Here is a 60,213-nt window from a genome sequence, read left to right on the forward strand (position 1 = left end):
TCCTCCTCCCAGGCTGAAGGTGGTAGCTCTAAAGAAAGGAGTGGATGAGGCAAGTCCACACTCAGGGGAGCAGGTGAACCCTCTCCTTGCACACCTCACCTTCCAAGATGCCTCTGTACCACAGGTATGAGGCTCTGGATGTGGAAGGCCAGTCAATGGGTGGCGAGGATGACAGTCGATCTACACCAGAAGTGTTGCTAAGGTCAGAAAGGACTACTCTCTGTATCATGACCACCTCCACAGGGAAGAAAAGATGGGTTATAGTTGTATGCAACTTCCTTCTGAGGGGAACAGAAGGTCCAATATGCCAGAGAGACCTTCCTCTTAGGAAAGTCTGCTGCCCTTTTGGGGCCTGGGTTAAGGACATCACTAGGAAACTTCCTTGCTTGGTACAGCCCTCGGAATATTACCCATCATTGGTCATCCATGTAGGTGGCAGTGAAGCTGCAATGTGTAGTCCAAGAATGATCAAAAGAGACTTCAGAGCCTTGGGACAGTTGGTAAGAGAATCTGGAGCCCAAGTTATTTTCTTCTGTCTCCTTCCAGTTGCAGGCAGCAACATCGGAAAAATCATAAAGACTCACTCTATTAATGCATGGCTCCATTGCCACCACAGTTTGGGGCTTTTTGATAATGGGATGGCTGACGTGGCACCAGGCTTGCTGCTGTCACATGGGATTCACTTTTCTCAAAGGGGGAAGATGGTCTTTGCTCATGAGCTAGTATTGACTGAGCTTTAAACTTGATAAGGGAGGGGGATAGTATCAGGCTAGCCCGTGACAAGCTGTGAGATGGCACAACCAAGGTTAGAGTGGCAGGGTGCTAGCAAGCGCCCTCAGCCTGTTGCTCTCAGATGTGCTGGCTACACTGCAGCACACCTGAGGTCTTACAGAGATGAGTCAGGGGCTCCTGAGGTAACAGGAACCAAGAGGGAAGCACCAGTGAAATACTTGAAAGGAATTAAGGAGTGTTCCTCCAAGAAGGTGACACAGCTGACAGGCTGTCTGAAGGACCTCTAAACCAATGCAAACAGCATGGGCAACAAACAAGAGGAGCTGGAAGCCACCATGCTGCTAGAAAGCTATGACCTGGTTGCTATTACTGAAACTTCGTTTCCCATGACAGAAATGTGGCTATCAATGTTCAGAAGGGACAGACGAGGAAGAAGGGGTAGCAGAGTTGCCCTCTACATCCAGAAATGGATAGCTTGAAGTGCTGTCTCTGAAGAACAGCCAAGAGCAGGTTGAAAGTTTATGGGTAAGAATTAAAGACCGAGGCAAGAAAGGGAACCTTGTGGTTGGTGTCTACTACAGGCCGCCCAGTCAAGGGGAGCCTATTGATGAAGCCTTCTTCCTCCAGCTACAGGAGGCATGGTGCTCACAGGCTCTTGTCCTGCTGGGGACTCCAACCACCCTGACACCGGCTGGAAAATTAGCACAGCGAGTTGTAGGCAATCCAGGGAACTCCTGGAGTGCATCAAGGATAACTTCTTAACACAGGCAACAGACATCCCTACCAGAGGGGATGTGATACTGGACCTGATGGTCACTAACGCAAGTGAGCTCATCGGTGATGCCAAGATGGGAGGCAGCCTGGGCTGCACTAATAATGCACTACTGAAGTTTGCAGTCCTGAGAGATATGGGTCAGGCAAGGGGTAAAGTCATGACTTTGAAGTTTGGGAAACTAAAATTCCAGCTGATCAAGGAGTTAGATTCCCTGGGAACTGCTCTCAGGGACAAGAGAGCAGAACAGAGCTGGCAGATCTTTAAGGATGCTCTCCAGAGAGCAGAGGAACTCCTGATCCCCAGATCAGGAAAGAAATGCAAGAGAATGGCATGGCTGAGTCGAAATCTGTTGGTCAAACCCAAGGGCAAGAAGGAAACGCACAGGCAGTGGAAGCAGGGACAAGTAACCTGGGAAGAGTATAAAACACTTCCTGGCTGTGTAGGAATGGGGTCAGGACAGCCAAGGCACACTTGGAGCTGAACTTGGTAAGGGATGCAAAGAATAATAAGAAGGATTTCTACAGGTCTGTCAATCAGGAAAATTGAGGTTCAAAAATGGCAGCGCTCGGGTAGGTCTCACTCTGGTAGGAAGTGATCTGGGAGAGTGTTGGGACATAATCTCTGATTAGGTGATATGCAATCAGCCACAGGATTTATCTACCATTCTTTTGTGCTTCTAAACCTCTCTGCTGGCTTTGAAACTCCCATCCTGAAGGTCATTCCCCATGTCACATAAATAAATGGATGCCAAGTGTTCTTTTAGACTGAGTTACTGAAAATATAGTAAAAGGATGAGAGCTTGCAGTTGGAAAGAAAGAGAAAGAGAGAGATGGAGAATCTTTTCGTGCTTGTAGGCATGGTAGAGAGATATGACAATGCTGCAAAAAACTCTGCTTGCACTTCTGCTGAGCAGCAAGTTAGAAAAACTGTGGTTCTGTGTAGCTTAAGGGAGGATGATCTAAAGCTATACAAGGGAATTAGCATGTTTTAATCCATGGCTGTTCCCCAAAATGGCAAGGCAGGAGCCATCTCAGCGTGGTTATCTCAGCCTTAGTGAGAAAGAGTCTGGCACTGCTTGGACTGGCAACAAAGGAGTGGTTGGCCTCAGCCTGTGCCCAGGGTCCCACACATGGTATGGGGACATGCACAAGCAGACTTGAGAGGGCCAGGAAGAGGGCTTTGCTTGGAAACCGTGTCCAGCTCAACTGGAAGGGGCCTATTTTCCTGCCCTTACAATCCGCTTCCACAACAGAGATGGGGTGGTCCAGCTGAGCACTAGCTCAGCCCTCAGCAAGGGCAAGCTCAAAAGCCTGTGCTGGGAAGGTGCCACAAACCCTCCTGAGAAGTGAGCCAAGACTTTTAGTGCAAATAGACCTGCACAAGCTGGACAGGAGGCAGCTGCGGGCAGAAGACCCCACAGTTTTGTCAACAGTGCTAAGCCTGGGCTGATGTCTGCTTCTTCTCCAGGATGTGGCTTTCAGACCAAAGATGCCCAGGGTTACATCGGCCAGGACCCCCTGTGGTATAAGAGCAGCTGTTGTGCCCATGAGGGGTTGGATCAGTAGGTGGTCCCCGGAAGGTCCTGACATCATGGCCTCAAGTTGTGCCAGGGGAGGTTTAGATTGGATATTTGAAAAAAATTCTTTACCAAAAAGAGTGGTGAAGCACTGGCAGAGGCTGCCCAGGACAGTGGTGGAGGGGTTCAAGAAACATGTAGAGCTGGCACTTCAGGACACAGTTTAGTAGGCACAGTGGGGTTGGGCCAATGATTGGACTTGATGAACTTAGAGGTTATTTCCAGCCTTAATGATTCTATGATTCTATGACTCTGTCCTCTAGAGAGGCTTTATAGGGAAAAATTTGTTACATGCTAAGTGGCATTGAGATGCTCCAGCACCACAAGCCTGTGTGAGGTCCGAAAACAGATTTTTCCCCTCTCACATTTTATGGGGTATGGAAATCAATCCAAACCACATTCCAAGTCAAATCCTCCAGCCAGATGCCAATCTGGCTCCTGACTGTGATCCTCATGAAAAAATGAAATGAAAAATGAAAAATGTGAGGAGAGGGCCTGGGTTCAAGCTAGTGTAGAGTTCAAATTTTACTGCAGAAATTTTGTTGTGAAAACTGATCTATGTCTTTGCAACACACCTTAGGAGTCACCACTAAAAAGCAGCATACCTAACACTTGCTACAGACAGATTTTCATGATACCATAGTCTTTCTCTTGACTTAAAAAGCCATGGAAACAGCAGCATTTCAGCTCACACAGTGCAGTAAACCTTGGTAGATGTTGGACTGCAGTCCTTAAACTGCACTGACCAAATCATCCTGCAAAAAATGAATCATAGAATAGTTTGTATTGGAAGGGACCTTAAAGGAAGGGACCAATTCCAACCCCCCGCCATGGGCAGGGACACCTCCCACTGGATCAGGTTGCTCAAAGCCTCATCCAACCTGGCCTTGAACACCTCCAGGGATGGGGCAGCCACAGCTTCTCTGGGCAACCTGGGCCAGGGCCTCACCACTCTCACAGTAAAAAATTTCTTCCTAATATCTCCTCTCAATCTTCTCTCTTTCATCTTAAAACCATTCTCCCTCATCCCATCCCTACACTTCCTGATGAAGAGCCCCTTTCCCAGCTTACCAATAAATGAAGCAGTGGATGCTGTAAGCCACGGTTCAAGTTGTACTTTTGCACAACTAGCCTATATGAATCCAGCAAGATATTTCCTATATTTCTGATTGTTAATTTCAAAGCTGATCTTTATTCTTTCTTCTCCACTAGGGCTGGACATCAGAAAATTACCCACAGCACATACATCCTTTCGTCTGGCTAGTGCACAAGTAACTCTTTCCTTTGTGTTAAAGGAGAGGGAGCTTAAGCCATCTCCGCATGCCTTCTCATCACTCCAGTGCTCCCAAGAGCATTTAACACCAAATCTGCAACATGCAAGGCATTTCCCAGGTTTCAGTAGTGAGAAACCTTCATTGTCACGGGCAAATGCCACACTGTACATTCCAGAGACTAATGGTGAGAAAATGTAACCGTGCCTCTTTTTAATTTTCTCATCAGGTTAGAGGCATGTACATCATAGGGGTTAATTGTCAGAAAGTTTAATTGTCACCCTATGACTCCTGCTTCCCTTGTGTGTTAGTGGCACGCAGTCGGGGCTAATAGTGAGAAAATTTGACTGTAGCTCTACCGCACTCTCTTCATTAGGCTAATGGAACATTTTCCTCTCATTTTCTCCCTAGGGTAGCTGTAGGAGTGCTACCTTATAATTGTTGCTCTTACTGTAATTGGCAGTAGTAGGAGGATGTATAATCTCATTGTCTTTCCTGGGCGGAGGTAGATTTATTTATGACTTATTGACAATCCCCAGCCAGCAGCTGTAGCACAGTGAGTATTGCATTAGCCTTCCCCCCCAGCAAAGGGAAGACAACACAAAGGCTGTTATTAACTAGAAAGAACATGAACTCAAGATGTCCCACAGAACCAAATATTAACATCAGTAATGGCAAATAAAGGTGCTGCTGACCCCAAAGATACATTGGTATCTTATTCCTGGGAATATCTTATTCCCAGGAATAAGATCAACTTTCGTGGATTCACAAGATTTCTGGTATGTCTCATCTCACTATTAAAACACAAGTGGTTAAATTCATCTTGGGAGCTGCTTCAGCATATTAACACCCAAGACAGACTTGTCTGTCTTCGTGCAGATGACACCACCTTGCACCACATTCTGGTGAGAAATTGAGGTCTTGATTCAGCAGAGCACCTAAGTGAGGGGGAATATTCCAGCCCCACACAGCAAAGCACATTAAGATGGGCTTAATTTTCAGTCTCTCCTTTGAAATTTTGCTGAACAGAGATCAAAACTGGTTTCATATAAATAAACCTGATCTGTCTTGCCAAACATGACTGCTAGGATCCAGAAGCAGCTTGTAGGTCGCTGCTGCTGCTGCCAGGTTGCTGAAAGATGCAGCTATCCCATGGATGACACCCTGCAAGCAGCTATTTCCACCCAAGGCTGTTAGCAATCTTATTTCTGTCTCCACATCCTTCCTATCTAGGAGTCACTACTCTTGTCCCCAGCTCCAGAGTAAGGCTCTACACTCATGGACCAACGTTTTTGTAGCAGCAGTCTCAGGCCTTTCAAAAAGCTGGGATCAGTGCAGGTCATGAGTGAGGCTTTCCAGGATAGAGGAGTGTCCTGCTACAACTGCCTGTGGACCAGCGCTTATCCAACGGGTCCAACAGAGTCAGGATCAGGTCCTGAGTCACAGTGTCACACTGTGTTAGAGCAGCCACTGCTGTTCCAAGACCATATAAGGTGGAGAAAATAAATCAAGATGAGCAGTGGTGTAAGTCAGGGTGGAATCAGAGCCTGAATGAAGCTAAAACAGACCCCTTCTGTTATCTGTTTTTCAATGGATGAAGTGATGCTCCTTTTTTCCCCACACCTCATCCTCAAGGCTGAGGCAATCAAAGCAACATCTGGAAAATCCCTGTGTCTCCAAAACAGGGATTACACGCAAAGCACATCTCTCTCCTCCACGCTACTGGCTTTATTTGGTTTTCCATCTTCTCTCTGCTTTTCAAAAAATGCAAATAAGAGAACAAATTTTAAAAAAATAAAAAGGAGGAAAGTAAAAAAAATACTGACCCAGATTCATGGGCAAAGGAAAAACAAAAGAATGAGGGAGGGAAACACAAGATGTTTCCAACCTGATTCTATGTTCATGCTTACAACAAGGGTCTTGTTCCCGTTCACACTGCTCAGCCAGGTCTATCTGTACTCCTGGTTCTTCCCAGCCCAGGAAAAGCAAGTGTAGAGCTGGTCAAGGGCATTTCGTAGCAGGCAGGATTTTCTCACATGGAGGCATTTGCCAGCTATGCCTCAGAATGTGACCCAGGTAATGAGCTTTGCCATTTGTCATGTCACATGCAGGAGCTATTTTGGGAGTCAAACCAGCTTTCCTTGGCTGCTGAAATGCTTTGAACTCAGAGGGGTTGTCTCAGGGATGCCTCTAACGATGAGAGCCGTAACGCTTACCCTGACATATTTAGCACAGTTTGTGGAGGAAGCTTTCCCAAGAAAGGCTGGGATTTTCAAAGGAAATAGGAGATCCTGCCCAGCCAGAGGCAGAGATACTGGAGATGGGGTTGCCTGTGTTCGGCTGAAGCCTGGTGTTCACACAGTGGGAAACCAAAGTATGTAGATGCTCTGCAGGAATGTGAGCCTGGGTTGTACCATAAGAGTGGGAACCACAATGCCCCCAGGGAGTTGTACCCTAAAAACAAAATTCTCAAAGAGAAAAAGGCACATAGCCCATGCCAGGCAAGAGGGACACACACCCTGTAGTCTTTGCAAACTCCTGCTTGCACCCTGCACACCCCAGTGCATATTTCTCACATCCCACCACTGATCTAAATTCTCGCTCTTTGTCTTCCCACCGTTGTAAAAGGTCCAGTCATAGAATCATAGAATCACAGAATCATAGAATCGTGGAATCACAGAATCATAGAATCATAGAATTATAGAATCATAGAATCATAGAATCATAGAATCATAGACTAGTTAGGGTTGGAAGGGGCCTTAAAGATCATCTAGTTCCACCACCCTGCCATGGGCAGGGACTCCTCCCACTGGGTCAGGCTGCCCAAGGTCCCATCCAGCCTGGCCTTGAACACCTCCAGGGATGGGGCAGCCACAGCTTCCCTGGGCAACCTGGGCCAGTCCTTCCAGTCTGAGCCTCACTGGGTGCTAGCGGAAATTTGCTTGAACGAGAGGGAAAATCAGCCCTTAGCAGCACAGGATCAGCCCCTACAAACAGCAGCACACATGTATTGATAGACAGGATGGATTTTCAGGGTCAGAACAGTGGGTTTGCTTATCTTTCACTGCACAAAGATGAGCTTATTAAAGTCAAGTAGGACAGGCACATGATAGAGCAGTATGGTGTATGTTAAAGGCACTGGGAGGTGTTCTTTGTGCTGAAACACTCGACTCCCAACAGATTTACTCCTTTTCATGCAAAAAAAGACTTGACCGGGGTCAAATCTTCCCAACAAAGCCAGTAGCAAGCTCCCCACTAACTTCAGTGGGACTAAGATTTCAGCATCATTCACTGCTTTGTGCAGAGAATACTCTAATGAGTCCACAAAAGGAATTGTTCTTTCTGGAAAGTATGGAAATATGAAGAAACAGAATTTTTATTTTTTACAGCCTGTAAATAAGCCCTAGAGCTCATTGATGACTTCAGAAAGAGGTTGAGTTTATTTCCCCACACTGTAACAGTTCATGTCATCACTGAACAGAATCGCTGTTGGTCTGCCAGACCGAGCCGGGCAAACCTGAGATGACGCAGAGCACAGAGTCATAGAATGGTTTGGGTTGGAAGGGACCTTAAAGCCCATCCCATTCCAACCTCCCTGCCATGGGCAGGGACACCTCCCACTGGATCAGGTTGCTCCAAGCCCCATCCAACCTGGCCCTGGACACCTCCAGGGATGGGGCAGCCACCACTGTTCTGAGCAACCTGGGCCAGGGCCTCACCACTCTCACAGGAAAACATTTCTTCCTCAGGATTTTATCTAAATCTTCCCTCTTTCAGCCTAAAACCGTTCTCCCTTGTCCTATTTCTGCACTCCATGATGAGCAGCCTCTCCCCAGCTTTCCTGGAGCCCCTTTACATACTGAAAGGCTGCTCTAAGGTCTCCCCAGATCCTTCCCTTCTCTAAGCTGAACAACCCAAACTTTCTCAGCCTGTCCAGTATGGGAGGTGCGCCAGCCCTCAGATCATCTTTCAGACTCACACCTTGAAAAAAAAGAAATCTAACACTTTCACTGGCTCCTGATTCCAGGAAAAATGATTTTGTAGTACATGAGACTCGTCTGCATTGCAACCAGGCCTTATTCTACCCTGTACAGCTGCAGCACTGCAAGCAGCCACATCTGCCCTCTCATCCACCTGAAAACTAACCAGGTTTTTTCCTGCTTCATTCTCAACTCCATCCTCTCCCTGACCTGCCTGGCCACAGCATGGGAGCTGACAAAGCCTGCAGGCTGGATACTGCTTGGAGCTTCATTTCACCTCAGAGGCAGAAGATTATTCCCATTTAGTTAGTAGCTAATTCTGACATCTCACTGGTGGGCAGCTTGAAGAGATAGCCCATTCAACTGGTTGTATAGAATCAAAGAATCATTAGGTTGGAAAAGACCTCAGAGGTTATTGACTCCAACAGTATCTGTCTACTACTAAATCCTGTTGCCAAGCACCTCATCTACCTGCCTTTTAAACACCTCCATCATCTCCTTGGGCAGCCTCTGCTAGTGCTTGATAACCCTTTCTGTGAAGAAATTTTTCGTAATGTCCAGTCTAAACCTCCCCTAATGCAGCTTAAGGCCATTCCCTCTTGTCCTATTACCTATGGCTTGGGAGAAGAGACCAACACTCACCTCTCTACAACCTCCTTTCAGGGAGCTGCAGAGAGCAATAAGGTCTCCCCTCACCCTTTTCTTCTCTAGGCTAAACAACCCCAGCTCTCTCAGCCACTCCTTGTAAGACTTGTTCTCCAAGAGAGATCCAGAAGAAGATGTTTGCCTGTGGGCGGCAGAGATAATCTCTCTCCTGTGTGTTCCCCAGCGACATGCAACATTCAATGTTATCAAACCCTCTGGTTTGCGTGACTGGCTCTTGTTCCACCAGCAGCTTATTTAGAAAAGTCAGTTTGCTAATTGAGAAAAGTTTAATGAATTTTCAGTGTATGAAAAAAAAAAAGAACGTGATTACTTTATATTGCCAACGTGTTCATTTGAAAAATTCATTACATTTATGTATTGTGTTTTCATGTAAATACCTCTGCCAAAATGTATTAGCAAAGAATACAATATTATGGTTCATGGTTCATGTGGTATCTGAAAGGAATAATTGTATAACTAATCAGTGAAAACAAAGTAAATGTTCCTCTTGAGCTTGTACAATAAAAAAATGAATTAAAACTATTCAGGCTCAAAAATGCAAATATGCCATATTTCTCATCAGCAAGAAAATAAAAAAAAAATAATATTTAGAAAACTTACAGGAGATCCAGGTTGGTTGGGATTTTTTGACAGTATCACTGAAAGGCACCAGTTCAGTCTTTGTTTAAACCACTTCTCTGTAGACACATATTTATAGCCCCTCAAAACAGTCCAAGGCTGGTTTGGGGCTGGGTAATCTATTTTTGTGGGGTGGTTTTTGACCACAGCTTTTTCAAATGATCTCACTGGTGTCAGTGTAGAATGGGAGAAAGGCAATACAAGGAAATAGCCCTGGGGGTCTCTGAGGGAACTGTTGAAGTATATATTTGAATATATTCAAAGCAGATAGCTAGAGCTGGCATTTGAAGTTCAGAGTCAATCCCAGGAAACGAATACTGGGGAAGCAACTCCAGCCCGAGCTGCAGTCATCACAACTGTGTCTGAAACAGGGAAGAGATAAGGGACCACAAATCTGCCCTCTACTCTGGGTGCTCCTGCTTCTCAGCCCATCTCCAAGAGCAACCCCCAGGAGCAGTGGGACTTGGTGACTTCTGTCCATGTGACAGCATGTGAACACGTTGAGAGAGTTGAGGTTGTTCAGCCTGGAGAAGAGAAGGCTCCAGGAAGACCTTATAGCAGCCTTCTAGTACTGAAAGGAAGCCTACAGGAAAGCTGTGGAGGGGCTCTTGATCAGGGAGTGCTGGGATAGGACGAGGGGGAATGGTTTTAAGCTGAAAGAGGGGAGATTTAGATGAGATCCTGAGGAAGAAATATTTTCCTGTGGGGGTGGTGAGGCCCTGGCCCAGTTTGCCCAGAGCAGTGGTGGCTGCCCCATCCCTGGAGGTGTCCAGGGCCAGGTTGGATGGGGCTTGGAGCAACCTGATCCAGTGGGAGGTGTCCCTGCCCAAGGCGGGGGGTGGGGGTGGGGGGGGTGGGGGTGGTGTTGGAACTGAGTAATCTTTAAGGTCCCTTCCAATCCAAACCATTCTATAATTCTATGATCTCAGAAATGGTACTGTATCAGGGCAGGTCAGTCTGTCCCATTAACTGCACAAGTCCTCACCCCAGACCCAGAAAGGAGCAGGGAAACAGAGGGAAGGGCTTCGGAAAGGTGTAAACTCTGCATTAACAGCACAGTGGAGTCATTCTCAGTGCTAAGCAGCTGGTGGCAATGGCCATCTACTGGGTAAGAGTGCAGCTGCCATCCAGACCCTCGGGGGTTATCTGGGGTTGGCTATAAAATACAGACAGAAAGCAAACAGCAGTATCTCTGGGTAAGAATGCCGATGAATTAAAATAATTTCCCAGTGATTTTCCATTTCGATATATTTTTTTGTGGTATATATGTAGCTCAGACTGGAAGCAGAGGCAGCTTTTCTCACTGATCTTGTGGGAATCCTTACCCTTACAGAGGCTACTCTGAAAAGCCACAGATCAGAATTATATCAAGATGGGGTTTTTTTTGAAGCAGAGAGATTGGATGAATAGCAGAGCCCATGGAATTGGTACAGCAGGGCTACAGCCTCTGTGTTTTCTAGATGGCAGGGAGATGTGGCAAGCAGGTGAGAAGGAGGGAACAAATCAAGGGGAGTCCTCCTGACCCTCCTAAAAAGTAGGGGAAAAGGAAGTTTTGCTCAGACTACAGAGAACGTAGTGTGGTCACTGATGCTGTGTCTCTGGTGGACCCCAGGACCTCAGACAATGCACAGCCTCCTGGATGGGATCTGCACATCCTGATGGCAAAAAGAAAAAAAGCAAAGCATGAAGCGAACGCAAAAAAATCCATTTTTAGTACCACTTTGGGACTTCTTGATTTTCACAGCCAAGTGCCAACGCTTTTTTGGCCACTCAAGTACTAATAGGGCTGAAGGTTTTCACCCAGGCTACCAAGGAAGAAGAAGCCTCTTTCAGCAAAACCACAAAAAGCAGAGATGGGGGAAGTTCAGCACAGCCAGGCCAACTGCCAAGGCCATTGTGTATGAGATGGAGAGCATCCAAAGCTGCTCACCTGTGGAGGATGCGTAGGCAGAGCTGCCTGTTCCCATGATAAATACAGTCATTCAAGATGCCCTGTGCAGGGTGACATGAAACCTCTCTCTCTTAATTGAGTGAGGACCCCAAACCCTACCACTTGATGCAGCATTTAGAGGTTCATTTCCCCAGGAACAGGCTCATTCCTGCAGAAGGGTTAATATCCACAGTACTAAATTAACTGCTTCAGGGCACACACTGGGCTCTGAGCTGAAGCTGGATAAAAGCACTCTTGCTGGCTTTTAAAGTATTTTAGGGGCTACCACAATATCATTATGGATGCACTGGTTGAAATGTATTCCTTGGTGCCTTCCCCATGGGGGTGAGTTCGGTGCACTGAGTAGGTAGGACAAGCCACAAGGACATCCGGGCTCCTTTGGGCTGCTGTGTGCAGAAATCATAGAATCATAGACTCATAGAATCACTAGGTTGGAAAGGACCTACTGGATCATCGAGTCCAACCATTCCCACTAATCTCTAAACCACGCCCTTCAGCACCTCATCCACCTGTCCCTTAAACACCTCCAGGGTAGGTGACTCAGCCACCTCCCTAGGCAGCCTCTGCCAGTGCTCAAGGACCCTTTCCACAAAATTTTTTTTCCTGACGTCCAGCCTAAACCTCCCCTTGGTGCAGCTTCAGGCCATTCCCCCTTGTCCTGTCCTCAGTCACTTGGGAGAAGAGCCCAGCTCCCTCCTCTCCACAACCTCCTTTCAGGTAGTTGTAGAGAGCAATAAGGTCTCCCCTCAGCCTCCTCTTCTCCAGGCTAAACAACCCCAGCTCTCTCAGCCACTCCTCGTCAGACTTGTTCTCCAGCCCCTCACCAGCTTCGTTGCTCTTCTCTGGACACGCTCCAGAGCCTCAACATCCTTCTTGTGGTGAGGGGTCCAGAACTGAACACAGTATTCGAGGTGCGGTCTCACCAGTGCCGAATACAGATGGAGAATAATCTCCCTGGAACTGCTGGTCATGCCATTTTTGATCCAAGCCAAGATGCCATTGTCCTTCTTGGCCACCTGGACACATCGCTGGCTCATGTTCACTCGGCTGTCAACCAGCACCCCCAGGTCCTTCCCCTCCAGGCAGCTCTCCAGCCACTCTTCCCCCAGTCTGTAGCGCTGCACAGGGTTGTTGTGCCCCAAGTGCAGGACCCGGCATTCAGCCTTGTTGAACCTCACGCCATTGGTCTCAGCCCAGCGGTCCAGCCTCTTCAGATCCCTTTGCAGAGCCTTCTTACCCTCCATGCTTCCACCCAGCTTAGTGTCATCCGCAAATTTGCTAAGGGTGCACTCAATGCCTTTAGTCCCCTTAGGAGCCAAGCGTGTCCCATCCCTAGTCAGAAAGTCGGGGGGGGGGTGGGGGGTGGGTCACCCCATGATCAAAGAACCCAAAGCCTCTCTCCTTACACCAGGCTCAGAGACAGGCATTAATCAACTGCTTCTCTTTCACCTCCTACTCCTCATTCCTTAGCGTTGGAATGGAACTAAACACTATTTGTGCCCCAGAGCCCTCCATCATTCTCCCTAAAGTCCTGAAGTCTCTCTTAATGGCTTTCAGCTTTCTGCGCTGTATGTCATGGTTGCCGATTTGAAATACTACCAGAGGGTAATAACCTGTCTCTCTGACCAAGGAAGGAAGTTTTCTAGTTACATCCTTCACTGACGCCCCCGGTAAGCAGCAGACCTCCCTGTGGAGTGGGTCCGGTCTGCAGATGTGTCCCTCTGTTCTTTTTAGAAGGGAATCCCCTAAGACAATCACTCTCCTCTTCTTATTTACTGAGGATGTTTTTATGGTCATCGGAGGATGGAGCAGCCTAGGGAACGTTTCTAGGCTGTGGGAACCATCCTCTTCATCCTTGGGGACGGGTTCCACCTGCTGCACTTCATATTTGTTCCTCAGGGGGATCTGGAGGTTTGTTGTCTGGGTGGGGGGAGCAGGTTTCCATTGGAACATTCCCCATCTCTCGTTCCCCTAATCCTGCAGTTTGCAGGTGGGAGTTGCTCAGCCGCACTGACTCCAGCAGCCTGCTGAGTTTGAGAGGGCGCTGCTCCCATCTCCCTCTCACATTCCCCGATGGCCCTCAGTCTATCCACCTCCTCCCTCAGCTCTGCCACCAGGCGATGGAGTTCCCCCACCGAGCACAGCTCCCACAAGCGGAGCAGCGCCAGAGGCGTGAGGGGGTGTGGGAGGGGGCACTACCTCCAGAATGGGCTCTGCGGAGCTGCACGGACCTACTGAGCCTCTGCCTGGGGGGCAACATCTATCCCGCTCGCTGCAGCATTCCGAGCGGTTTTAATCTTCTGCCGGGCAGCCACCATGGTCCACGGTCCCTTCTCTGCGCCCTCCCTGCCCGCCCCGCTCTCCCCTGGGTTTTCCCGGGCGTTTCCACCGCCTCAGACGGCCACCCCACCGCAGAACTCGCCGAAAAAGCGGAAAAACTCGTTCAAGTGTGCACTAGCTCTTGCTAACCACAAGAGTGTGCCTACACCACACTTGTGGGAACAACTTAGCCTTTTGCTACGATGATGTTAAAACCTCTCCTCGTCTTCAAGGGAAGGATCGTGGCTTTACTTTCATACCCACATGGGATCCTTCCAGTGCTTGAAGGGGTCCTATAAGGAACGACGGGAACAGACTTTTTAGCAGGGCCTGTTGCGACAGGACAAGAAGTAATGGTTTTAAAACAAGGGAGAGGAGATCTAAACTGGATATAAGGCAGAAATCTTTTTCATTGAGGGTGGTGAGGCACTGGCAGGGGTTGCCCAGGGAGGTAGTGGTGGTCCCATCCCTGGAAACATACAAGGTTAGGTTCGATGGGGCTGAAAGCAACCTGACTGACTTGAAGATGTCCCTGGTCCTGCAGAGGATTGGATTAGATGACCTATAAAGGTCCCTTCCAACCCAAAGCATTCTATGATTCTCTGATTCTATCTCCCCCACCATTGCTGTCCTCCCTGAAAGCCACTCATCCCAGCCCCTAATCATGACTGATTCCCCCATCTTACACACGTTCTGCTCCCAGCACAACTAGGGTTTGCCTTGACCACTAAGATGAGGTCTAGCTATTCTGGGAAAGTCTCGGTCCTCCTTTTGTCCAAGGACAGGACATGATTCTCTGTAGGATTGGAGTGAAGAACCAGGAGTTTGGAGCAGGTATTGTCTTTTGTTAAGTCAAGACAAAGCCACTACTGATATGCCTCTGTCTGCTTGCTTGGCTCTAGATGGACAGTACACCCATCCAAGACCGCTTGTGGGTAGCTGGTGCCACAAAACTGAGTGCACTGGACACAGGGAGCAGGCTGCTCGGTCAGCACGGTGTTTTGGATATGGAAAATTACTTGATCTGTAGAGGTAAAGCGGTGTATTGTATTGTTGCCAAGTTAAGCAAGTGCCTGACTGGCACTTGATACATCACAGGAGAAAGACTGTGTTAAGAACAATGGGGAACTGTATCGTCAAAGGAAGGAGATAGAGAAGAAGATGTGCTTTCTCAACCGTGTTTCCCATCCCAGTTACGAACTGCCCTATTGTTGGTGACCTTCTCCAAAAAGGGAAGGTGGCCAAAGGCAGCTAAAGGACAAGTGAGGAGGATGAAGAAAGACAAAGTGACACCCCTTGGAAGAGGGGAAGACCCTGGGGCTTTTGCATGAGCAATAACGAGCAGTACTTCCATGATTTAAGGGAGGAGTTGAGCCTGCCTCCTGGCACGTACTGGCCCTACATGGCAGGACACAGATCTGTATCAACAACCCTGAAACTTGTGGAGCGGTGTGGCAACAAACCACGACGAACGTTGTCATTGCAGGGACGCCTTCTAAGCTTTGTGCCTAACTGTACTACATGCAGGGACATGAAGGCTGCCTCGTTATTATCCCAGATGGTCATGATTGCTGAATTGTCTTGCTGTTTGTAAGCAAGTTACTAGTTTTTGCTAATAGCCTGTTTATCATAGTTTGTGTGCTTGTAGCTATTTGGCCATATCCCACAAGAACCCTTACCCAACTGTCACACGCGGGCAATTGCTGCCACCCCTTTCCTCCAGAGCAAAAGCGCACTCTGGGCAGTCGGGCCTGATGCGGCTGAAGAGCCCCTTGCAAGGAGGCTTGTGCTGCAGACTCCCGTTGCCTCCTGCACGGTGACCACCCCCATCTCTTGGAAAGAGTCCATTCCCTCTGGGATATTTGCAGTGTACAAAGTTCCAATAAATGGTGTGTTTGAACAAAGGCTGCATCTCTGCGTGCCTGTGCTTCACTTTGCCAGGGAACGTCTGCATAGGGTGCTGGCTGCTCAGCTGCCGCAGAGCCGGGGAGCGTTTCCAGAAGGACTGGTGCACTGTGCTCCAGTTTCACTGATTCCCTGACCACTCTGTGCTTCTGTGGGCTGGCAACCAGAACAATTCGTCCCCCTCCACAGCTGTGCACATTGCCTGAAGTGCCTTCCTTGGGATCCATAGGCAAACCAAACCCTGGCGGCCCATCATCGCTGCCCTTGGGCGACCACAGGGAGATGGGTGTCACACTGTCTGAGCAGGGAGCACCTAGCACAGGGAACAAGTGCCATGATTGCCGTGGGGGACTCTGGCTGCTCCGGCTCCTGTACGACATGAGGATCATTCACCATATCCTCTCGAGACCTGCAAGCTGAGGTTCCTACTGCCTTAACGAGGGAAACTTCAACACATGCAGCAAGGTTAAGGAAAGATTTTGAGATCGCTTCCATGAAATTGATATTAAAATTCATATGAAATGCTATCTCTGCATCTTTCACACCGGTGGGTTTTCACACCATGGCCTGAACTTTCCCATAAAAACTTTGTTTGGCTGAAAATTTGCCATAAAAACACTTGGTTTACCATGCACCTTTGCTGTTTCAAAGAGGTGAAGCACATTACAGGTTTGGCATAAGAATGCAAGAACAGAAACTGTTCTTGGGGTAAGGTCTCCCATGTGCATGTTTTCACTTGAATACTTGCATCATACACTTGTTTAGTGCTCTGCGTTCCTCCAGCTGCAAGGAGCAAGCTCTGCGTTACAGTTGAGGGCAGTTTGCTGATCTCTCCTTTTGAACCTGTTGTGTGTTTCTTGGGGTGGTTTTTCCCTCTTGTGCACCTTTGAGCTTTCAAACCAATGAAAATGCTTCCCGAGCAGGTTCATCTTGCCAATTTCTTTTGGTCGAGGACAAGGCTGAGGATCTGAGGGACAAAGGAGAATGACAAACCTCATAATTGGATTCCCCTGACCCAGGGTCAGGATCCTTGCACTTGGTGTTGTTAAACTTCATGAAGTTCGCACAGGCCCTCCTCTCACACCTGTCCAGGTCCTTCTCAATGGCAGATACGTTACAAGGACCATTGATTTCATAACATAGATGAAGGAAGGGAACAGCCTCCCATCTTCTTGCTTGGTAGACAAGGAGGAAAGTTCTGCTGTCTGGGATGGACAGCATGTGAAAGTCTGTGTGGTCTCTGCCCTTCTCATTCTCTTTGGTATATCGGGTGTTTCTCGTCCTGCACCTCAATACAGCATGGCAATACTTTGTAATGAGAGCTGTTTTCAGATTAGAAACCTGGCCTTGAGTGGCCTCTAGCTGGAGCCAGAGACTTGCGTATTCCACTATGATCCTGAAGAAGCAGAACAAGTGAATGGCTAAAGGCTGTAGCTGGGCTCCGGTCTTGTTGAAGCAACATGACCTGGGGAAGAGAGACTAGCAGCCATTTCCAAACATTTGGCTACCCGAAATCACACCTACTGCTGAACAAAGGATGGGGATTGCCCATAACATGGTAGCGGAATTTTTTCCTCCTCTCTAGCAGGTTTTTCTTTTTTTCCCCTGTGCTGGTGATGCAAAATGCAAGGAAACAAGAAGAGCCATCAGAGTACAAGGGAGGTCACTGCAAGGATCAGGGCTTAATCCATTAATCCCTTGCAAAGGACAGGGTAGAGTGAAACACAACTGTGTTGAGCATGGAGAGCTTTAACAGGCTGCAGCAACAGCGGCACGAAAGATGTGACCACCCCAGCACAAGGAAGGAAGGAGTGACGTATACACATGCACTGCCAAGGTCTTTTGGTCACCGCTGAGTCAGTCCCACTGGAGGTGCGATTGGCAAAGCCCATGGACAAATTCGAACCAGACCACGATCTCTGAACTTTGGCAGGGTGGCAAAGCTGAATCTTGGCCTGAGTGCAGGCACTGTGGCTCAAATAACTCCCTGTGCAAGCACAACACAGCAATACCCGCCACGGTGCTCTACTGGGCACTGGTATCTCCACAGGGTTAAGTTCTGGCCAAAGCATTCTCTCCCAGTATAATATGCCTTCATACTTCTGCAGAGGACTATTGAAAGCAATGTCTGATGACACTGCTGAAGCTTTCCCAATTAGTTTCACAAGCTGTGAGTGAGAGCCAGAGGCATGGTGGAGAGCTGGTTTTGACTGAAATAGCACTTTGTTGAGTTGTTTCATAAAATCAGTAGAATAAACTTAACTCTGGTTCTAGAGCTTTTGCAGCTCTTTTTCCAGTGCCTTCCTCATTTTGGAATCTGTGAGGACTAGGGTGGCTACAAAGTTGTCAATAAAGGGTGTGTTTGAACAAAGGTTGCGTCTGTGTGTGTGTGGTCGTTATTTTGCCAGGGAAAGTGGGCACAGGGTGCTGGCTGCTCAGCTGCCACAGAGCCAGGGAGCATTTCCAGAAGGACTTGTGATCTGGGCACTGTGGATGAGATGTTGGCAGAGGACTCCCGCATCTGTGTGTAGCTGGAGTACACCTACCGGAGGGAGTGGCTGGTGGAGGACATGCCATGCTTCCTCCAGCATGCTGAGGATTCACTGAATTATTCACTTTATTACTTCCCTGACTACACAATGGTGCTGCTTTCCTCTTACCACCACAAGCTCTGGGCTGCCGACACCTTCAAGAGGACTGTGTTCAATGGCTTGACATTTCACAGGGAGAAAGGTAACTCGGGCATCCTCCTAAGCATTTGGTAGAACAAGGCTGGATTTACTGGCTTTTCCTTTCTCTCTGATAGACCTCTCTTTTTCAAGAAGTATTTGGAAGTCTAAAAACGAGGGTCATGTAATGGTTTTAGCCCTAAGCACAGCAGGAAATACAACCACAATCACATGGTAAGGCATTTCCATGGCAACTGACAACACCTTCCCTTAACCTGGAAGTAATCTCAGGTCTAAGGACGTGGGAGGCGTACGAATACAGCAAAATAGCTAATGCCACACATAAAAAAAGGAAATGGCTGAACTGTGGGTATGATGAGAGTCAGAAGGAGTGAGAGCAGGGTTTGGCATAAGAGAACCCTGTCCCAAAACATCGTATCAGAGGCAGGAAATGCTCTGTGCCCTTCATTATCACCAGATGTAACTATGTAGATTTCCCCGCTAGGGACTGGGTAAATAATGCAGTTCCCATCCCAGTGAAATTGCAGATTACCAGTTTCCATCCTTCTCTAGCCTTGCCTGGCCTGGCCTTGAGCCACAAGTGAAGAAGTGTTAACTGCTTGATAGCTGGATCAGCTGTTTTCCCACAAAACTACCGGGATGAGGATTTACATCCATGTCTTCAGCTCCTTCTTGAGGAACAAGTGACATTGAATAGATCTGTCAGTCCAGCTGGCCAAAGGTCTTGGGGAATGTGAGAGAAGAACTGTCATTACCAGTGATTTGTTTTGATTAATTAGCATCTAGGACGGTTGTATTAAACTGCATCTAAGTGGCATGTATTCATGAACTCTCAGTGCATGGGGATAATGTGGCTGCTTCATCGGATATTGTCCCCAGTTTAAATCTGAGGAAGAAACAGACCTTTGACACCATGTGGCTTCAAAAGAAGTGAAAGGAAACACGACATATCCTGTTTCTACAAACCCTTTTCCAGTAACTCAAAAGAAAATCTTTAAACTTTAAAGGTTTGCAAAGCTACTTACTTTCATTCATAGCTTTCCTGTTTTCCTCTGAGGTAAACAGATTTATGTGTGAAAGGACAACCTGCACTTGACAGAGTGAAGCCATCTGCCACTTCTTGTTTACACCAGTTCTGCAAAGCTAATCCCAGAGTCTCTGCCTTTTCATGTATTTCCAAACTGAATAAAAAACCCAAAAGCTTGAGGAGCAGAATAGGTAGCACATTTTAAATGCTTCTTCAAAGGCTGATTTGCTTCAGGTTTTCCTCATTATTAAAATAGGGCATCTGCTGAAATAACAATAAATAGTGCATAAAGCAAATGAAAGTGTTGGAATATCTAATGTCAAGCAAGTTAATCTGAGTGTTAAGAATGTCCATGGAACAGCCAGGCTCACTTCTGCCTTGTATCTGTTCCAAAGTCAATATCTTCATTCAAGGACTTTCCTCTACCACTCTACAAATTCTTATTGACGGCAGTCAAATTCTCACTGTAGCTATTGGGAACAATTTAGAAAACTTACATAAGTGAGTTCTCAATGTATGGGAACCATCCTTCTGAAATCAGTAGAGGTTGCGGTACTGTCAGCAACATAGAATCATAGAATCACTTAGGTTGGAAAACACTTTTAAGATCACCAAGTCCAACCACAAACCTAACACTGTCAAGCCCACCACTAAACCATATCCCTAAGTGCCACATCTACACATCTTTTAAATACCTCCAGGGATGGTGACTCCCCCACTTCCCTAGTCAGCCAGCTTTAATGCTTGATGACCCTTTCCGTGAACTGCTTTTTCCTACTACCCAAGCTAAACAACCCCTGATAAAACTTGAGGCTGCTGCTTCTCATCCTATCTCTTGTTGTTTGGGAGAAGGCATGAACACCCACCTCACTACAACCTTCCTTCAGGCAGTAGAGAGCACTAAGGTGTCCCATCAGCCTCCTTTACTCCGAACTGAACAGCCCCAGTTTCCTCAGCTGCTCCTCATAAGACTTGTGCTCCAGACCACGCACCAGTTTGCTGCCTTCAGTCACATTGCAATGTCCTCTGCTGGACACACTGCACAGGAAATATCGGCAGAAGAACTTCTGTGACCAAGGTTTTGCTGTCAGTTGTGGCTGTGCAGGCTGTGCAGACCTTTGCCAATGCAAGTTGACAAGTGAAGCTTGGGAGAGCAGCCCAGCTGCATTTTCCCAAAGCTGCACCTAAACACAGGGCACAAAGTGGTTTCTGGGGTCAATGGGCCTTGCGCTGGTGCCCAGTTCTGAGTTAACAGGAGGCAGAGGAGATAAAATAATGTTTTTCCAAGCAAACTCCCCCGTGGGTCCATTGCAGGCTATCCTCACCTGTCCCCAGAGCCTCTTGAGCAGAAGATGGTCATCTGACAGCTCCTCATATCCTGACTCATTTTTCCTGAGAACTTAGCGAGGCAGAGTTTCGCAGACAAGAGGAAATCCCTAAACAGCATGCATCTCAGAGCCTGGAAAGTTTGTTTTTTTACTGGGGGGGGTGGGGTTGGGTTTGCTGTGGATTTTTTTCTCCCAATCTCTCCATGGATGTATTTGACAGCTTGCTGCCCCTGTCAGTCCAGGATCCCAGTGGAAATTGGAACTGGGAGGGCTCTTTCTGCCTGGGGGAGGCTACCCAGCAGTGTGAGGGATTTACCATTTACCACCTTTCACTCCCTGTCCCTTGCCGTGTCCTACTGAAGGCCATGTGCAGTGGCAAGTTGCAGACGGGTTTGCTGGTGGCTGGCTACTTCATCTACCTGCTGGTGGGTGCTGCCGTTTTCCAGGCTCTAGAGAGGAGTGCTGAGAAGCAGGAGAAAATTGCAGCTGCCCAAATGAAGGAGGCTTTTCTGCAGAAGTTCAACCACCTCACAGTGCCGGAGATGGAGCAATTTATGAAGGTAAGTGCCAGGCCCACAGAAAACACTTCTCCCTTCTGTTTCCCAATAAGATGTTGTTTCCTAGTCGGACTTTCTGGGCATAACTTTCACTGTATTCCTACTGCTGTGGTCATTTGGATATTAGGAACCCCCAAGCCTGCTCTCTGGTCTGAGCAGGAAGTTCACATTGATGGTAAATACAGCTTGAATAGCTTCTGAGTTAGCGAAACAAAACCCTCTGAGTTAGCTCCTAATAGTCCCCATCCCACAGTGTCCTGATTCTTTGGGGTCTTGCCTCCTGTTGATTAAGCTTTTGGTGGGGCTATGCTTATCTACAGTGGGTGGCATGGAAGGATAAATGGGTCTGTTTCAAATGAGTGGGCATGCATTCTATGGCACAAAGGAATAATATATCAATGAAATAACCTGCTGGGGGAAAAAAAAAAAGCCCAAATCACTACAAGATGGGTAGCATAGTCAGGGATTACTTTTTGAAGATGCTGCAGAAGAGAAACAGGTAGCCTAGTGACCATACAGGAAGGTGAGAACAAGTGCTGTTGTGTCTTCATCTTCAGTATTTCCTAGCTCCATCTGCTACAATGCAGAAGAAAATGGGCAGTGTCAACAGCCTTGCTGTAAACATTTCTGCATGGGAAACTAATGGGCTCTTAATGGCCAGCTTACAGGATAAGGAAAAGAGGGGAAGAGCTAGTATTTCTGACACAACCAGCAATCCTGCCCCTAGTTCACATAAGCATGTAGCCTCTTCACCTTAGTTTTTTTTTGCAGGTAGGGGAGGAGAGAAAAAAGAGAGGAATTTTTCAAGACAGTGAAATCTTTGTGCAAGAGCTGTGGAATGACTTCTGTTAGCTTTGATTTTCTGAAACACCAGCAAAAAAGACAGTGAGGGAGGACACAGGGAAGAAGACTGTTCTGGTGCAGTTTATTTTAGATTTTACCCAAACTGTTTCTGTACAAACCAGCCTGCCTTCCCAGTCCAATGTTCTCTGTTTGCTAAAGGCAGGGACAGATGGATACTGTCTGGCAGTTTTCAATTATTATTACTTATTTAATCTTTTTTTAAAAAAATGACAGCACCTAGAATTAAAACCAAGGAAAAGAGAAGAGTCTGAAAATTCATAACATGATAGATGATAGGGTAGGAGGGACTTGGGAGATGTACCCAGTAAAACCTGCTGTGGCAGGGCAGTCTCAACTCAATCTGAACAATGTCTGATACATATTCATTTAACATTACCTCAAAAGTCGCATTGTAAATATGTGAGTGTGTGTTCACGCATGCAGATCAGAGAAGGGCGTATATGTCAAGCTGAATTCTGGTTGTGGTCACACCAAGAGTAATGCTTTGCAAATCAATGGACTTAGTCTGAATTTAAATCTGTGATACTAACCAGAATACAGCCTTAAAAATAAATTCTCTGTGTATGTCATGTGTACCCTGCTACAACCCACTGATACTTCCCTGGAGGGATCAGGGTTACTGCTCAGTGTACCTGCATACAGGTGGGTGATCAGGTCCTGGATCCACCACTGCCAGTGCAAAGACAGACTCAAAACCAGCAACCAGCCACCCCCTGACTTAAGCTGGTGGACTGTCTTGCTCTGCTACGTCCTAATCATAGGGGATCATTTTTTCCAAAGTACTTAGCCTAAGAGAAACAAGTCTTTGATCATGCTAAAAGAAAAACATTTCTTCTAATGCCCACTACAGCAGTCAGCATAAGCAAGGCAAAAGACTAACACTGAAAACCACTGGCTGGCTGCTGCGCAGACTTGGAGGTAAAAGTGTGAACAGTGTCAGAGTATTGCTGAGGATAAATGAGTGGTATTCGCAGGAAAGGAGCAGTAGTTAGCTCAACCAGAGAATGAATCATAGGATGGTTTGGGTTGGAAGAGACCTTAAAGATCATCCAGTTCCACCCCCTCTGCCATGGGCACAGGCACCTCCCACTTGACCAGGCTGCTGAAGGCTCCATCCAACCTGTCCTTGAACAATTCCAGGGATAGGGCATCCACAGCTTCCCTGGGCAGCCTGGGCCAGGGCCTCATCACCACTCCATGAAGAATTTTTTCCTAATGTCTAATCTAAATCTTCCCTTTACCAATTTAAAGCCACTCTCCCTCATCTTATCACTACAGGTGCTTGTAAAAAGTCCCTCTCCAGGTTTCCTGTAGCCCCTTCAGGTTCTGGAGGGTCACTATAAGGTCTCCTCTGAGCCTTCTCTTCTCCATTGAAATATGCAGCACTCTTGCAGTAAGCACTTGAGAAAAGTAGCCATGTCAATACCAAACTTTGCTTTCCCTCACAGAATTTGACTGAAGCCATTCAGAATGGAGTATACCCTGTTGGAAATAAATCACAGACTGAAGACAGCAACTGGGATTTCAGTAACTCCTTCTTCTTTGCAGGCACTGTTGTGTCCACAATAGGTAGGTCTAATGCTTTCCATGTATGTGTGTTTGTGTGTTTTTTGGATGCTTATTATGTCTGCCTTTTAGGACCAAAATGGATAATAGTCTCGAGGATAAAACTCCAGCCCTTCGTTGTCATGGATGGCAAGCAGCAACAGACTTGGTCCTGAGACCTCACCACTGCACAGCTCTTTGGCTTCTGAAATTATTTTGGCTTCTGAAATATCAGTGGCCTTCTGTATTATACCTCATTTGTTTCTTCTTTTTTAGCCATCTTTTAATGTGTTAGCTCTGATGCCAGTTGTGGGTGGGAGATAAACACTTTCCTGGTCTTTATTCTAGGATCGAGCAGGCTCTAGATCCAAAAGGTTGCAAAGCATCAAGGAATGCTAGGAAAGAAGTGAACTTTACTGGGACATGTACACTGTCTCTATAACCTGTGCTGAGCTGCTAGTGCACATACTGAATTAGTAATATGCTGGGAAGCAGGGGGGAAGTGGGAAGGGGGCAAGGCAAATGCAGACACACTTACACTACTGCTTCAAGATGTTCTGGCTTTTTCAGGGGCTGCCTGCCCCTGACTGCCCTTCCCTTTCTTTTAGGTATGTGTCTCAAAAAAGTGCAGGCCTGTCAAATTTAAGCATAAAATACACACTATTGGGTCCTGCTTTATGCTGTCATGCAGTGAAAGCAAAATCTATGTTTTCGCAGAGTGAAGCTGGGGCCTCACACCCACTACACTATAGGCTCCACTGATCTGTGAGTGTGATATGTCACAAGGGCCCCAGTAGTATATCAGAATTACAGGGAGTGTGTAGGTGTTGCATGAACCCCTGTGGAGACCTCCTGCTGTAGGAGAAAGGCTTCTGCCCCACCACATTGATGACAAATGTTCCATGGTTACAACATTCACATATCGATAAAGCTTCCCTAGTTCATCATCACCCTGCTATCAGCCAATCTGTTCCTTGTCACTACCTCTATTATTGTATTTTTTCATTACAGCCAAACAAATCAGTCACTTCCCATCAAATTTTCTTCCCTAGTGAAGGCAGAAAGGCAGTCCCAGGAAAATTGTAACTTTGCCTGTTTACCCACACCTTCACCACAGAGGTCTGTTGTGAAGGTACATCAGGTACTTGCATTTCTCTTCACCATGTTTTGTCAGGGAAATGGAATATTCCTGTGACATACGGCACAAGACAGGTCAAGAATTTGGGGACCTAGTAGCCAATAAATCACTCAGTTGTTTTATTTGTCTTTCCCAGAAAGAAAACATTACATTTCCCAAGTAATGGATGTCTTGAGATGAACTGTGCTTGGGAAAGTGCCTTTTCTCAAGGTCACAGACAGAGTAAGGATATACACAAAGTACAGGACTTTTGCATTCAGGGATGTAACTCCTGAGGTCTAATAGGAACAGTCTCCAGACCATTTAAGGACATGTTTGGAATGCAGCTATGGTTCACCACTTAGATAAAACCTCTTTTAGTAGGACTTTAAGACAAATATCTCTCTGGAATGAATAAATCAGCCACCAGTATGGTTTGGACTAATTAGCACCCTCTATTCTAATGCGGACTGTACTGCTTCCAGGACTGGAGCCAGTATCTGGACATATCAACTTACTGGCATTTAACCAGGGAGGTCACTAACACTCAGGCAGATTGCCAAGAACCAAGAGATGGCTATATGTGGTTCCGATATGGCAAAAAGCCTGGGACTCCAGCCTTGATATATTCCAGGTCCCCAAAACCCTGATATCTGTCTTTCTATGTATTTGACACAGGACAGAGCACGTTTTCTGTAACTACTTTTAGATTGTGTTTTCATTCCCCCTAAGCCTCCGTTGGGAGCGCACAGTGCTCTCTGGATTCCCCAAAACCTGCAGGGCGAATCACCTCATCTGCTTACTGTTTTCTTTCAGAGAAAAAAGAGTGCATGTGGACTGAGAAGCGCTAGCCACCTCTCTTGGGGTCAAAGGCAGGCCAGGTTGGGGAAGGTATGAATGAAACCATGGGCTACTCCAATTCTCTGGAATATCTCCTCTGACCCATCTTTTTCCATAGGCTATGGCACACTACGTCCTAAAACTGCTGGGGGCCAGATATTCTGTGTCTTCTTTGCTCTGTTTGGAATCCCTCTGAATATAGTTTTTCTGCACCATGTTGGTAAGATGCTCTCACTGCTGTGTAAAAAGCTGGGGAAATTCCTACACGAGAAAGGAATGAGAAAGGTAATTGGTTTTACTTACTCAAGAACAGTTATGCGTTCATTTCTAGGATTTTTTCTCAAGACATATGCTGGCATTGTCTTCTATTGTATGTGTCTCATGCTGTGTTAGGCATTGTGCTAGGAGAGGGAAAGAGACACTCCTCACTTGCAGAGCTAAACAAAGAAATCATAGAGAAAGGGACAGAAGGGCAGACATCCAGCCCCCTTCAGCAATCAACAGAGAGAGCGGGCGCTTCATCCCACTTCTCTAGACACCTATTTCAGGAGCTAACACTCCTGTCTCCCTTTACAGTCAGTAGAGAGAGACATGACTATGCATCTTGAGCCAGCAAAAAGCAAGCACGCTGTAAAAAGCTCTAAAAAGTAGGTGAGCTGTAGGAGTTTCAAAGGATATTGACTCAATTCCTAGTGTGTCATCGCTCCTTCTTCATTATGCAGTCGTTTAATCCCTCTCAACCTTTGACTTGGACAGAAGGGAAACATCAGGCTGAAGTTGCCCATCTGAGCCCAGCTGCTGAAAGGTGAGGAGGCACCTGTAAAGAGCTAGAGACAGGATGTGGCTTCCCCGACTACCCCAAGTTATTTGCAGCTCTTCCCCTTTTCACTACTGAGGAAGTGCTTTTCTGTGCCTCCTACTGTAATTTGCTTTCAGAACAAGGTATAAATGCTACAGACAACCCTGTTCAAATTGGTGAATTTGTCCCTCTGTCTGGCAAACTTATATAGAACACAAGGCTTGATCAGATATAGACTAAAGCACATGCGCAGTGCATGAAGGCATGAACAATCATCCAACAGTTGCCATTAATTTTCGGACAATCTAGACTTATTAAATTCTACACATAGATTATATAGAGTCATAGAATGGTTTGAGTTGGAGGGGACCTTAAAGATCATCCAGTTCCACCCCCCCCTTCTATGGGCAGGGACACTTTCCACTAAGGCAGCTTGCTCATAGCCTCATCCAACCTGGCCCTGAACACCTTCAGGGACGAGGCATATGTGTGTCTGGCAGATAAATCTTAATATTTAACAAGCCTCTTTCTCCAGACAAGTCTTTTTCATGACTGCTGGGAAGTAGGATGGTTTAAAAGTCACTGTCCAGGCACTTCATATTTGTTAAAGGTCTTCCTATAGTAAGGTATTCACTGAGTAGGAGTCAGGTTATGGCACTGATGCAATGAAAACTAAAGTCAACAATCAAGACTCTCGGAGAGAGTATTGTCAGAAATGACATAATTTTTTTTTTTAAAGTCTATTTTCCTTGGAAAATTTGAATGTTCATTAGGTGCCACACCTGAATACCTAAAAACAAAAAGTGAAGTTGTCTGGTGAAAACTGAAAATAGTCTGGCTCTGGTAAAAGTCATTGGATAGGAATTCCTCCTGTACTCGTGTCCACTGGAGGCTTACACAATCAGATAAAAGACTACATCTCCCAGGGCTACTGTGTCTTTGCAATATCCATAATACATAGCTTCTTCCTGCTTCAGAGCAAGGCGGTACTTTTAAAGGAAGAGCACTTTATACAGGTTGCTGTAGTCCTAGTAGGTATTCCTAGATAGCCACACATTTTGAATAGCCACCACTATATGTGGCCTGCTAGTGGGTCAAATCGTGATTATAACTGAATTGGTTTCTTTCTTTTTCAGAAGAAGATCAAATTTTTTACTCTTTTGTTCTTTCTGGCAACGGGAATCCTAGTTTTTATATGCTTGCCGTCACTCTTCTTCAAGAAAACAGAGGGTTGGTCCTACAGTGAAGGAATTTACTTTGCATTTATCACCCTCAGCACCATTGGCTTTGGAGATTATGTAGTAGGTAAGGTCCGTTTCAGAGAGGAGGTACAGCAAAGTACCAGGGTTATGATTGCAGTTAACTTGGGTTGACTGCACACGCCACCAGTGTACTGCAGAGATGTATCTTCTGCCTGAGTCTTTGACTAGTCTTTGCCTTTTACAGTTCTGGGGGAAATACGGGTTTCCCTGGGATTGCATGTGCTGACAAAAGCACAAAATTGTCTAAACATAATGAAATCAGCTTCTTTGGGATGCAAAGAAGCCAAGTATTTTGGGGAAGAAAGAGCTAGTGTAGGGAGATAATTCAAAGAGCCTAGGAATTTCCATATACCAACAGGGAACAGTTTGCGACAATCTTACAAAAATAAGGCAGGTATCCCTGCTTTAACCACCTAAGACCTATGTTTCATGATGCAGAGTGTTTCAGAAGACATGTTTTTACACAACAGGCTGAGAGGTCAAAATCTCAGTCATGGCAAAGTGGGAAAATCTACTCACTTCATGAGAAGTGGGGATTAAACATGGATATTGCTGCAAAAGTGGCTTTTAGTTTCCTGTGCATCACTGGAGGCTCCTTGTCTTCACAAGCCAGAGCTTAGAATTTACCGTGGAGATGAACTCTTTAGGCTACACGCTAGCATGCTAGAGTGCTTCTTGAAACATTTCCGTGAATCTGCTGACCAAAATGCACTCTCCATGGAATACGCATCCAGAGGAACTCCAGCATGATCACCATGAGCCAAATCAGTGGCCACAGAAGAAGCGACTGTTTGTAATACACTTACAGATAAGTGATACTTCTAGAGTGAAGATGCCCTTGGGCTGTTAACTAAATTTATGCCCTGCTGAAGTCCAGCCATGAGTTAACATTAGAAAGATAGTAATGGTTGCTTTGCTAACTACACATCATGAACTTAGGAGTACAAAATGAAATGCTTTGTGGCAAGGCAGGTATTGTGTCTACCTACTCAGCCCCAGTAAAAGAAAAAGAAATAGCTGTTAGATATCTGTCCATGACAAACCATCCCACACCTGCCCGATTTCCAGAGCTCTTGCATTATGAAGTACAAAGATCCTGCACGTCGATCTATGTAGTACAGAGCATCGCAGGACTTGAAAAGAGTTCCTAGCATCCTGGCTCCTTCTGGACAGCTTCACAATTGCAAATGATCCACCGGTTTCGTGGCGATCTCCCAGTCCATGCACATTGCTGTGCTATGTGCTACGTGTGCTCACCCTTGACAGTGACTTATAGCACACAGTAGGTAATACCACCAAGTTTCCCTACAGATTCCAGGTCCGTATTGACTGTATCACACGATAACATTGTATGGGACTAACTGCAGTAGGAGCAAATGCTTTCTGTATGTTGGGAGTGGATTGCTGACATCTGATGAAACAAACAAAATGACCCATGCAGAAAAGCAGATGTGAGATACTGGCTGATGCTAAGAGGTCTGGAGTGCATCAAATAAGCTTCAGCCCACTGGTTTCCAACACAGAAAGCTGGTTTTTAACGGAGTAAGCTCCTGAAGCCATTCAAAAGTACAGTAGAAATTGCAAACACTCTCTTTGTATAATCAAGGGTACCTAAAATTTAAAGCAACTATTTATTAGATTGTCATCACACATAATAGAAGCACATAGAACTTCAATAACCTGGGTGCTACCAGTCATGTCGTTATAGCGGCCCACTGTGCTCTGCTTTTTGTGCCTAGGGAGTTTGGAAATACTTTCAAGATAAGATGATACATTTTTACACCACATCCCATATTACAGGTAAATGCAGGGGCTGAATTGAGGTTAGTGTGCTATAAAAGGAAAAAAACATATCCTGCTCTGCTGCTAATTCACCTCTATCCCAGTATATCTTTTTGACACACAAGCGTGTTTGTGCTCTCATATGTCAGTTTATTGCAACAACAAGAGACTTGCCCAGCCTTAACCTAATGCTGAGGAGGTGAGAGATACCACTACAGTGGAAAAGTCCCCTTCAAGTACTCAACATAAAACACATGAATGAATCCATTAGGCTGCCCCACTTTACAGAGGCAAAGCAATTTTAACTCGTTAATTTTCTTCTTCCTCACCCCTAATCTGCAGGTAAACAGCCTGATAGGAATTACTTTTCCTACTACCGAACTCTGGTGGCCATTTGGATTATTTTTGGCCTAGCCTGGATAGCTCTCCTATTTAATTTATTGACAACGGTACTAGAAGATACTGAAAAAATAATTGTCAAGGATCTCCACCAAATTGGAAAGGGGGGTAAGGATAATGAGGCATGCCAACAAGGAAGATGCTGGCCTACTCAATTTATTCCAGAAGAAGAACCACTGTCATCACATGCTGGAGGGGATGCACAGAAAATGGAGTCATTAGCAGAAGATTCTGAGCACACAATAAATGAAATAGATGGTGTTTCTTATAGCAAAATTATTGCCAAAACAGATGAAAATTAAATTTTTCGTTGGAGAGTTGCTGGTGAATTATTCTAAAGAAATTCCCATGGAAATAAAATTTCTCCTACCTGTTGCTGAGATATGATCCTTCAGAACTCAAGATTTACAGTTACACAAAGCCTGAATATTAATGGTAAGAAATTTGCTCCTCAACTTGCAGCCAGCTTCTCAACTTGTCAGTTGTTGCTGACAACCTGAGATGTGCACTTGTTTTGCAAGGCTTTTTTTTAAGGTGCTTCCACAAAAATGCAGAGGAGGGGGATGGTAGAGCTTGCTTGTTCTATTTGGACTTTGCTGCTTGCAAGAAACCATGTTTCTTCTGGGAACTGAAATGCACAAGCTTTTCTGAAGCATAGCACCTTTGGAAGAAGAGATAAGGGTATATAACTTAATAGATGCCTGCTTTGAGCCATCATATTGGATAAGCTATTATGTTCTGAAAGACACATCTAAATGTCAAGAGCTGGGCTCAGTTCAGAGGCTCTTGGAGCATCTAATGGACAGGGTTTGAAATGGGTTAGCATATTAGAAATGATTAATTCTACCTCTTTCTATTTTGTACTAAGATTAATAAAGGCAATTTCATCTTTTACCCTTGTGTCTTTGAAGAAACTTTCTGATGATGTTTGAAAAGAACACATAAACCATGTTTTTAATTCAAATTTTATAATATTTTTATTCTATAAGCTTTTAATAAGAACAGATGCTGGCTTGAAAGGAGGAGCCCTCACTACATCGGTGCCTTGCTGCTATGTTTGTATTCCATAGGAGTGATAAAGTCATTTAAAAATGATTCTGTTGTGGTGTGTTAAGGTAGCTTTCCAAGTGGAAATGTTGTCTGAACAGTCCAGCCTTACCTTCAACCATGTTAAAAAAGGTTGTCGAATCTGGGTACAGTGTTTCAGATGTACCGCCTGGCATGCAGGCCATCCCTGGGTGAAGACCTTGGCCTTTAAAGGCTCATTCTATGCGTCCAGCACCTTGAGTGTGTCAAAATTCTACAAAAAGCCTACCCTGAAGTGCTGGCAAAGCACCTATGGTAGACATAGAGGTGGAAAGTCCCATGGGTGTATATGGTTGCACTAAAAGTCAGTCTAGTCCAAAAGCCCATCTCTGACCTCAACTACCTGCATATGCCTCCAAATAGCATGAGGCAGCTCTGCCATGCTCCAACACAGAGATGCAATCGCTCCTTCCAGCAGCTGGAAGCTCAAAGGCTGTATTTCAAAGTCCACGAACTTGCCCAAATGCTGAACTCGCCTCAGCATCCACAGGACCCACCCAAGGCAGTTCATAGATTCAGGGCACGTAGTGGCTCCCTTTGATGGTGTTGAACTTGTCACTTGACAGGTTTTTGTTATATCCTCCAGTCCTATTTTGTCAGACAGTGAATAATTGTTCTCAGCTAACCCAGAGGGCATTAGTTACAGCAAGACCAGCCCTTGCCAGAGCTATTCCTGTACAAGATTACAGCTATATATATACAATTATAGGCCATACAGATGCAATCAGTCTTAAAGTTGAATTTGTAACTATTTCAGTCAAACAAGACCACACTTTTTGCCAAAACAGCTCTGCTCGTTCAAGAACTAGCATGTAGAGCTGACCAAATACGTCTTTTCTTTCCATCCCCAAATTATTTTCCAGCATTGCCCTCAAGGATAACTTCTTGCCTAATGTCTCATTCTGCGTAAACCTTTCTGAGACAGCAGGAACAAGAACTTGTCAGGGCAAGGTGACGGGTATCATAGGACACAGAGCTCCTCATGCAAGCCATGACTGTTGCAATCATAAGGTGATACCATAACCAGGCAGGGAAATCAGCTAGATGCTCCCAGGAAGGGATATCTTTACCTCTCCGTGTTCTTCTCTCAAGCATCGACTCACATTATTATAATTTTTCCAGATATCATTTTTTCCTCTTGTCTTTTTCCCAGCCCTCCCTACAAGGTGCATTAACCCCATCTCCAACCTAAAAGAGGCACCGTCAGGGCTGGTTTAGGAAGAAGTGGGCCTGCATTGGGGCGTGATGACAATTTTGCACAGCTTCTCATTGTTCCTTCCAGGTCTTTTCCTGGTGCCTGATGCTCCTCAGCCCCAAGGTGGCAGGCAGGGCCTCTAGGCCAGCAGAATGCATGTCTATTTGCTGTCTCTATTGCAGAGGAGAAACAAGACCCTCCAAGGAACATCTTGAAGTTAACACATCTCTGAAGGGTTGTCTTCAACCTGTTCCCACTCTCCTACTTGCACTCTGTCATGACAACTAATACAACCTGGCCCTGAATGAAGCAGGTAATGCCCCATTGCAACATAGAGCAATAGAGGATGCTTTTTTGGACGGATCAGGAAGGGCAAGACAGATGGTCCATGGACTCTGACAGTAAACAGTAAGCACAGAGCCAGGCAGTGACTCCTTGAGCAGAATAGGAGATATTTTCTGTCCTTCACACTGGTGGATGTTTAACAACAAGCCATGAGAACAAAACACTTGCTGTTTCTGAAAGCAATTCCCCTCTGTGCAGCTATTGTCATAGGATGCAGGCAATTTGCATTTTAACTCATCTGCTCTTACTCCACTCCCCGCGTAAGGATGTTCCAGAAAAGTCACCGAGGAACTGAACAACTCACCCTGGAGCAGGAGATGTGAGAAATGTCATGGAGCTGTCCTCCCTCAGGCACTGAGAGCTGAGGTGTCCCTTCAGTTGGAACAGAGAAAACACATCCATAGGCATAAAAAAAAAAAAAATGAAAGCTCTCAGAAGAAATTCAAACAGTTGACCTAAGAAAGTAGACCAGACATTCACAAATCCTCCCTATCTGCGGGGGGGAGGGGGCTTTAGAAGAAGGGTCTCAGCTTTGCTTCTTGTGCCCTCTCGTGGCTGTAACCAGCAGACCCTCTCCCTTTTTCTTTTCTGCCAAATTTGGGCGATTTTACTCTACCTCCTACTGATGCAGCCGGTACAGCCCTGGCTAAGTCCCACGGCAGCAGGTTTGTCACTCTGAACCACAGGAAGCCATCCTATATTCTTATGCAGTTATATGAGCTTGCTAAGGGGAAAAAGATAGAATCATAGAATAGTTAAAGCTGGAAAAGATCTCTAAGGTCATTGTGTCCAACCATCAGCCCAACACCACTGTGCCTACTAAACCATGTCCCAAAGCACCACATCTACACATTTTTTGAACACCTCAAGAGATGGGGACTCCACCGCTGCCCTGGGCAGCCTGATCCAATGCTTCGCCACTCTTGCAATAATACAATTTTTCCTAATATCCAATCTAATCCTTCCCTGGCACAACTTGAATTGAGTGTCATTCAAGAGAACACCTCATTCCCAACAAGGATATGGAGGTAGGCACCCCAAACAGGTGGGATCAGCCTTGCACCCACTCTGAAACAGTTTTGTGAAGGTCAGCTGGGGATGCAGCAGCTTTCTGTCTGCAAACCAACATGTGAGGGACCTTCACCAGCAGCACACGTGGTGCTGAGACAGGGTATGCTTCTACCTCATGCTCGATGCCCCAGCTTCCCCTGTATTCCATCTGCTGCAGGATGGAGGCATGCCTTCACACCCTTTGTCCCACAGGGAAAGAGTTTGGTCCAGAAAAAAACCTTGCAAAACGGTAGGTTTGGGTGCAGGCAGGATGAGCTGTCCCACTCCACTGCAGCCTCAAGGGCACGCAGTACTTCATGCAGCAAAAGGGGTGGAGATAGACATTGCAGATATATGGAAGAAACAACCAGCGCCAAAGGGTGTGTGGTCCTCTCCACTGGGAAAAGCCCAGGAGAGCTGCAAGCCAGGGTGGGAGAGGAACTTTTTTGGATGTGATATTGTTCCTCATGCTTACACTGCACAATAAAGCTGTCTCCACAAGGGCTTAGGCACAGTGACAAATCTCTCCGGGGCTGAAGCAAGCAGCCTGTTCCAGCATTATTATCTTCCGAGCACTTCACAACTGCAGCAGATCTTATCCTCGCATCACCTCTGAAAAGAGGAGCTGTTGCTCTCTGTGCAAATAGCAGGGGCCCCAGAGAAAATCAAGTCGATCCCCTGGGCTCATGCATGAGACCTTTGGCAAACACCTGGTCTGGTGCTTACAAATAGATTAGACCCAGCTAGTGGTTCTGTATTTGCTGGGGTTAGGAAAAATAGTCTTGAATTGAGACCAAAGTTAGAACATAGCTTCTGGTCCACAGCAGGAGATTTTAAATTGTCCCAAGACTTTTAGTTCATGAGTATAAGCCAGGCTCTTCTTCTGCACGTTCCCCTTGCCCAAGGGACAGAAAACAGGAACAAAATCCATTCCGAAATCCCTGTTCTGCCAAGCAGCGAGGTGACAACAATCCTCCAGAGACCAGGCAGGAGGGTTCTCCATTAGCGGATCTGCGTAGCCTGGAGCATTTCCCAGAAGCTGTTCAAAAGCCCTTGCTGTGACCCATCCCCACTGCACCATTCAGCGAAATCCAGTTTTCACGGAGCAACTTCCTGTGCAACTGCCAGCTCTCCCACTGCAGCTTGTTTTCAAATGGGAAACATTTCCAAGACAAGCCAAATACTTTCCCATACATCAAATCAGTTGCTGAAAAAACTCCAGGAGAATGATCATGAAATATATTATCTTGGATTAAATGGCAGCAGCATGTCCCTGCATTCAGTCTGGTCTGGTCCTCATACATCACCCACATCTTTGCTGCCAGCTAGCAAACAGCCTGCATTTCTGTGCTTGAAACCAAGGAAATGCCACGAGGAATTATATTTCCCTTAGAAAGAAGCCCCTCAGAAGTTCATCTGCCTCCAGAGAGAATAGGAGGAACTGCACTTCGATCTGTCTTTCATTACTGTATGGGACTGTTTAGGGATCTTTTGAGGTCTCCTTCAATTAATAGCCAGTTCATTTGGAGAGATTAGTCTTTTTCCTGGAAGCAGAGAGACTACTCAAAGCAGTGGAACAGTTTGGCTAATGTAACATCATTTAGCCAGTGGGATTATATTTTTTACAGAAATTACTAAATGTGGCCCACACACATGCCGTTTTCCACTCTGTCACACTTGGAAATGTGCTTTCTTGCCTGACTCGTGACCAAAAGGCACCAGAAACAGCTCAGAATTGGTTTAGCAAACATAACTAATCACTCTCTGAAGGCCTCTTCTCCATCTCTCACGACTGCACCTGAAGAAAAGAAAAAAAACCAGATTTTGGTGTCAGCCAAGTCCCTGTGTACCATTCCAGCAGGATTCAAAATGGCCTCGAAGATTTCCTCGAAGTTTCCTGGTATAAACCTGCAAGGTTTTATACCAGATTTCACAGTGTAAAGGTAGGCCTGACTAAGCATATACAGCTGAGGACTAGCCTGGGTCAACTTTGCTGATTCCATGCTAGCAAAGTCAGTATTCAGCTATTCTGGGGCTAAAAGGTTGTGGGAAAGTGATAATGCTGCCCTCCGGAGAACCTTGTCCATGCTCCACCTCAGGACATGAACTCAAACAGCTCCAAATCTACATAGAAAATTCAGCTTTTTCTATCGTGGGGGGTTCTGGACTTGATTAGGGTAATGCTTTACTAGAGGTTTGGAAACACTTATTTTGCTGAGCTAAAGTTAGGGCAATTATTGAATCCATTTAATTACAGCTTAACATGATTTAGGAGATGTGCATCCTGAATAAAGACTTCCCAAAATTCTCTTCCAACTATTTTCACATATGTAGTTGGAAACCATAACTCTATTTTTATGGTGAGACGCTGAAGCGTGAAATAATAAATCCCCAGAAAGAGAGATGTACTGATAATCAGAATGATATCAATAACAAGGTTACATCATCAAAAAATGAAGACAGGTACAACTTACAATTTAAGTTGACTGCTTCCTTGAGAGGGATTAGCCAGAAAGATGTTGATATTTTCAAAGAAGAAATGTGGCTTAAGCTAAATCCAACTTCTTAAAGTAATAGACGATTGCTCAGAGTAGCAAGAGATGGAGAAAATCAAACACCGGGACCAGAAAAGAACATAAGTCAGATTTTTTGCTGAAAATCCCCCAGAATTAACAGTTCTGTTGATTTAAATGACTCATTGAGTGCTTTAAAAACAAAACAAAGGTCTTAAATTTAAAAATTACATTAGGCATTTACTAGAAACCGAGGATGAAACCCAAGCGGAGATCTGCCTATTCTCAACTTCAAAAGTCCAGGCATTCATCTCAAAATATAATACACACTGGCTCAGAATGAGAAAGATCCAAGAAGCCCAGTATAGACACTTTCCCATTGCTAGGCAGCAATTCTTGCTCTTCAAGGAGTCTACCTCTTCAAAAAACATGCAGGAGCTATTCAGCATCTCTATTGTGCAAGTCTATCGCAACAGAAATGATGAGGACAGTACATGCATATTGCCCAAAAGTAGAAATAAATAAATTAGAGATTAAATGCCCATCTCTGCACAACTTTGGCCAGTTTCCCAATTGCTAGCATAAAATTCCAATGCATTAATCTTTTTTAAACAGATTTTTTTTCCCTTTTCTTTCTTTCCTTTCTTATTTCTTCCTTCCTGACAGCCCCCAGGTTGGCAATGGAATGAAGAATGGGTGCAGCAGAGCTCTCCAGAATCCCAGAAAAGCTCGGATGGCTCTTAGAGAAACACAGCCCAGCAGAAAAGTTTACAAAGGGCTTAAAAGTTCAGTGTAATTACAGCAATGGTAGCACAATTTGGTGATCCCAAATAGCCAAAAATCTCCAGGAGGAAATCAAAAAAGAGGAATTCCCAGCAGTGGTTGTAGAATTCTATTCTTTGCTTGCAGTACGTCTCTAAACAAAAGCTTCAGTACAAGTACAACATAGCTCATCTGTAGTGCTGGGGTTTGGTAATGACAGTTCAGAGTCATCATCCCACAGCACTCTGTGAGGGCTCAACCTGCCTCGGCGAACCAACCAGCAAAGGTGCAAAACATCCTCTTACGATGTAAATGTTAAAAGAGAAGAACGATTTCTCGTGCCTGAGAATTTACATACTGGTATTTGTAGTAATAAACCATACCAAAGTAGGTACGGCTTTGATATAGCAGCCAGAGTGCCTTTCAGCTACACTTCTGGGAAGTTATAAGCGTGACTGGAAATTTCCATACAGAGTTTTGGCACGGATTTTTTTTCAGTAAATATGGTTCATGAGCAAAAACAGAGAACGGTAACCTTATGTTAATAACCCCAAAGCCCTTACTTATTTCACAGATGCCAAAAAGAAGAGAACTGAGTTACAGAAACGTTGCTACTCCACCACCAGGACCATCCATCAAACATGGTGACAGCATGGCAAGGAGAGGTGGCACAGAGAAGGACAGGCAGAGCACTCTTCCGTATGAGATTATGGATAGCAGCTAATTTTGGAGGTCAGCAGTGTAAAACAGCCAGTATTGTAGGTGAACCTCCCCTTATAAACATCACTGACACTCTAGATGTCCATTAGCTGAGACATTTTCCATCCTCTGAAAGCCTAATTCAGTTTTCTATGACTTTTAAACTTGGCCAAATCACAGCTTGTCTTGTATAATAATCTGTTTTACTTGAGTTTGGGCTTCTGTCTACTGATCGCATCACAAGCAGACAACACTCACAAGGGGAACCAGAACAAACATGCCAAAGGCTACCCGAATTAGCAGCAGAATCTCAGCAAATATATCCAGACTATTACGCACGCCCCTGGACGCTCTGTCATAGCAGGATAGCCAGAAGCTGCTTCTTACAAAATGCAGCCATAAAGATGAGCAAAAAGCCATGTAGAAATAACTGCGCTTGCACACTGGCGTGGCATAGCCTCCAGATGTCAGCATCAACCCAAGCAAGAGAGAGACAGGGCTCAAACATTGCAGAAAAAGTCTTGCAGGCTATGCCTTCCAGAAACACTTCCAAGGAGTCCCTGATCTCCTGCCTGAGACAGACAGACAGGAGAGTTTCAAATTCACCTGGGAAAAGTGCTTGGTTCACAGACGGAAACAGGGGGTGTAGCTTGTAGCTGTTTCATATGCACATTATACTGACAGAGACCACCTCACCACCTCTCTCTCTCTTACGTATACGTGAGATATAAAGAGATAGGTAGATAGACAGATGCACACATATATACAGCTTTCGGTGTTAAGAACAAAAGGCTCTTTGCCAACAGCTTTACATGAAGGCTAAAGCAAGACACCTCCTCCAGCTCCTTTTCTACCCATATGCATATTCATTTATTCCAGTATATATTCTTGTGTGCCCTGTGGCTGATGAGCTGAGAAACACAGCAATCAGCCCTGGATAAAGGGTCCAAGAACATAAGCTAGGTCAGATCCCCCAGAGTAACTTCAAGTCTATGTAGTAAAGTTGATGTTAACTGATGAAGTCTCCTCTGTCCCCTTGGGCCTATTAAGTTCCTGTTATGCCTCTCTTTTAGCAGTGTAAATTTGACTATTAAGAAAAAAAAAAATGCTTAAAAAAAATCCCATGTCTTCCTTTTCTTTCCCTTAACGCGGCACTCTCCTTACAAGATTTAAATTCATCCGAAATTTATTGGGAAGGAAAAGGCCCCAAATTCTTCTCAAATTGTCCTTATCACTGTGTGGAGCTATGACACAGAATAAAGTCATAAGTACAGCAGCACAGCCCCTGACACCAAGCATCAAGGCTTCAGAGGTGTGAAACCCAACGGATACTGCTGATCACTTTTCCACAGGCTGCAAAGGGATGTGTAGGGTGGCAGAATGCATCCTCCAGTCTAACCTTGCACTTGCAGATAACTGGGAAGAGAATCAGGGACAGTTTATTTAAACACATACCCCCCTCCTTAACACCAAAAAAACAATTGTGAAGGAGATGTCATTTTCCCCAGGTCTTGTAAGGCACAGAGATTGTTTCTACATGAAAAAAAAAACCCTTGAGATCCTCCTGCATCAAAGTGTTCATCCTAAGAGCAGAGTAGTGCATAGCAAAGTTTGAGCAGCGCATGGAGTATCTGGAGAGATCGTGACCCGGAAGATTAATGGATCTCTTGTAGCCATAGATTCTCAGTTAAGTCAAGCACTGCTAATGCGGGATGTTGTCCTGAGACCTGTGTTAGCACAATGATGAAGCTGTTTTAAAGTCCTCTGTGCAAAAGGCATAATCCTCGTATGCCAATGGATCATACCCTCGAAATCCCTAGAGAGCAGGGCAAATGTGGATAGAAAGGGAAAGGAAATCCCTTATTTCATAATGGTGCAAACAGACGTGTCAGGAGTATTACATCAACATGCAGCACATGTGAAACTTAATACACCTCCTAATGCATTTAGATGAGGCAAAATGCGAAGTCTATACTGCCTCTGGGAATAATTCTGGTAGGAAGCTTTCACCACTAGGAACCAAGGACTTTCTACTTACTCTGGAATTCGAGCCTTTGTTTTCAAAGCTTTCCTGAGAGATTTCAAAAATCAAGTTTGTTAAGTGTACGTTGCTCTTTGAAGAGCTGTCTTCCAGAATGAAACACCAGTGCTCTTCCCACCAATACTGGTGTAAATCAAAAGGAGCGTGATACATCCATGGGGGTCACAAACAATCTACAAAAGAGGAGAGCCTGATCCTTTGCATTGCAGAAAGCCAAGATATGCAAACACACAGAGCCCTCATCCTTTGCCTACTGTCAGCTGGCAAGAGTGCATCAGACTTGCATGGTGTTCCACCAACTTTGACTTTAAGGATCCCAAAGGCTTATGAATGCAGGCAATATTAGCTTTGGAGTGCTTGCAGACAGGAGAAGCCTGAGATCTTCTCTCCAGTTTCCCTCCTCCCCTATATCAAACTATAGATATGGGATTCAGCAAAGGATACAGCTAAGATGTGGCTTGAATTCAGACAAGTGACTTGAAGTGATGATTTCCCCCCATGAGGCTGCAGATGATTGATGTATTATGCATGAAAATAGTGCCAGGCACAGATGGGGTGGGAGTAGAAGGTGTGAGCTGATAATGACAGCAGCCAAGCTCTGCTAGAAAAGACTCTACAACACATTCTCATATTGGGCAGAAAAAGGATGCAACATGCATGAGAGACTAATCATGGTTTAAAGGGCCAAACAGTTTAATTACTCCCAAAACTGTGGTTTATGCAAGGATTTGAGTGGCGTTGCCAGAGGGAGCAGGGTATTAGCCTTGATCATTCAAAGAAGTTTCTTCTCGTCTTCTGTTCTTGAATAACTATAGGGAGATAGCAAAATACTTATTCTGGGGTTTAACACAAGGAGTCCAAAGCGGTAACGTAGTGCTGCATCAGATATTGCCTCCATAGGATCCTGGCTCATACTCAGCACAGTGCTGAGAATTTGGCACCGGGTCCAAAGACAAAAAAAACCCAGAAATTTCTCCATGGACACTTCCAGGGTTTAGTTCCAAGCCCTTGAGGATGAGCGCACGTGGCCTAATCCTGAAGAAACGGTGGCCGTTTGGATAGGCCATCACTGACTTGGAGCCAGGTGGCTATAGCCATCACCGGGAAGATGAGTCGAGAGAGCTCCAGCACCATCTGCAAAATGACCTGGCACTGCGAGAAAGAGCTTAGCAGAGTGTGCTATCCATAAAGACCCACAAGGAAGCCGTGATGGTCCAAACAAAAGCCCATGATATTCCTTGTCAGCCTTGGAGCACTCTGGAGATCATTGCAACACCAGATGCTTAAAATAAGCTGTTTCCCTTCCGCCATCAAACCATGAGAATGGGATATTTTGTTCCTTACACAGCTTCTTTGAAGAAGTTCCAGCCTTGGAGTACACATCTGACAGCTGGCAAGAAGTCATTGGCTTTGCCAAATCTGACCACAGTTGATCTCTGGTGCTGTAAAATGTCAACCTTGAATCACCAAAGGCTAACAATGTCCTTGTCTGGAGGCTCTTCAAGCAAGAACAGCAAAGACTTTCCAGCAACTTTCAACACATTTGCCGGTTCGAGGCTCTGTGGAAGCCTGATCCTACACAAAAAAGATTCTTGCATGAGTCCACTCTTTGCTATCAACCCTGCTCATGGTGCCACTGACATCACAGCTATAAGAAATCTGTGTATGATTATTCTAAGTTGTGATCCTTGGGATGCTGAGACACAGCAATGTTTTGGGAAGTCAGGCCAGCAAACATTGCAGAGAGGAGATGAATATTTTACATTGCTTAAGGGCTAGTTCCCCATGAAATATAGCTATTTCACTGCTAAGAGAGTGATTTGGTCAAATTTCTTCGAAACAGGGCTCAGAAGCTCAAATTTGACCACGGGAATAAGCATTTCTGATAGCACTGCCCAACTGAAGCTTGCAAAGAAGTCTCAAATCTCCCATAGAGGGAGCATCACATGCAATAAGATTTCAAGCCACATATTTCCCACAGTCCAAGGGACTGCAATCAACTTCTAGGTGTGGTAACTCATCTAAAACCAAGTGCAAATCTGTGATGGAAAAGGGTGCATTGGGAAACTGGAGGAGCCCAGCACTCATGATGTTTCATGATGAGACACATCATGCTCTGATAACCACCAGTCTGGGCTGTCTCTTCTCCCTCTCCATCTCCCATCGAGGCAAGACATCTCCACAGGGCTTACTTCACACACATCGTAAGACACCTTCAAACAGGCAAACCTGTCACTGCAGCCCAACACGATCTCCCTGAACTGTAGGAGGACATGAAGGGCTTAAGTACAGCCCTTTATACTTTAACTTTATACCCAGCCAAGATCCACCATAGCCTAGTAAAAGGTCCTTTATTCCTAATCAAGTTGGCATTAAGGTCATATTTTGTGGCGCTAGCACCACTGAGAACTGTGCCTCAGTCCAGATCTGGTCCCACTCCGTCCTGCATGACTGTCCTTATCCCAAGCGTTTTCAAGGAGCTCAGCAGCAATTTATGGATCAAAGCTAATCGATAATACCAGAGCCCTTTCACCATATTGCTTTCACTAAGTTACTGCGTCCTTTAAAAAAAGACGCTTTAGTAGACTGCAGTACAACGCCAGACAGACTGTCACTACCAAATTATGTTTATTTATTCTCTCTCTGGCTCTTGGCTGGCCCCATCACCAGCATATCTTAGTGTCTCTCAGTCATCAGCATATTTGCCTTCCCTCCCTTCCCTCTACCCTGAGGTGCACGTCTCCTCTCAAGTACAAAGCGGACTGACACGGCAAGTTTTTGAGCCTATTTAACATCAGCTTTATCTGAGGAGTACTCGATTCAGTGACAGAGCCTCAGAGTTAATTACATGAAGGTGAATTCCCATCACAGAGCTCGGCACGGTGTTACTGCAAACATTTTAACAGACAGTCTCTGTACCTCAGCTGCCTTTGTGCAGCCTAAAGCAATTATTTATACCTGCTTGGTGAAATGTGTCAGCGCCCTCAGAGGTGCTGCAATATAGTGAACACAGTTGCCCCTTGTTATCCACGATCTGGGCAAAGAAGAAGGTGTATGGTGGATCTCAGCTGCACACACAGTCCCTGAAGCCGTTGGGCTAAAGCCCTTCAGGGCTGTGTACACAGTTATTTGTGTACAATCCATGCAGTGAATACTCCCTTGCAGATGAGATGCAGCCTGGCTCAGCGATTCGGCCAAAAGCAGAAACAGCACTTGAGGCCAAGGAAGAAAAATTTTAAGCGCAAATCTCAGACTCCAGCCCATCCTTGCCAAACTCCACCAGCAGGGAGTGAGGGGAAGACTGAACCCCCTCTCTTGTCTCCATTTTTTCAAGTGTCCTCAATTCTTTCTTCTCCCTTTTCACCTTCCTTACATCCTAGGGTATCCCCCATGGAAACGATTTTCTTCATTCACAGTCCAGCTCCAAATGCTTCCCCTTCTCCTTGTTGCAGCTGTTGCAGCTGACACATTCCTACTAGGCTTTTTTTTTTTCCCCTTTTTTCCTTTTTTTTGTTTTTTTAATCAAAAAGGTCCATATTTACAGGGTTTCTTTACACACCTGTGTTACAAATTTGCACTGGGCTCAGCTGACACTGGAGTTAGTCTGTAAAGGGCCATGAAGATGATCAGAGGGCTGGAGAACCTCTGCTATGAGGACAGGCTGAGAGAGTTGGGGTTGTTCAGCCTGGAGAAGAGAAGGCTCCAAGGAGAACTTAGAGCAGCTTCCAGTACTGACAGCGGCTCCAGGAAAGCTGGGGAGAAGATCTTTATCAGGGAGTGCAGGGATAGGACAAAGGGAAATAGTTTTAAACTGAAAGATGGGAGATTTAGATTAGATATTGGGAAGATTTTTTTTTTTTCTGTGAGGGTGGTGAGACCCTGGCACAGGTTGCCCGAAGAAGTCATGGATGCCGCACCTCTGGAGATGTTCAAGGCAAGGTTGGATGAGGCTTTTGAGCAGCCTGATCCAGTGGGAGGTGTCCCTGCCCATGGCAGGGGTGTTGGAACTGGATGATCTTTAAGGTTGCTTTGAATACAAACCGTTCTATGATTCAATGAAAGTTTGTCAGAGATGACCATAGGAAAGCAGAGAGTGAAAATGAGCAAAATTGCAATTCAGCATGGAGCAAGGAAGGGAATCTGTGTTCATCCGTTCTGCTGAAAAGTGCAGTTTTCCTTCATCTTCCTCAATAGGCATCAGCTCCAGAGAAAGGAAAGAGGGGTTAAGGGATGAGAGGAGGTTGTGTACGTTGGATAGCAATGAGAAATGACCATATAAAGCAGGGACTGGAATACCGGGCAGGGAACAAGCAGTGTAGGAGAGAACTCTGGCTTTCCCGAAGGAAAAGAGCTTTCTGCACATCTCATACTCTCCCTCCACTGGGACTAGTTGGGGCTGTGAGTCTCTTTTAAGAAATATTAGAGGTAGATCAGATTTACCCAAGGGATTTGGGGCCCAGTTAAAGCTCCTGGACTTCTCTGAATTGACTGCTGTCTGCAGAGGACCTTAGAGACACCCAGAGAAGAAGTGCTGAAGAGACCGATCTGCTCCTCGGCTGAAAGTCCTATAGGCTGCACATTGTGGTCTCCCCACCCACAAAGGGACGGGATGAGCCATTGGCCAGAGGAGCCCATGAAGCCCCCAAGAGAGGAAGTTTTCCAGCTTATCAGCAGAAAAATGGAGCTATTCTCAGTGAACTCCATTGCAGCACAAAAACAAAGTTCTTCCTCATTAGGGAGGAATTTGACAGGCTGGTGCCGTGGCACACAAAAGGTCAGATCTCATTCTGGAAGCCTTTCCTCTGCTTCTGCCAGGAGGAAAGATTTAAAATGTCCCCTAAAGAATCCTGCGTTCCCAGTCCCCCGAACTCCCTTTCAGGTATGAGAAGGAGGAAATCCCCTCAATCTGGGGAACAGTGCTGCAGTGTGGATGGTCAGTCCTCATGCCCAGCCCACAGGATCTGGATACCTTTGTGTTTCAGAGTCTTGTTATTAAAAAGCCACATCTAATTAAGAGGGAAGGAATAAAGTGTACACCCGCAACGTGGCAAGTTGCCGACTTTGCAAGGTCTGTGGAGACCCATGTCAATGTCTGCTACTATGGTGCGGCTGGTTGCGTGTGAGACTTTCTTAGGGGAAATTCAGTCTGTTTAGGTGTCCCAGTTACACTTTCAGTGTTGTGAGTGGCTTGGGTCTGCCTGCACCACCCTACGCTCTGCCAGCCCACAGAGATGTGCCTCTCAGTCTGATCTTGGGATGAAGACCAACGGAGTCTTTGTGTGTGTCAACACAAAGGTTTCTCACCTTCATGACCAGTCACCATCACCTTCTTCTCCTGTAGCTTTAGGAGAATCAGATTCATCCAGACACATGGAGGACTGTATTCATATTCCATAGCACAGCGCATCCAAACCTTTGTTGAAACCATTTTGTGCCTATATTATGTGGGAAAACTGACAATTGTCTGCTGTCTCTTGCAATCTTTCAGCACCAGCTCCATCTGCTTCTCAAATCATCCATAAATTTGAAATTTCACTTCTGCGATCAAGGGTAATTCTTTGGTTAAGATGATTTATTGTTACTCTGAACTCAGTATCTTGACTCGCTAGTTACACAGATTTTCAAATGGACTTGAGAGAGCAGTCACACACTGTCCAAAACCTGGGACCTGAACTGAAGAAGTTTCTTTTCAGCTCTCACCAGCTGCAGAGGTCACCGTTCAGTAAAATTGACTTAAGCTGGGATTAGAAAACTGTGTCTGCTACGTTAGCAGAGAGATCAGGTGACCGATTTGGTCTGGCCTCATTATCTACCCATAAAAATGTAAGGGCCTGAAGTATTTGGGGAATGGGAATGCAGAGAGCAAGAGGGATTTCAGGAGGATCTCTATGCAGTATTTGCTGTCTGAGAAAATGAGACTGAAGGACCCCCCACACAAACGGTCTGATGTGAGCTCTTATCTCCAATGACAAACTGAAACCAGGAGAATCAGTCTCTTCCTTTTGCAAACAGTTGGGGGAACAGGGGCTCCTGTGTGTCTACAACATCTCACATTTATTTTTAGCTTCATCTGTTTGGTTAGTGAGGTCACTGGAGCCCAGGCTTAAACATGTTTTAAGCAAATGTTACCCTGACCTGCCAAGGCTCTGAATTGCCTGTAGCTATACATACCCCAAAGAAACAGAGCTAATGGTGCAAGAGAATGTTATGTTAGCGTTTTGTGCTAGAGTTCAAATAACTATGTATCCTCATTTATTGCAACACTTTTTTTTTTTTTGGGGGGGATATTAAAAGTGTAAAATACACTTAGAGCAGTTTTGATCCAAAAAACATTTGATGAAGCTATTTCCTGGCTGAAATAGCCCCTGTGCCTTTTCCAGTAATTCTGCATTTAGGATTTTATTTACACAGTTCAAGGATTAAATCACAATTTCCAGTCCACAGTATAAAAACAACAACAAAAAAAAATCCCTCCTTCCCCCAGAGCTGGGAAGCATTATCCAGATCACCGCAAGGAAAAAAAGTGTCAAGGTACCCAGAACCACTAGGTCCTGTTATTTCGAGCCTGATCCCAACTGGAAAATGAGCTTGTAGGAGAAAACCTTCTCATGGTGGTGCACAGGCTGTTAGCAAATAGTGCGCTTTCTAATGACAGTAAATGCAATAGGCTCCTGATGGAGTTCCTAAGCCGAGCACTGGAGGCTCCAGGACAGAGGTGCAGGGGATCAGGCAATTTTCATCACTGTTCCAGAAGGGAGAAGAAGCTGAGGAGCCTGCAGGAAGCTCTCCAGGCATTAGGTAAGATAGCATGGCCCTGGATCTTGCAAGGGGAATGCTTGTCCTAACAGGCTTTTGGACTGCTCTGCTGGGAATCATAAGCATAAACGTGGCCTCTGCACACACTACGGATTCTGCTCAAAGAAAAGATGTTCCCTAAGGATTAAAAAAACACCTTCAGAAGCATGCATCTATCCTTATTTTTAGTCTTTAAGATGAGTCATTCTAGAAAAAGCCCTTGTCTAAATTCTGATATAACCATCTCTTCCCTAGGAATACGTTCATGTAGCTGCAGGCTACCAAATTAGGGGAGCTTAGCCAAAGTTACTACTAACAAAGTAAACTACAATGTCTACCCATATGCAGACTTTTAGCCTCCTGCAAATGCAAAATAAAATGTCCCTGCAGGGTGACTGGAGCTAATACGCTTTTACTTTACATTTGCATTTGCCTCAAGAGTCTCACGTGGCCTTTGGCTGGGGCAAAGGTAATAAAGAAAGAACCTGCTGTAACTGAACTGCTTGCAGGCACTTGCTGTGTCTCCGGTGGCAAAACGTTGCAGAAAAAAATATCACTCCTCTTGCTCATGTGGAACCTGAAATTATTAAAGATTTGGTTCAGCTCTCCTCTTAGTGGGTCAGCGTGCCTGAAGTTCACCCACCAAGACCAGATTCCCACTTTTCTATTATCAGAATACCAAACATTTCTGGAAAACTTATTCACCTGCTGACTCTCAGTCGCTATAGCAGCAGACTACATAAATCAAGACACTTAAGTTTTAGAAAGCCAGCGTTTGTGACTTTCATTCAGACCTTCTGTTGTTCTTTCAGTATTTGTCTATCTCCTTCCCTAAACTGAAATGAAAGATCCTCTCCTTCCCCAGAATGCCAAGAGATGGCTGCTTATGCCTGACTTGGGGTACAGATATGGATAATCCTATGGATCAGCCCCTTATTTGTGAATCCCTGTCCAAAAGTGCAAATCATCTGCAATTTCTTTAAATATTGGAATGTTTTGATAACCAAATTAGCCACCGAGTGATATCAGAAATGGCATATGAGCAGTCTTTTAGGGAAACTCACTCTTTAGAGAGCAGTGTTATGGAAAAGGAGTTGTTTAAGCCGTCCGGACACACAGCTGTGTACTTGGGCTCATTTTGAGTATTTTGAGAATGGGCAGAAAAAAAATAGAAGAACATCTCCTGATAATTCATCTGTGGAAGGTAATTTACTGGGTCTAATCAGAGCAAACATCTCTATGGATGGAATGTTGAAATAAATTAAATATAAAGCCTTCAAGGTCACAGCTTTCCAAGCTAATAACGCAGCATTGCTGAAGTCAGGTGGATCCACTCTGGGTGAGCGCACTGTGCTCCTCTGTGAAAAATCTGGATCAGATGGATGTAATGGGAGTGGGAATATTTGGATGTAATAGGAATACTTCACACAGTGATCAGGCTTGCCTGAAAGAAAATGGAGTAAATAGGGGAAATAGAAGATTCAATCTTCAAACAAGGAAACCTGAGCAGGATATTCAAAGAAGTTTAGATGCTCAGGCCAGAAACAAAATACATATAAAGAAACACACGTGTTTGGGAGGGGTTGTGGGGGTGAGGAGAGTTTGGGGTGCGTTGCTAGCAAGATGTAAGCTGTGAGAAGCAAACCTTGCTGTGTCCCCTCTGAGGACTCGTTAGATATCACAGGAATGTTCACATCAGACATCTCAATTCCTGCAGTGACCGGTCCCCCACGATCAAAGGTTTACAGGAACCCTTTCCCAGCCCCAGCTGCTCCATCCAACAGGCTGGATGTTCCCACCCCGCCAGCTGCACAGCACAGCCGTTCCTGTGCTTTTCAAATACCAGCCCTGAATAGATTTGGCTGCAGAAAGAAAAAATACCACCTTCATATTGAGCAGATCCCAGCGGAAGGGCAGCTGGGCGTCTGTTGGTTAGGCAGGGGTGGATGCCAGCAGAAAGCAGTGGTGAGGAGACCCCAGACACGGGGAAACAGCAGTGCACAGCCAGCACAGGTGATCTCCTGGTCTACAGAAGTGGGTGGACACCCTGGAAATATCTTGGTACCTGATAAAGTCCTGAGCCATTGAGGTCTGCTCTGAAATGCCATGGAGAGGGTCTGCCCTGAACCATAATGTGATGTCCTAAGATTTCACTGCTACCATGGGGATTTTTTTTTGCTGTTTTGTTGACTTTCATGGCAGCAGAAGGTCTTTCCATAGAGGATTACAAAACTTCTTTATTTTATTTTATTTTATTTTATTTTATTTTATTTTATTTTATTTTATTTTATTTTTATTTTTTTTATTTTATCTTTTTTTTGATAAATATACTTTTCACAGTCTCCCTCAACTTCACGCTCATTCCTTTGAATCTCACCATTAAAAATGACTGCCTCACCCTAGTTGTTAATTTAAGATTAGATCCTGTACATATATATGTGGACTGGCACACACATACACACACATATACACAGTGCCATTCGCTGTGATTTAGTCTCCTCTGCATATGTTATAATGTGCTCTACAAAGACACGATCCTAGACCTGTTCCTTGGTGCTCCATCAGACCTTTCTTTGCTCAGTACAGAATGATACGCATTCCCAAATGATGCAGTTGTTGGTATTTCTCTCCCTGCTCATCACACAGCCTCCTGCCCTCATTCACTTGCATATCTTTCAAATCCTGGGCTGAGCTTTCCTCTGAAGTGCTCTGTCTTTGAGACTGAAAACCTCACCAGCACTGATGAACGTATCTTCAGCAGAGCCCTGTGCCACAAAATGATACTATTATCCCCGTTTTCAGAGATGGGGAATGGAATCGCAGAGATAGGGAGGTCAACACTTAAAAGCATCTGCTAATTTGAGAAAGCACGAGGCTTGATTTTTCAGAGTACTCATTTCCATAGCACTTTGCTTGGTCACAGCACAGGTCCCCTTTGGCTGCATTTGCAATCACAAGAGCTTCACCCTTGTGTCTGACAGGAGTGGGTCGCAAGTTGGAGACCGAAGTGATCAGCAGCGTGTAATTAATGCCCATCTCCGAGGGGTCTGACCTGACCAGAAACACCCTGCAAAATTCCCATCAGACGCAGGCCGTGTTGGAATAGCTTTAAAACCAAAGAATGCTGGCTCTTCTGATGGAAAATATCGCATCTAGCTATCGGCTGCAGTCTAATAGTTTTCAGCCTGTGCCCTCGTTCTCTGTGAAGTTCAGCCTACTATGAGGGTGCTTAGATTGCTGTAAAGGTGTCCACGCCTCCACCGGGAAAACTTGGATGTGAAAATCAAAGCTGTGAAAAACACCAGATTTGCACAGATGCTATGACAACAATAAACAAAGAGCAGGCAAAAGGCTTTTTGATAAGTCCGCAGACTCTTCCGGTGAGTTGTCGGCTGGAAAGGAGATAGTTAGCTTCTCTCTTTCCGAAACAAGAGTTTCTTTTGGCAGTAACTATCGGGGGTTGAGGTTTAATGTGCTAGGGACACTGTTTCTTCCTCTTCTCTGCTTTTTATCTAGGCACTCAGCTAGAAAATATGCTAGTTTTAGCACGATTGTTGTTATCTTCAGTATCCAGACAACCTGTCAGAAAAGTCTGAATTGTCCTTTATGTTCAGAGGAAGAATTAAGAACAAAAGGATTTAAAATCCAGGGAATGGGAGGAGGATCTTCCCTCTCTGCTTCCTGCAGTCCCAAAAAATCAAAGTTTTAAAAAAAGACAAAATTCTGTACCTTCTGTTAAACTTCCCATTGTTTCTTTAAGCTGAGATAATAGTCCAGCTTTTTTTTGTGTGCTTTTCTTATTTGCTTATGAGCAGCAATAATTCTACCAGCACAGGTTTCAGCTGGTGCTAGCACGATCTGCCGTCTGATCACATTTATGATTGAAGTCTGTTAAAATAAAACTGGTCTCATCAGGCTCCACACTAGATAAGGGCACATGCTTTCACAAATCTGACATATTGTTGAAGAATTTGTTTTTCACATTTTCCAGCCTATTGCCATCTTGCCTGAATTCGGCAGGGAAGGACTGTAAACCATAGAAAACAAACTAGTTGTCGTATTTCCTAAGATACATATTCTCACTTAGAAACATAGAATCATAGGATGGTTTGGGTTGGAAGGGACCTTAAAGCCCATCCCATTCCAACCTCCCTGCCATGGGCAGGGACACCTCCCACTGGATCAGGTTGCTCCAAGCCCCATCCAACCTGGCCTTGAACACCTCCAGGGATGGGGCAGCCACCACTGCTCCGGGCAATCGGTGCCAGTGCCTCACCACCCTTAATTAGGAAAGGTGAGAGGGTTTTCCCCAAAATCAAACCAAGAAGAATAAATGGCAGTGAAACAGTCAAGGAGTGTCTCTTTCTGGACATTGTGTTTCCTATAGAGGTTTGCCTTTGCGGCAGTGGTTTGTCCCCATGCTATGCTAAGCCTCTGGGGACACGTTCCTGCACCTCAGGCATTTTTGGAAGGTGTCAGCTTCGCTTGTCTCCTTTATTTGGCTGCATGACCAAAGACATGAGGCCTTTTTCAAAGCCCAGCAGAACCAACAGGGGAATTTCTTATTAATCCAAGGAGCCGTATGTGCGGAAGGCAGTTTATGAAGTTGTGGTGGAGGAGAGAGGCAGGAATGGAGATGGAGGAGAGAACTGGTCCAGGCTTCCAAGGTGGCTTTCTGGTACAAAGTGCAGGAAATCAGGACAAATGGTTGGCTGACTCCAAAAGCACTCCCTTAGGTTAAAAGTGATTGGTGATGTAGCCTGCACCCACTGGGAGCCGCCCCACTACAGCACACCTTCAAAATGCAGGCTCTGAGAGCTTTCCTAGGCAGAAAATCTAGCTGGTTTCAAATAGAAACTTCAGGGAGATGTGGTCCCCACCTGCATTTCATCAACCCACAGAAAAAAAAAAAAGTAATAAATGCAACAGAATGACCATATTTTGCCTGATCTGCTCATTCCAGCCACCAGCGCCAGCCTGGTCCCGGTGATGGAGATCTGGTTAAGGCAGCAAGCCTGAACCGACAACGAAAAACCTGTATTTAAGCAACTAATGAGAAAACCATTTCTTTGACTTTGGCACACATATTGCTCAAGCCACCAGAAAAGAGTAAGGACTTTGTTCCACCCTCATCGTCATTCATATCTAGTAAATTGGCAAGGAGTTAGGACATTGCCAGTATTTCCACATATGTGAAAAAAAAACCCCACTACCTCCCAAAAAACCCGTAGCCCATTACTCACATCCCCAGAGAAATCAGAATAAGAGAGACAGAGTTTACCACCTTCAAGCAGGAAATAGCTGCCTTTCTAATGCTTGCTAATTGCTTCACTTAAAAATAGTTTGATTACTTGGCACCGAGACAGTATTTTAAACCTGAATTATTGCCTGGAACTTTCCTTTCCCCTACCAAGAGCCCAGGACATTAAAAATGTGTAGCAAAGGTCTCCCTTCAAGGTGCAGGATTGCCTATTAACTCTTTATGAATCATAAGAGATGTTTGACTTCTGGGACAACTTCTTGCCATCTTGGCATACATGCCATGAAAACAAAGGTGTTATTTATTTATACTGCAGCAGGCAGACACAAGTGTGCATGTGAAGAGATGTGAATTGCTGAAGCGAGTCACCCTATGGAGCTATCGGGCATATTCCTGAAAGATGTCACCTGGCGCAGCATCACATTTTCACTTTCTGAAACCAATAGGCCAAATCTATCACTCAAAGATCCAGGTGAAATTCTCTCGTCACTTGGTTTGACTTTTTCCAGTCGAGTGGGGATTACAGTGCTACTTTTAGAGGGTAAAGGACATCAGGGCAGCAGTTGTGGGAGTATGAGCTGTACATACTGACCTGCAGGAACAGACTGGTTTGGGGCTTGGCTGTACTGAACATTGTCATTAAAGCTGACTTTGTCACAGCACTTCTTTAGGATCAGAAATTAATTTACATTTTGTACTTGACAACAAGTTATTAAGAAATCTCTGCAGCTACAATAAAGCTGATGCTTAAATTGCAATCTTTCTAAAAGAATTTGAATCTCAATACGAAACATCAATAAGATAAGCAGCAGCTAAGTAGTTGGCACATCCCTGAAGAGTCTGTTCGTGAAAATCTCCCTTCAGGTGAGACTCACATCTGAAGAAAAAACAGGCTTCATGACCAGGGATATACAGGATACCACTCGACAAGGATTTGCCTCTCCAAATCCTGTACAAAAAGTTTTAGGGATCAAGTGGAAGGTGTCCCTGCCCATTGCAGGGGGTTTGGAACTGGATTATCCTTAAGGTCCCTTCCTACCCAAACCATTCTATTATTTTATGATTTCAAACAAACTCCCACATTGATCAATTATGTTTCCCATCAAATTCAGTATGAAAGTCCTTTACCCTCTTGCCAAATTAAGTTTTTTGCAGCCACACTGGAGCTGTCCCATACAACAGTTAACAGTCCGGGCTTTCTCCTTGTCCACGCCACTCGGGAGCAGCGACGCGGACTCTGACCTCTATTTTATCCCCGAGGAGTCTGGCAGCTCACAGCCTTGCTTCAGAAAGCCGGTACAAGAAAATGGTGATGACATCTGTGTAAAACACAGCCTGAGTCTAACACAAGATGTTTTGAGGCAATTAGCCAGAATATGTGGAAGAGGGTGAGCTTTGCTATCATGCCATTGCTTTTTTTTTTAAGGGGCAGACATCCAGAATAAAAATTTACACGTCAAAAAGTCTTACGTGCAACTCAGCCACAGAGAAAAGGCTTCCACTTTGGAGCCTGCACATAGGTCTATTTCCAATAAAGCTTTACGCAGGTGTAAGCATGGAGTTCCGGCACACGCATCTGCACTGCACAGGACTGGGACCACACTGCCTGTTTCTACTCTAACCAGGGCAATTGATGGAGTAAATAGAGAATGTCTAGTGGCTGAGAGAACATTCTGGAGAGGATCCCTAGCTAAAATGTTGGGCTACCGATCAGGACGCAGGGACCTACAGGCAGATGTCTAGAGGAAAGCAGGGTGAGGGGTCTTTAGCGCCGACAGCGTAAGGGGAAATGCTTTTAAGATGAAAGAGGGAAGGTTTAGATTAGATATGAAGAAAAAATTTTTCACTGTGAGGGCGGTTGCCCAGAGAAGTGGTGGCTGCCCCATCCCTGGAGGTGTTCAAGACCAGGTTGGATTGGGCTTTGAGCAACCTGATCCAGTGGGGGTGTCCCTGCTCATGGCAGGGAAGTAAAACTGGATGTTCTTTAAGGTCCCTTCAAACCCAAAATATTCCATGATTCTATGGTTCGATGAGTTAGGTCTAAAAGAACAAAAGTATCTGGTTCTATGTACAATGGGCTGAAAATGACTTTTTTTTTCCTCCTTAGGGAGACAATTGTAAAGGTTTCCATGGGAAGCAGACACATCAAATACGTAGATCAAAGCCGAATAAATAGTTAGTGATGGCTCTGAAGGTGTCTTTGCAGCTGATATTTTTAAGCCTCTGTGTCAGCCAGGAGAAAATGAAGCCATGGGCCAGTTTCTCAGCTGGTTCTAGTGGCTAAATATTAATGATAATAGACAATCCCAGACACTCCAGTGCTTTACTGTCATTCAAATTGAGGATAGGAATTGAAGACTAGCACCAAATGTTCCCTTTTCTGAGGTGACACCAACACAAACACCTTGAAATAACCCAGATACCCAAGAAATGCAATATGCTTCGGAAAGGTATATTGGGGCACAGCTGGTAAAAAAAAGCATCCTTTAGAAAGGTAATATCACAGAAAAAGAAGCAAGCTAACATTTAGGAAAGCACCAAAGATGGGCTGTTTTATTTGAGCAAGTGAAATGCAAGCAGGAAGCAGGACCCCAAAAAAATATCTCTGTCATCAGACATGCCCTGGGCTGGGAAGTGCCTCATCTAATCTCCAGAGTCAATGCTATGTTTTAGTGAAAAAGGACACTGTGCCAAGGCTGAAGGTAATGAAAGTGCCACCTCTGACACGGAAAACACAGGTTCCAGCTTCCCGAACACTAATTTTGGCACCCAGCGTGACTGTGATGGGGGCAGGATTGATTGAGTACACTGTGCTGTATGAGGAGCCCCTTAACTCACTACGTATAAAAAGCGCCCTATGCCTCCAGGATAAACATTTGTGTTTTTATGATCTTTTCTCCTCTTCAGACCACTTCCTGCATCCTTTACCAGCCCCCAAAACATTTGATGAAAGACGTATAAAGATCACGGTAGGAACTGAAACTTAACATTTTTGTTTTCAAGCTTCAAAAGTACTTCCCAACCATCTCTTATTCCTCTACAGGAAATCCTTTTAAAAACATTCTCCAGTGAGCAGTTAAGTAATTGAAGCAACACATATCCCATCTCAAGTTTCTGCTGGTAATTAATAAACCAATTGAATATCTGACAGGATGGTAACTTTCATCATTTTGAGATAAACGTTAATGTGTCTGGTTATTTCCAGACCTTCACTGATGCGATCGGAAAAGCAAATTAGACGATGTTGTAGCAGTCTGTTTAACATTCCTTCCTTTCTGCCATTACAGTTAATTTATTCCTTTAAGCCAATTTTTGCACTGTCATTACTGTGAAGGTTTTCTCAACAATTTAATTACAAAAAAGAACCCTCCGACATGAAATTGCTGCAGCATAAAAATCAATATTTAAAGTGTCAGCTTAAAAGCACTCATATATTTTGTGTGTGTGAGGGTGAACATTTGCACACACCCATCAAGCCAATCTGAATGTGTGAACTTATAAACTCGCCTGGTTTTGTAAGCAAAACATTTGCCTTGATGTACTACCATCCTTAGAACTAAATGTTTCTTGGTTAATTGAATAAACATTTTTCCATTTCAGAAAATAAAGAGAAATTATTATCCCTTAAAAATTCCATGCATCTGAGGAGGTCCAAGACTTCCTGAGAACCCAGCATTTTATAAAGATTTTTGAGTGTGCATATTTTTTTTGCCCATAAATGCCACCCACTCAGAAACAAAAGAACTGAAGTAGGCTGTAATTACTTCCCTACACAATAGATTCCAATTGCTTCTATCAAGAAATATTACATAATTATTACAACTTAGGACTGTGATTATATATTTGCTCAAAGGAGAATCACACATAATAGGAAGCAGTGGGACTTATGGCTCTTTGTCTATTGTGTCAACTCACACATTTAAATTATTTGATTAGAAAGCTAAATAAAGACCTTGAGTTTCACATCAGCTGTCAGGATTGAAGGAAGGGATAAATGATGGGCCATGCATATTTGCATTAAAAAAATGGAGAAGCAGATGAACAGAGAAGAGAGAATATCTTGTGTGCCTGCTTGTGTCCGTCCATCCATCCATCCATCCATCCATCCATCCATCCAAGTCTTGGACATCTTCTCTGTGATTATGTCACAAGGAGTTTTCCAGGGGCTGATAAAAAGGTCTTTTCTCCATAGAAAATGAGGACAAAGGGCAGCCTGTAGAAGATGTCAAGAAAAATCCACTCCTCCTCACTTTTCTCTTCAAGTTCTTGCAGACTTATCCTCTCCCTCACCCTGGCTATGTTCCTGAAAGTTTGTACAGTTTTCCGGCACAGGAAGGGCGTGCATGTGCTGGGATGTGGGAGGATGAGAAGGAGGCAGGGCTTCATGGGGACTTACCACGTTCCTCAGAAGTTTTGCATGTCTGATTTAGATGAACTGTTTCTCACGCTTACAACTCATGCCTCAGATAACCCACATGTCTTTGATGCTACCAGCACTTAGGATAAGTCCTCCTGCTTTGTATCCTTGGGTAACCTGCACAAAACTAGAGGCAGATAGCTATCAAAACCGGGACAATTTAGTAGCTAGAGAGAGCAGGCTTTGAGCACCAGATATTGGTCTGCTTCTGGAGAAGGTGCTAGAAGATGACTTTCCCCTCACAAACACACAAAATCCCTTGGTGCTAACTTCAGCTGTCTCAACAGTGACCTATGCTTGGCACTCTAGACAGCAACAAATTGTATTTTCTGAAAAGCAAGTACTAGAATTAAAAAAAAATAAGAAAATAAAATCCTTTTGCGCCTGCGAAGTTCTGTGTGCAGTTTTGGGCACCACAGTATAAAAAGGATATAAAGCTACTGGAGAATTTCCAGAGGGGGACGCAAAGTTGGTGAAGAGTTTGAATGGGAAGCCATATGAGGAGAGGCTAAAGTCACTCCGTCTGTTCAGCCTGGAGAAGAGGAGGCTTAAGGGAGATCTCATCATGGTCTACAGCTTCCTCACGAGGGGACAAGGAGGAACAGGCGCTGATCTCTTCTCTCTGGTCACCAATGGTAGGATCCAAAGGAATGATGGAAGATGTGCCAGGGGAAGGTTAGGTTGGGTATTAGAAAGAAGTTCTTCACTGAGAGGGTGATGGAGCACTGGAACAGCTCTGCAGGGAAGCAGTCATGGCACCAAACCTGACAGTATTCCAGAAGAATTTGGACAACACCCTCAGGCACATGGTGTGAATATTGGGGATGTCCTATGCGGGGATGGGTGTTGCACTCAGTGATCCTCGTGGGTCCATCCCAACTCAGGACATTCGACGATCCTATGCAAAATCCTACTAATCAGAAGAGAGAGCAGGACACTGATTCAATTTTTGGCATCGAGTTCAGCTGCCTCTGTTAGCAGGCAAGGTCCAGCAATGTGGCGAGCATGGATGGCAGCTGCAGAGCAGTCTGTGGCCACTCACTGATGCAGAGCCAGAGCAGCTTCAAAGGGAAATGCTGCAAGAAGCTGATTTTTTCATGTGCGTGTGTTCATTTATTAGGCGTTTTTATATTTCTGCCTAGTAATATCACAGTTTCCCAAAGTGTAACAAATCTAATGTCTCATACATATTGGATGGAAGCAATTTAACATGAACATTTCATAGACCTCTACTGCAAACGATTCCTGGTTAATGATCAGGGTCTGCTGTTTTGCCTTTTTAAAGTCAAATCTTTTAAAGTCCAGATGGAGAGGGTTTTTCACAGCTGCGCGAAAAGGGTGACACTGATACATGCTGAACTCTGCAGGCAGTATTAATATTCTGCCATCTACTTTAAAAGATTTTTGAAAGTCAATTTAAAGCTTCATCAACAATTTGAAGATAACTTTGGATCTCATAATATTACAAGTAGTATTTCAGACCACCACATGAAGCCAGCTGTGGGGAGAGAAGTCAATGCTCCTTTCTGGAGCACAAGTCTTATGAGGAGCAGCTGAGGGAACTGGGTTTGTTTAGCCTAGAGAAGAGGAGCCTGAGGGGAAACCTTATTGCTGTTTACAACTGCCTGAAGGGAGGTCGTAGCAAGGTGGGTGTTGGTCCCTTCTCCCAAGTAACAAGCGATAGGATGAGAGGGAATGGCCTCAAGTTGCATCAGGGGAGGTTTAGACTGGATATTAGGAAAAATTTGTTCACTGAAGGGGTTCTCAGGCACTGGAATGGGCTGCCCAGGGAAGGGTGGAGTCATCATCCCTAGAGGTATTCAAAAGACATGTAGAACAGGAGCTCAGAGATATGGTTTAGTAGTGGGCAGGTACGTTGGAACTTGGTGATCTCAAAGGTCTTTTCCAACCTAACGAATTCTTTGATTCTGTGCTAAATAAGCCTCTTTGCTTTGGATTTTGACAATATTTATTCAGTGGATTTTAAAAAGTTCCCAGGGGAAATATGCAATTCTGCCACCAGCCGTCGTTGCTGCTGGGCGGTAAGGTAAGACCCAGCATTGGTTGCAGGTGCTTGCGCCAAGCCCAGCACTTCCAGCAGCAGCTAAGGGCTGGGACTGGCCTTGCTCCTGTGCTTGCAGGCGTCTTCTTGGCAGAACCAGAAGTAGAGAAATGCTGGTGTTGATTTCAAAAAAGAGAATCATCTTTTGCAGCTCTCCTCAGCATTAAGAGAGCACTTGGAGATGCAAGGGAGCCTTCTGGTTCCAGCTGCTTTTGCTTCCACTGTAACTTGTTTTAGTTTTTATTAAATTTTGGTTGGGAGGGTTCAATGTTGAATGCTCAGACCTCTAATTTACAAGGGGCTGGGACAGCCCTTAACGTGACAGCAAAAATCTCCTTCAGAGAGGGAAAGTCTTCCTAACCAGAGAAACTTCTGGAGAGGAAACAACGACCAAATCACTTCGAAAGGAAAAACCCAGTGCAAGGAAATGCAAGCCAAGTTGTTGTCTAGAAAGGGGCTGAGGAAACTACATGCTTTGGAACTGGAAGTCTATTTTAGAGCAGGGACAGGCAACCTATTTTATACTCCTTTTCACAATCGCCTCACCTGCTGGGCTTCTTTTCAGAACACATCAGTTTTATAAGACGAATCCATCTCATCCCTCTACATTTAATTCACACATCAGCTTGCAGAAGGAATGAAGCACATCTGCGAGCAGTGGGCCAGACAGGGGTCGTCCAAGTCAGGGCTGGATTCCATTCTCCCGTCACATTCTCCCTGCAACTCAGCCCTCAGAGGTTTCAACATCGTCACATTTTCTCTTCACTGTATATACTCTGAGATAAAAGAGGGCCTACAAGAAAGCTGGAGAAGGGCCCTTTATCAGGAAGCCCGGTAATAGGACAAGGGGAAATGGTTTTAAGCTGAAAGAGGGAAGACTTAGATTAGATATTCGGAAGAAATGTTTTTCCTGTGAGGGTGGTGAGGCCTTGGCCCTTGTTGCTCAGGGAAGTGGTGGCTGCCCTATCCCTGGAGGTGTTCAGGGCCAGGTTGGATGGTGCTTGGAGCAACCTGATCCAGTGGGAGGTGTCCCTGCCCATGGCAGGGGGGTGGAACTGGATGGACTTTAAGGTCTCTTCCAATCCAAAACATCCTATGATTCTATGGTGTATATGTATATTCTTAAGGTGCATGGGCTTAAACTAATCCTGCTGCAGTTCCCTTTTATATTCATTTTCTTGGGGAATTACTTGTTCAGCAGCATTGACAGGTCCTAGAGGAACCAGCTTGGGGAACTTGTCACTGCTCCAGGTTGTGGCACATTTTAGTGTAGTTTTCCATTAATAAAGTGCCAAACAATTATGGCCCTGAGCACAAGAGGCATTGGCAGAAGGAATGAAGCACAGTTGCCTACACGCATCGGGCAAAAAAATCCCCAAAGTGCCTAATTTTCCTCCAACACAGATGCACACAGAGGTGGCTGATATCTTTGGGCTACACTGTCCTCCTCAAACACTGGGGGTCAGGTTTAAAGTGATCTAAGCCAAGGAAATAGCTTCAAGCCTAAGATTAAAGTGGTATGTTGGGCTGTGCCTTTGGTCCCCTTCCGAGCTCATGGCACCTCAGGAGGTCCTGCAGCTAAATTAATTAGGAGGCTGGGAAGCCATCAGATACTACAGGAATTATTATGATGATAAAAATTCCTAATCATCTTTTCCTGATCCGTTCTGGTCTGTCATGAGGATTGATATCTATTGATCAGTTGGATCCTAGCAGCTAGTCCTTAATAGCTATTTTTTCTGTAGTATCCCTTTATAACACAGATTTTAAAAAACACTCTTATATGTATTGCAGTCTTTTTTTCATTAACTTAAATAACCGGATTTTATTTATTTAGTCAAAAGCATTCTGCGAGACACATCTTATTCAGCGTTTCAGATGCAAGGGTTAAAAACTCCTTTTGAAAAGCTTCTCCAGTACACCATAAACACAGGGAGGGCCAGAGGGACTGACGGTTTGTGTTGTGACAGGGAAAGGTCCCTTAC

At 45.1% G+C, this 60,213-nt stretch overlaps 1 protein-coding gene across 1 annotated transcript; it reads left to right on the top strand.

Annotated features, from left to right (window-relative positions):
* The first annotated feature begins 21,025 nt into the window (after nucleotides 1-21,025).
* Nucleotides 21,026-30,900, top strand: LOC104057478 (potassium channel subfamily K member 16). Its single transcript, XM_009558843.2, has 5 exons — nucleotides 21,026-21,398; nucleotides 23,708-23,828; nucleotides 25,880-26,046; nucleotides 27,697-27,865; nucleotides 29,947-30,900. The coding sequence occupies exons 1-5, from the start codon at nucleotides 21,042-21,044 to the stop codon at nucleotides 30,303-30,305; spliced, it is 1,173 nt and encodes a 390-aa protein (XP_009557138.2). The 5' UTR covers nucleotides 21,026-21,041; the 3' UTR covers nucleotides 30,306-30,900.
* The last annotated feature ends 29,313 nt before the right edge of the window (nucleotides 30,901-60,213 follow it).

Source organism: Cuculus canorus, chromosome 5 (assembly GCF_017976375.1).
Source record: "Cuculus canorus isolate bCucCan1 chromosome 5, bCucCan1.pri, whole genome shotgun sequence".
Classification (NCBI taxonomy): domain Eukaryota; kingdom Metazoa; phylum Chordata; class Aves; order Cuculiformes; family Cuculidae; genus Cuculus; species Cuculus canorus.

What these genes read in the sequence shown, in the direction of transcription:
- LOC104057478 (XM_009558843.2), top strand. Translation starts at nt 21,042, where the DNA reads ATGGATGTATTTGACAGCTTGCTGCCCCTGTCAGTCCAGGATCCCAGT. An exon ending in AGATGGAGCAATTTATGAAG is followed by an intron (nt 21,399 to 23,707) that starts GTAAGTGCCAGG and finishes TTTCCCTCACAG; the next exon opens with AATTTGACTGAAGCCATTCA. An exon ending in CTTTGGAGATTATGTAGTAG is followed by an intron (nt 27,866 to 29,946) that starts GTAAGGTCCGTT and finishes CCTAATCTGCAG; the next exon opens with GTAAACAGCCTGATAGGAAT.